This window comes from Clarias gariepinus, chromosome 3, assembly GCF_024256425.1.
Source record: "Clarias gariepinus isolate MV-2021 ecotype Netherlands chromosome 3, CGAR_prim_01v2, whole genome shotgun sequence".
Lineage (NCBI taxonomy): Eukaryota > Metazoa > Chordata > Actinopteri > Siluriformes > Clariidae > Clarias > Clarias gariepinus.
In genome coordinates this window covers 44,993,571-45,065,659 of record NC_071102.1, presented here as the reverse complement: position 1 = coordinate 45,065,659, position 72,089 = coordinate 44,993,571, and the positions used below count along the sequence as shown (strand labels likewise).

The following is a 72,089-nucleotide window of genomic DNA, read 5'->3' as shown; positions in this document are numbered from 1 at the left end:
ATTGAGATCTATCAGTCTGGTAAAGGTTATAAAGCCATTTCTAAAGCTTTGGGACTCCAGTGAACCACAGTGAGAGCCATTATTCACAAATGGCAAAAACATGGAACAGTGGTGAACCTTTCCAGGAGTGGCCGGTCGACCAAAATTACCCCAAGAGCGCAGAAACAACTCATCCGAGAGGCCACAAAAGACCCCAGGACAACATCTAAAGAACTGCAGGCCTCACTTGCCTCAATTAAGGTCAGTGTTCACGACTCCACCGTAAGAAACAGACTGGGCAAAAACGGCCTGCATGGCAGATTTTCAAGGCGCAAACCACTTTTAAGCAAAAAGAACATTAAGGCTCATCTCAATTTTGCTAAAAAACATCTCAATGATTGCCAAGACTTTTGGGGAAAATACCTTGTGGACCGACGAGACAAAAGTTGAACTTTTTGGAAGGTGCGTGTCCCGTTACATCTGGCGTAATAGTAACACAGCATTTCAGAAAAAGAACATCATACCAACAGTAAAATATGGTGGTGGTAGTGTGATGGTCTGGGGTTGTTTTGCTGCTTCAGGACCTGGAAGGCTTGCTGTGATAGATGGAACCATGAATTCTACTGTCTACCAAAAAATCCTGAAGGAGAATGTCCGGCCATCTGTTCGTCAACTCAAGCTGAAGCGATCTTGGGTGCTGCAGCAGGACAATGACCCAAAAACACACCAGCAAATCCACCTCTGAATGGCTAAAGAAAAACAAAATGAAGACTTTGGAGTGGCCTAGTCAAAGTCCTGATCTGAATCCTATTGAGATGTTGTGGCATGACCTTAAAAAGGCGGTTCATGCTAGAAAACCCTCAAATAAAGCTGAATTACAACAATTCTGCAAAGATGAGTGGGCCAAAATACCTCCAGAGCACTGTAAAAGACTCGTTGCAAGTTTCGCAAACGCTTGACTGCAGTTATTGCTGCTAAGGGTGTCCCAACCAGTTATTAGGTTCAGGGGGCAATTACTTTTTCACACAGGGCCATGTAGGTTTGGATTTTTTTTCTCCCTAAATAATAAAAACCATCATTTAAAAACTGCATTTTGTGTTTACTTGTGTTATTTTTGACTAATAGTTAAATGTGTTAGATGATCAGAAACATTTTGTGTGACAAACATGCAAAAGAATAAGAAATCAGGAAGGGGGCAAATAGTTTTTCACACCATTGTATATATATATTTGTTTTATTTTTTTTTATTGAAATAATTTGTTAATATATTTTTGAAAATAATTAATTTCTTTCATTTTTGTGAAGCTGCTTTGAGACAATGACCATTGTTAAAAGCGCTATATAAATAAAATTGAATTGAATTGAATATTTCTAAGATGGAAAAAGGCTGTTTTTGTGATATTGGAAATTTGATTTTCAAAGAAAAACTTCCTGTCTAATATTACACCCAGGTCTTTTACTGTCGAGCTAGTAGTAACAGTACATCCTTCTAAATGCAGGCTGAATTGTGAAAGCTGTTGTATTGGTTTTTGGGCCAAAAAGTTATTCAATTCAATTCAATTTTATTTGTATAGCGCTTTTAACAATTGGCATTGTCCCAAAGCAGCTTTACACAATCAAAAGAATTATTTAAGTTTGTATGGAATTTGAATGTGTATGAATCAAAATGGTCAGATAGTCCTTGATGAACAAGCCGAGGGCGATAGTGGCAAGAAAAACTCCCTGAGATGGTAGTAGGAAGAAACCTTATATATCTGTCCTATCTGAATTTAGTAAAAGAAAGTTATTGGTCATCCAATTTTTTATGTCCTGGACACACTCAGTTAGTCTAGACAAGTTAGGTATTTCGTCTGGTTTTGTTGAGATATATAATTGGGTGTCCTCAGCATAACAATGGAAACTAATCCCATTTCTTCTAATGATGGTACCCAACGGAAGCATGTATATTGAGAACAGAAGTGGTCCTAAAACTGACCCTTGTGGGACCCCATATTTCACTGGCATTACACCAGCCGGTTCTCCATTTAGATCTACAAAATGGTATCGATCAGACAGGTATGATCTAAACCATTTTAATGCCTGTCCCTGAATACCTATGTGATTTTGTAAGCGATCTATAAGAATATTATAATCTACAGTGGTGTGAAAAACTATTTGCCCCCTTCCTGATTTCTTATTCTTTTGCATGTTTGTCACACTTAAATGTTTCTGCTTATCAAAAACCGTTAACTATTAGTCAAAGATAACATAATTAAACACAAAATGCAGTTTTTAAATGAAGGTTTATGTTATTAAGGGAGAAAAAAACTCCAAATCTACATGGCCCTGTGTGAAAAAGTGATTGCCCCCCTTGTTAAAAATAACTTAACTGTGGTTTATCACGCCTGAGTTCAATTTCTGTAGTCACCCCAAGGCCTGATTACTGCCACACCTGTTTCAATCAAGAAATCACTTAAATAGGAGCTACCTGACACAGAGAAGTAGACCAAAAGCACCTCAAAAGCTAGACATCATGCCAGGATCCAAAGACATTCAGGAACAAATGAGAACAAAAGTAATTGAGATCTATCAGTCTGGTAAAGGTTATAAAGCCATTTCTAAAGCTTTGGGACTCCAGCGAACCACAGTGAGAGCCATTATCCACAAATGGCAAAAACATGGAACAGTGGTGAACCTTCCCAGGAGTGGCCGGCAGACCAAAATTACTCCAAGAGCGCAGAGACAACTCATCCGAGAGGCCACAAAAGACCCCAGGACAACATCTAAAGAACTGCAGGCCTCACTTGCCTCAATTAAGGTCAGTGTTCACGACTCCACCATAAGAAAGAGACTGGGCAAAAACGGCCTGCATGGCAGATTTCCAAGGCGCAAACCACTTTTATGCAAAAAGAACATTAAGGCTCGTCTCAATTTTGCTAAAAAACATCTCAATGATTGCCAAGACTTTTGGGAAAATACCTTGAGGACCGACGAGACAAAAGTTGACCTTTTCGAAGGTGCGTGTCCCGTTACATCTGCCCTAAAAGTAACGCAGTATTTCAGAAAAAGAACATCATACCAACAGTAAAATATGGTGGTGGTAGTGTGATGGTCTGGGGTTGTTTTGCTGCTTCAGGACCTGGAAGGCTTGCTGTGATAGATGGAACCATGAATTCTACTGTCTACCAAAAAATCCTGAAGGAGAATGTCCGGCCATCTGTTCGTCAACTCAAGCTGAAGCGATCTTGGGTGCTGCAGCAGGACAATGACCCAAAACACACCAGCAAATCCACCTCTGAATGGCTGAAGAAAAACAAAATAAAGACTTTGGAGTGGCCTAGTCAAAGTCCTGACCTGAATCCTATTGAGTTGTTGTGGCATGACCTTAAAAAGGCGGTTCATGCTAGAAAACCCTCAAATAAAGCTGAATTACAACAATTCTGCAAAGATGAGTGGGCCAAAATTCCTCCAGAGCGCTGTAAAAGACTCGTTGCAAGTTATCGCAAACACTTGATTGCAGTTATTGCTGCTAAGGGTGGCCCAACCAGTTATTAGGTTCAGGGGGCAATTACTTTTTCACACAGGGCCATGTAGATTTGGTGTTTTTTTTCTCCCTTAATAACGTAAACCTTCATTTAAAAACTGCATTTTGTGTTTACTTGTGTTATCTTTGACTAATAGTTAAATGTGTTTGATGATCAGAAACATTTTGTGTGACAAACATGCAAAAGAATAAGAAATCAGGAAGGGGGCAAATAGTTTTTCACACCACTGTATAGTGTCGAATGCAGCACTAAGATCAAGTAAAACTTAAGATGCAGCCTTGGTCCGAAGCTAAAAACAAGTCGTTTGCAACCTTAACTAGTGCAGTTTCTGTACTATGATGGGGCCTGAAACCTAAAATAAAATTCTTCAAGGATGTTGTTTTCCTGCAAGAATGTGCATATTTGAGCTGATACTACTTTTTCTAATATTTTTGCTATTAACAGAAGGTTTGAAATCGGTCTATAATTTATTTCATTCGCGTCCAAATTAGTTTTTTTAAGAATCAGCTTAATAACTGCCAACTTGAAAGGTTTAGGGACGTGACCTATATATAATGAGGAATTAATAATGTTTAGAAGTGGCTCTCGAACCGTATGCATTACGTCTTTTAAAAATCTGATTGGGATTAGGTCTAACAGGCACGTTGTTGATTTAGCCGAGGTGATAAGTTTATACAGCTCTTCCTGTCCTATCCCAGTAAAGCACTGAAAATCTAAATGTGAAGCTTGAGGCTGATCTGGATCATGAGAAACTATTAGAGGTTGAACCTCCGTTATTTTCTTCCTGATACTTTAGATTTTTTCATTAAAAAAGTCCATAAAGTCTTCACTTCTAAACTCTGATGGGATACTCTCTGCGGGCATCTTAGGTTTTGTTAGGCGAGCCATTGTACTAAATAAGAACCTGGGATTGTTTTGAACCTGGGATTTGTTTTTCTTGCTATCAGTTGCCTAAGACGCTCGGTCCTAGCAGTTTTTAGAGCCTCTCTATAGCTGCGCATACTGTCTTTATACGCAATTCGGAAAACTTTTGTTTGCTCTTTAGGGTGCAAGTGTTTGATCTCTGACTTTTTTTTATTCTGATGGGAGCAACAGTGTCTAATGTACTGGTTAAAATAGTGCCTATGCTGCTAGTCACTTCATCTAGATCATCTGCATTTATGGGTCTAATAAGAAATTCTGATAGATCCGGCAGATTACTTGTGAATCTGTCTTTAGTCAGATTCATATTTCTAACAAATTGATAACATGGGGAGACACAGCTAATCTGTTCTATGGGTAGAGTATATATCAGAAGGTGATGATCTGTGATATCTCTTTGAGGTAAAACCTCTATATTAGAGACATCTATACCATGGGATATAATTAAATCTAGCGTATGATTAAAGCGGTGAGTTGCTCCATTTATATTTTGTTTGACCCCAAAGGAATTTAGTAAGTCCATAAATGTGAATGCTAAAGCTTCGTTAGCATCATCTACATGAATGTTAAAGTCTTCTACTATCAACACTTTGTCAGAGTTAACCAACAGGTTTGATAACAGATGTCCAAATTCTTTAAGAAAATCGACATATGGCCCCGAGGTCTGTACACGGTGGCCATTGTAAAATATAGCAAAGGTTTATTATGTACTTCATTGGGTGCAACATTAATGACAAGCACTTCAAATGAGTTAAACCTGGGCCTTGTTTTCTGAGTAACAGTGAGCACATCACTGTAGATAGTGACGTCACCACCACCACGACCAGTTAGACAGGGCTCGAGCTTATAGAAATATCCTGACAGAGTAGACTCATTCAGACCAATAGATTAATTTGGTTTAAGCCAGGTTTCAGTGAGGCAGAGAGCGTCAAGGCAATAATCTGAGATTATTTCATTAACAATAAGTGCTTTAGGTGCAAGAGATCTGATGTTGAGAAGTCCAAACTTTAGAGATAGATTTTAATTACTTATTTGGCCTTTTTCTGGTTTAATAGTTATCAGTGCAAGGTCCACAAACGTGCTTCTGGAAGAATAGTCAAAAATTCCCATAAACACACTCCTAAACCTTGTGGAAAGCCTTCACAAAGAGTTGAACCTGTTATAGCTGTTACAGCTTTAACATTATATTAAACCCTATGGATTACGAGTTGGATGTTACTCTAGTTCTTGTGCATGTAAAGGCAGGCAAGCCAATACTTTTGCCAATATAGTGTATATAATATGTTTAAAATTAGTTTATTCCTAGTATAAATGTTTCACCTCCATCCTGAGAATGATCTGTTACTATAGAAATAATAACATATTAGATTGAGTGCATTAATATAAACCTGTGAATCTGTGCGTCTGTAAAAGAAAGTTTAAAATTCAACATGCAGTATAAAATTGACCATGATTATTATTATTACGCTTTAACAGATGTTCCCTTTTTTTTTATAAAAGATCACCCACATACACACCTTTGACCTTGAGTTCTACATAGACAGTTCTGGAGTCAGGTATCTTGCAGCTGTAAGTTCCTGTATCACTGAGTTTCACGTCACTCAGTCTGATGGAGTAATTCCCTTTTGTGAACTCTGATGGAAAACCTTTGACTCGGCCCCTGTACTCTGCATCCTGCTCTTGAAAATTCTCTTTACCCTCAATGATTTCATACACAACCTTTGTGTCTCTGTATCGCCAGAACACGTCCTTTTCATAACGACTGGATGAACACGGTAAGATCACAGAGTCTTCTTGAGCAGCTTCGACTATGACGCTCTGCGACGATACTTTAAAAACACAAACACGCAATTGTGGGTACAAACAGGAAGCCAAATATGCTGCATCAGGATATTACACAGTGAGGCTGAGTGCTTACCTTCATTTATTACAAGCATAAGAGCACACAGGGAGTAAGTTCTGTGGAAAAAAACAGACAGATAGAACGGATGAGTGGACAGCAGCAGTATACGAGTTATGAGTTAAAACTAATTCTGTTGGGCCGATCGGTGTCTGCACAGGCCGTCCTCACTAAATGTAACAAAAGGCAGCGTCATCAACTTTTACGTCATATTGTGGGCGTGTCCCCGGCGGTCCTCACTAACTGTAACAATAAACTGTGTAGTCTACAGAAAAAACAGGCATAGTAGTTGCGTGAGAAGCAGCATTGATTTCACCACACACTACTTTCACAATCGGTGGCAGCATCAGACATCAGGATCTGCACATGTGCAGAGCTGTGGGTAAACCTCATGTACGTGGGCGGGGGAAGTAGGTGATCTTTAATATATTTTAAAAATAAACCGTATCTGTGTGAACTTATAAAACTTATTTAACTTCATGCGTGTAAGAAAACTGTACATTTAGTGAAACTCCCTGAGCTCTTTAGTACGAGCCATTCTACAGTCAGTGTGTGTCTGTGGAGAACGCTCCTGACTTCAGGCCTAAAACCTCTGAACTGGGGCGTGTCCACATACTTTTCTGATCTTAAACTGTGTATCGTACTGATTACATCACGGTATGGTGCCACAGCATTGCAACACTGCTCCCTGACCCAGTCTGTTGTCTGTTCTTTCCTACATAGGCAAAGCTTCTCCTACGCGTGATACCGAACTTCCTTCTGAGGAAAATCCTCGTCTTCAGGAAGAAACAGACTGAAGACTCCTGAGTCGTCCTCGGGCGGAGGCCTGTAAAGACCTGTTCACTGCCTCGAGATAAGTATCTTATTGTACATGATGGTGGTTAAACATAACCCAAATACACACCTACTTCATTTAAGACCTGTCAATCATACACCTAGGCCCTCCCACAATTCCTGAACAATTATCATTACTACAGGACATTTTTCATGAAGCACTGAATGCAGCCTCGTGAGATTCCATACGAACAGATAGTTTTACATTAGAGATGGAACTCATTTTCTTATCTCCATTTACCTGATAGCTGATAAATAGCTAGCTTACAGTGTTCACAGCTATGTACAAACAAACTAGAAACAAACAAAAAAACACTTGCTAAATAATTTTGTTTAAGTAATTTTAAACAGACGAGCTACATTCAGGTTAGAGTACGCAGTAAATAGTTAAATATAAAGACGCGTAAGTTAAAATGAGCTAGCTCACGTAAATAGCACCAAATGTTAGCTTTTAACCTCATGGTATGCTAGTTTATAACCGTAACTAGTTAGCATAGTTCCTCTTAGCTACATGGACTTCCCGAAACAAGGCCTTAATTTACAGACCTGATTTAATGCGTCACATATCTAGTACACACATTTCGAGACACACCTTATATCCATGATTTAGTAACATGAAGCGATAAAAAACATCTAAATTAATAAAACCATCATTTTCCAGTTTTCCGTTACTGCTTGTTCCTATAGAACAGGTTCCTATATAAATACGCATGCGCACCCTACGGTGTGTGATTGGTCGGTGGTCTTTGGGCTGCTTCCAGTAAATAGAATTTGACCGTCAGTCATTAAAGGTGAAGTAATAATATTTACCAGATGTTTATAATAATTTTTGCTTTCAGGAAAAATAATTCTCGTATTTTTTATTTTTATTTTTTTTATGGTTTTACAACTCTCCAATAAATAAACAAGTAAATAAAACAAATACATTCTCCTTTTCTTTTTTTTTACAGTTAAAGTAAAGTTTACAGTTAGACCTGAAACTGCATATAATATTATATACAATGCCAGGGGGGAAACAAGGCTCCCTGAGAGAAGGTCAAAGTCTTTGAGCTGCATCAAAGCAAAGACAACAACTAAGGAGATTTGAAATGACTGGAGCTGTGTGAAGAAAAAAATTGTTAGTCTATTATTTTAAGGTCACGAGCAGTTGTCTAAGCATTTCACTGCCTATCGAACTGTGTATAACTGTGTATGTGACAAATAAAATTTTAATTTGAAGAACCTGTCAAGACATTATAAAAACCAGAAAACACAGCAATAAACCATCAACTTTCTGTAAGAAATGTAGTCGGGGAAAAAAGTCATGACTGGAGATCACTTAAACACTTGATGTTGTGTGGTAAAAAAAAATACAGTAAAAAACCAGAGCCGTGTTTAATAGTGAAAATAAGAGCATTTACACAATAGTGAATCCTTACTTCTGGAACCAGCTGCCCCTCTGATGAACTCTTTTCACAATTCCATTCGGGAAACAGACCCTGTGCACTGGATACAGAGCTTACATTCCCACCCAGCTGTTCTCACACACACCCACACATGTATGCACGCAACCAGAAAGACACACACACACAGAGACCCACACAAACAGAAAGACACACAGAGTCTCGGGTTTTGTTTCCAGAAGATTACGACCTTTATTATCAATTCATAACGGCTGGAGCTTGTTCATGGATGAACTCTCTTGTCTGTTTCCCCCATTATATATTTTTCATACACTCAATAGTGTTTATTCTACATGACTTTGTGTCCCAAGATCTAGATTCTATTAAGTCCTGCACCCTATCTAGGCGCCCCAATGCCTAGCTCAGTTTTCATGCATCGGCACATTCCATTACGGCACACACATATCAGCCTCACTGGTTAATGCTGATTACATGTACGGTGCATTTAATTCCTTAAAGGTAATTAAAAACCATCTTACAGTTGCCATAAGAAAACCACTTATTAGTGAGACTTTAAAAAACGCTTCAGTTCACTAGGGAGAATAAAGACTGGACTTTGGAGCGATGGAAAAAGGTCATGTGACCTGACAATTTCAGATTAGGTCTATTCCTGAACGATGGATACACACATAAACTGGACACCACAGTTTGTCTGTGTGTGTATGTGTGTGTGTGTGTGTGTGTGTGTAAATCAAAGCTAAAGGTCACGGAATTAAATCTTGGGATTGTTGTTGTTGTTGTTGTTGGTCTTTCGGCTGCTCCCGGCAATAATTCTGGACTGTAGAATGAAATACATAGCAGACCAAAGTAAAAATGTAATCCAATAATAACTTTGTTGCAATTGCGTTGCATGTAAAGCCAGGGGAGCGAATACTTTTGCCAAAATAGTGTATATAACCCTTGTTTAATATGTTTATTCCTAGTCTTAATGTTTAACCTCCACATCCCTGAGAATGATCTGTTACTACAGAAATAATAACATATTAGATTGAGTGCATTAATATAAACCTGTAAATCTGTGCTTCTGTCAAAGAAAGTTAAAAATTCAACATACTGTATAAAATTGACCATGATTATTATTACATTCTAACAGATGTTCACTTTTTTTTTTATTATAAAAGACCACCCACATACACACCTTTGACCTTGAGTTCTACATAGACAGTTCTGGAGTCAGGGACCATGCAGCTGTAAGTTCCTGTATCACTGAGTTTTACGTCACTCAGTCTAATGGAGTAATTCCCTTTTGTGAACTCTGATGGAAAACCTTTGACTCGGCCCCTGTACTCTGCATCCTGGTCTTGAAAATTCTTTTTACCCTCAATGATTTCATACACAACCTTTGTGTCTCTGTATCGCCAGAACACCTAATTTTCATAACGACTGGATGAACACGGTAAGATCACAGAGTCTTCTTGAGCAGCTTCGACTGTGATGCTCTGTGATGACACTTTAAAAACACAAACACGCAACTGTGGGTACAAACAGGAAGCCAAATATGCCATCATCAACTTTCATGTCATATTGTGGGTGTGTCCCCGGCTGTCCTCACTAACTGTAACAATAAACTGTGTAGTCTACAGAAAAAAACAGGCATGTCTATAGCGACACTGCAAACGACAGGCAGAAGTAAGGCTGCAGAAGCATAGGAGTTGCGTGAGAAGCAGCATTGATTTCACCACACACTACTTTCACAAGCGGTGGCAGCATCAGACATCAGGATCTGCACATGAGCAGAGCTGTGGGTAAACCTCATGTACGTGGGTTTGGAAGCGGGGAACCTCTAATACATTTTTAAAACAAACCGTATCTGTGTGAACTTATAAAACATATTTAACTTCATGTGTGTAAGAAAACTGTACATTTAGTGAAACTCCCTGAGCTCTTTAGTACGAGCCATTCTACAGTCAGTGTGTGTCTGTGGAGAACGCTCCTGACTTCAGGCCTAAAACCTCTGAACTGGGGCGTGTCCACATACTTTTCTGATCTTAAACTGTGTATCGTACTGATTACATCACGGTATGGTGCGACAGCATTGCAACACTGCTCCCTGACCCAGTCTGTTGTCTGTTCTTTCCTACATAGGCAAAGCTTCTCCTACGCGTGATACTGAACTTCCTTCTGAGGAAAATCCTCGTCTTCAGGAAGAAACAGACTGAAGACTCCTGAGTCGTCCTCGGGCGGAGGCCTGTACAGACCTGTTCACTGCCTCGAGATAAGTATCTTATTGTACATGATGGTAGTTAAACATAATCCAAATACACACCTACTTCATTCAAGACCTGTCAATCATACACCTAGGCCCTCCCACAATTCCTGAACAATTATCATTACTACAGGACATTTTTCATGAAGCACTGAATGCAGCCTCGTGAGATTCCATACGAACAGATAGTTTTACATTAGAGATGGAACTCATTTTCTTATCTCTATTTACCTGTTAGCTGATAAATAGCTAGCTTACAGTTCTCACAGCTATGTACAAACAAACTAGAAACAAACAAAAAAACACTTGCTAAATAATTTTGTTGAATTAATTTTAAACAGACGAGCTACATTCAGGTTAGAGTACGCAGTAAATAGTTAAATATAAAGACACGTAAGTTAAAATGAGCTAGCTCACGTAAATAGCAGCAAATGTTAGCTTTTAACCTCACGGTATGCTAGTTTATAACCGTAACTAGTTAGCATAGTTGCTCTTAGCTCAATGGACTTTCCGAAACAAGGCCTTAATTTAAAAAAACAGAAATAATGAGTCACATATCTAGTACACACCTCTCGAGACACACCTTATATCCATGATTTAGTAACATGAAGCGATAAAAACATTTAAATTGATAAAACAATCAAATTTTCAGTTTTCCGTTACTGCTTGTTCCTATAGAACAGGTTCCTATATAAATGCGCATGCGCATACTACGGTATTGTAATTCGTCGATTGTCTATTAAAAAAAAAAGTCTTATTTATTTGTTTGTTTATTAATTTATTTTATGGTTTTACAACTATCCAATAAATAAACAAGTAAATAAAATAAATCTATCCTTTTTTTCCCCCAGTTAAACCCCTTTTACTAGACCTATTACTGCATATAATATTATATACAATGCCAGGAGGGAAACAAGGCTCCCTTTGAGAAGGTCAAAGTCTTTGAGCTGCATCAAGCAAAGAGAACAACTAAGGAGATTTGAAATGACTGGAGCTGTGTGAAGAAAATAAATAGTTAGTCTGTTATTTTAAGGTCACGAGCAGTTGTCTAAGCATTTCACTGCCTATCGAACTGTGTATGACTGTGTATGTGACAAATAAAATTTGAATTTGAAGAACCTGTTACTTACTTTCTGTAAGAAATGTAGTCGGGAAAAAAAGTAATGACTGGAGATCACTTAAACACTTGATGTTGTGTGGTAAAAAAAATTACAGTAAAAACCAGAGCCGTGTTTAATAGTGAAAATAAGAGCATTTACACAATAGTGAATCCTTACTTCTGGAAGCAGCTGCCCCTCTGATGAACTCTTTTCACAATTCCATTTGGGAAACAGACCCTGTGCACTGGATACAGAGCTTACATTCCCACCCAACTGTTTTCACACACCCACACATGTATGCACGCAACCAGAAAAACACACACACAGAGACCCACACAAACAGAAAGACACATAGAGCTGGCAAGAACAGAGCTCATCTGGAATTTATATGGAATCTAAAAGTTTACATAAACATTTGCAAAGAATGCAGCCTCCTCCACAGTCACTATATACTGTACTGTATACTGTTTCTTTGGGTATCCAACCTCTAGTCTAAATTTACTCCAATCTTTTATCTGCCGAATAAAAAGAAATTTGCATAGTTTGTGTATATACTGCTATCCGATTAATAATAATAAAATGAATACCAAAGATGTACTGAAGAAAAGATTTTGAAGCTTTAATTCTTTCTTCAGAAAGCGAAGCTACACAGCAGAACTGAAATGACTAAAGATGAGGTACTGCCCGCTTTTCTCATGATGCTGCTGTTATCTGGGTAAGTCTTGTGGCTTGAGTCACTCTCATCTGTGGAAAACACACACACACACACACACACACACACACACACACACAATTCAGTAAAACAACAGAAAAATACTTTTTTTCTACTTTTTATTTTATAGAGATGTATATTTTCTATTTTTTATGTCTCTTTTCAGGTTTCTATGTTCTTAATCTTGTCACTTGTCATTTCAGTCTTCTCTTTATCTTTCCTCATCATCTATTCGCTCTTTTAGTTTTTTTTGTGCACATCAGTGCAAGGTCCACAAATGTGCTTCTAAAAGAATGGTCAAAAATTTCCATAAACAAAATTCCTTCTAAACCTTGTGGAAAGCCTTCAGAAAGAGTTGAAGCTGTTATAGCTGTTACAGCTGCAACATCATATTAAACTCTATGGATTAAGATTTGGATGTTACTCAAGTTCACATGCATGTAAAGACAGGGGAGCGAATACTTTTGCTAAAATAGTGTATATAACCCTTGTTTAATATGTTTATTCCTAGTCTTAATGTTTAACCTCCACATCCCTGAGAATGATCTGTTACTACAGAAATAATAACATATTAGATTGAGTGCATTAATATAAACCTGTGAATCTGTGCTTCTGTCAAAGAAAGTTAAAAATTCAACATACTGTATAAAATTGACCATGATTATTATTACATTCTAACAGATGTTCATTTTTCACCCACATACACACCTTTGACCTTGAGTTCTACATGGACAGTTCTGGAGTCAGGGAGGGTGCAGCTGTAAGTTCCTGTATCACTGAGTTTCAAGTCACTCAGTCTGATGGAGTAATTCCCTTTTGTGAACTCTGATGGAAAACCTTTGACTCGGCCCCTGTACTCTCCATCCTGGTCATGAAAATTCTCTTTACCCTCGATGATTTCATACACAACCTTTGTGTCTCTGTATCGCCAGAACACGTCCTTTTCATAACAACTGGATGAACACGGTAAGATCACAGCGTCTCCTTGAGCAGCTTCGACTGTGACGTTCTGTGACGACACTTTAAAAACACAAACACACAACTGTGGGTACAAACAGGAAGCCAAATATGCCGTATCAGGATGTTACACAGTGAGGCTGAGTGCTTACCTTCATTTATTAGCATAAGAGCACACAGGGAGTAAGTTCTGTGGAATAAAACAGACAGATGGAATGGATGAGTGGACAGCAGCAGTATACGAGTTCTGAGTTCAAACTAATTCTGTTGGGCCGGTCGGTGTCTGCACTGGCGGTCCTCACTGAATGTAACAATAGGCAGCTTCCCCAACTACGTCATGATCTGGGCGTCACTGCCGGTCCTCACTAACTGTAACAATAAATTGTGTAGTCTACAGATAAAACAGGCATGTCTATAGCGACACTGCATACGACAAGCAGAAGTACGGCTGCAGAAACATAGGAGTTGCGTGAGAAGCAGCATTGATTTCACCACACACTACTTTCATAATCGGTGGCAGCATCAGACATCAGGATCTGCACATGATCAGAGCTGTGGGTAAACCTCATGTACGTGGGCAGGGAAGCGGGGAACCTCTAATATATTTTGAGCTACATTCAGGTTAGAGTACGCAGTAAATAGTTAAATATAAAGACGCGTAAGTTAAAATGAGCTAGCTCACGTAAATAGCACCAAATGTTAGCTTTTAACCTCACGGTATGCTAGTTTATAACCGTAACTAGTTAGCATAGTTCCTTTTAGCTACATGGACTTCCCGAAACAAGGCCTTAATTTACAGACCTGATTTAATGCGTCACATATCTAGTACACACATCTCGAGACACACCTTATATCCATGATTTAGTAACATGAAGCGATAAAAACATCAAAATTAATAAAACAATAAAATTTCCAGTTTTCTGTTACTGCTTGTTCTTATGGAACAGGTTCCTATATAAATGCGCATGCGCACACTCCGGTATTGTGATTGGTCGGTTTGTCTTTGGGCTGCTTCCAGCAAATAGAATTTGACCGTCAGTTATCAAAGGTGATGTAATAATATTTACCAGATGTTTGTCATTATTATTATTTTTTATAAATAATTCTCTTATTTATTTATTTATTAATTTATTAATTTATTTATTTTTATGGTTTTACAACTATACAATAAATAAATAAGTAAATAAAATAAATTTATCTCTCTTTTTTTCCCACAGTTAAACCCCTTTACTAGACCTATTAATGCATATAATATTATATATAATGCTAGGGAAGAAAAGGCTCCCTTAGAGAAGGTCAAAGTCTTTGAGCTGCATCAAAGCAAAGAAAACAACTAAGGAGATTTGAAATGACTGGAGCTGTGTGAAGAACCTGTCAAGACATTATAAAAACCAGGAAACACAGTGATGAACCGTCAACTTTCTGTAAGAAATGTAGTCAGGGAAAAAATCATGACTGGAGATCACTTAATATGTAAGCATATTTTAATTAAATATATTTGTGTATGCAGCAATGTAACAATATGATAATATTAATCAACATAATATTCATCTTAGTGAAATAATATAGAGGTTAAGTAAGAAAAGCAGACATGTCGTAAAACATAGCAGTAAGGGAATGGTTAGAGTGACCCAGATAAGACAAGATAAGGTGCCAGGTGTCGGACTTGGCCTAATGAAGGATTGAAACAAGTGTTGGATACACGTAACATGTCTAAGTAAGAATATAGACAAATATCCAAAAGACACACAATCAGTTTTAGGAATACTGAGTTTAATAAAAGTAGACACAAAAATAAACTAGTATGTGCATCTACCAAATAAAGAGATGCTTATACATGGTCTGTCTCTTGAGAACTGTAGAACAAACCAGAAACAACCAACAGATAGAAAAAACCAAGGGCAAAGAAGGGAGGATAGAAAAATCCTGGAACAACCAACAAAAACCCAAGGACAGAAGAAATAATCAGGTGACAGACACCAGATAAGCACAAGGCACTAGAAACCAGATAAAAAGAGGGGCTAACGAGGTGTACGGGAAACTATGTAATAAACTATACACTGAAACTAAACTTGAAAGAATCAGGGGATCTCCCTGCGAGACAGTATGTGTGTGTGTGTGTGTGTGTGTGTGTGTGTGTGTGTGTGTGTGTGTAGATGGCCATGTGGGCAGACTGGATGGGCAGATAAGAAATAGAAAAAATCAGAGACACAGAGGTAGTCTTGTGAATAAAATATTTTAATAAGAGTAGACAAAGAATAAAAAGGCATATCTACATGGTAATAATATAAAATACAAAGTATAAAAGCCCAATGTAAAATACAAAACATAAGGGGCCAGGGTAAAAGCGTCAACAGAAATAAAATTCCTTAGAAGGAACACGGTCTGAACTGCCCTGGCTGTCCGAATCATCCAAAGGGATGAAGTCATCGATGGAGAAGTCGCAGTTGGCTATAAAATAGAATAAAATGCATAAAAACATTGAATGGGGTAAAATAAGGCAAATAAGTAAAATTGTGTAAAGGAGATGCTTACCCATGGCTGGTCTCTTGAAAAATGAAGAACATACCAAAGAAAAACAAGGAAAAAGCCTTGAAAACAAGCGGCACCCCTATATTTTTATAAAAAAAGATATGAAAAGTGTAAAGATAATAGAAAATAATTATTAAAGAAGATGTATTATAATGGAGAGAAGTTTCGAGCATAGTAAGAGTCAGATAAGCGCAGGAAGAAGTCAAATACTGTAACGAGGTGTAAATATAAAGGGAAAGAGTTATGAGCATGGAGAGGAGTCAGATAGCGAGGTGTATGACATAATGGTACAAAATAAGAGAAATGTAATTTTAATGGAAAAATTAATTGATAAAAACTGGATTATAATGGATTATAATTTTGCTGTGGTCAAACGAGGTGAAGGTACAGGGGAGGAGACTGGAGATCCCCAGTCGGGGAACAGACCCTGTGCACTGGATACAGAGCTTACATTCCCACCCAACTGGTCTCACACACACATATACATGTATGCAAATAGACAGACACACACAGAGACCCACACAAACAGAAAGACACATACTGTAGAGTCTCGGGTTTTGTTTCCAAAAGATTACGACCTTTATTATTAATTCATAACGGCTGGAGCTTGTTCATGGATGACCTCTCTTGTCTGTTTCCCCCATTATATATATTCTTCATACGCTCAATAGTGTTTATTCTACATGACTTTGTGTCCCAACATCAGGATCCCATTAAGGCCAGTCCCCTTTCTAGGCGTCCCAATGCCTAGCTCAGTTTTCATAAATCGGCACATTCCATTACGGCACACACATATCAGCCTCCCTAGTTAATGCTGATTACATGTACGGTGCATTTAATTCCTTAAAGGTAATTAATAATCATCTTACAGTAGCCATAAGAAAACCACTTATTAGTAAGACTTCAAAAAAGGCTTCAGTTTGCTAGGGAGAAGGGACAACTGGACTTTGGAGCGATGGAAAAAGGTCATGTGACCTGATGAGTCCAGATTAAGTCTATTTCTAAACGATGGATACACACATGAACTGGACACCACAGTGTGTGTGTGTAAATCAAAGCTAAATCCAATATTTCATTGACGGAATTAAATATTGGATTGTGACACAGTTTTTTTGGCAGTTATGTTAATTTAAACTATTGTGGTCTAGACTCTCTTATCAAGCAATACATTCACATCCTTTAATGGCTTTGTCATGGCAAATTTTGTTGTGAACTGTGCTAATTTTCCAAACACAATTAATAACTACTTGAGTATTGAAGCCGCAAAAAAGGTTATTGCAACCAAAAGTAACTGGACAGCCAGCCAGAAGACAACAGGAACCCCACGAAATTCCGTAACTCTTCAATTTTACATGATTTATATACCTTCACTTAGCAATTACATAATTGTTTGCTCCTCCTGAAGTCAAAAAGCTACTTAATATGCATGAGATGTAGGCTAATTTTGCTCAGGTCAGATTGATATAGATCCTTTTTTCTTAACCAGACTATTGACCAGCATTGGGTTTTTGTCGCAGCCACAATTTTTAAAAATCTTCCTCTTCAAGATGCGTAATTACTCTCTCCTTACTATTCCCATCATATCTAATTTATCCTTAACTGTCCATAGTATGCCTCTACATATATAAAAATTATTAGTCTGTTAGTACTTCTATTAGAGCGTTAATATCTGTTTTGATTGTTAGTTTTGATTATATATATTAAACATATTTGTATGACTAAGTGATACTTCCAATAATTTTGACCTTATATATCAAGTAGTAACTAGATACTAAAATTAAAGATTAATTAAATCTGATCATGCTTAAGTTAGTATTTATTCCTCATTTAACTATTGCTATTCCTATGGTTAGTTTAAAACAATCACACTGATCTGATCATATTTACATCATTACTTTTTTGAACCTACTGTATACTATTCAGATCAGAATTATTTACATGATTCTACAGTATTTAGTTATACATATATTGTAGATTATAATTATGTATAGTAGTTAAATTGGTAAAGTAATGGTTAATTTCAGTTGTAGTATGCGTGTTATACTAACTTTGTGGGATGCACTTTTTCTAGATTTTTCTTTGGGCCCATTCTTACTAAAATTCTCTTTTTATTTAATGTTAGCTCGCAGGCAGCACCTTCTCGCTCATCCTCTCGCCTGAGAATCCTTCTGGGAGCAGGTATATCCTGCCTTACCCAGACCGCCACGATTGGTGTCTGATTAGAGCTCTACTGGGCCTAGTTCGTCATCTGGAGACTGAGCTTGCTGAGATTGAGGCTCTCTCTTCTCCACAGTGCCTTCCTGCGCAGCCTTACTGTCGGTTTACAGGGCAGTCTGGCTCTTTGCACTCTATGTCTGAATCAAAGCAGAACCGAAAGCTTATTTATATATTTTGGATTACTGCCTGCATTTTCTGTATTTTTCATTCCATTAAAGTTCCTCAATTTCTTGCACTGTGTGTACGGGTTGTTCTTGGGTCACACTTCGCATACTTTTCTGGTTAATTACAGTTAGTAAACAGCTATAAATCAACATAAAAGGAGTCAATATTATTAGTATTGTGTTATATATATCAATATATATTGTAGTATATGTTTCTCCTAGTATTATTTTTCTCATCTATTGCTCTGTTGCCTATCCCTGCCTCCTGCCTGCATATTTCTCACTTTCCCAATTTGCAGACGCCTTCTTTTTATTGTAGCAAGCAGATCAAGGCCTCTTGAACAGAGGCCTTCTGGGTATTTGGTACTTCCCACTTGAATATAATTGTAGGCCAATAAAATTGTTCCACAGCTTCAACAAACATTTTTCCTCTTTCCCTTAATTTCATTCTGATTTTTCCTTCTGGGTTTATTGAACAAACTAATAAACAAACAAACAAACACAATAATTTTAAAAATCTGCAAAATTCTCATGACAAAATTGTTCCTTTGTCTCCTTATGTTCACCAAAATTCAACTGAAAAGTTAATTATCAAATCTTTTAAGAGTTGGTTAAGGATATTATTGGTTGGTAATATTGAAGAAAGTTCTTGGACGCGTACAAACAGAGACCATAAAAACGATGTCGATGCAATAATATGTCTTACTTTATTTGTGCTCCATTAACAATCGTCTTAAATCCACTTGTTGAAAATATTCATCGATGTTTCCAATTCATATCCAATGACACAGTATTACAAATTGTTCCCTCCACACGCTGTGTGCTTCCTAATTACCAAACACACACACCTGGCTCTTACACCGGTGCTACCATTATACAGTGTCACAGTGCCAACCAGTGGCCAAAGAAAACTTTACAATTAATGGCTCCAACACACCAGCCCCTTAATTGACTATGGCATAATGACATAAAAATTACACATTCATATATAATGGAGCCGTAAATAATTCATGATTTATATCAAAGATAAAAGAAACTGTAAATGTTTGACTATCGTATGTCCTTTTTAGTCTGTTGTTTCTAATAAGAGGCAAAGCTTACTAACTGGACGTACCAAGATGTTACATTTGGTTTAAACCTTTACTGAGCCACACGGTGCTGTCGAATCGGCAATAATTACAATATCTTCAGGGGTAAAATTTCTACGTCGTTTGTTCCATTTTTGCCGCTCTTGTAACAAGGGTAGATATTCGCGTACCCATCTTTTCCAGAAAAGATTTGCAATATATTGCACTTGTCTCCATCTTCTGGCATACAAGTCAGACTTTTCAAACAAACCAGGCGGCAATGCAGGATTTCCTTTCATAAGCAGAAGGTGATTTGGTGTAAGAGCTTCCAAATCATTAGGATCATTGGATAGTTTAGAGATAGGTCGATCATTTAAAATTGCTTCTGCTTCACACAAGACGTGAAGTGCTTCGTCATCCAATATTTGTTGTCGAAGAACAGTACGAAGAATCTGTTTTACCATTCGAATTATACGCTCCCATATTCCTCCATAGGGAGAGCTTGAGGGTGGATTAAAATTCCAATCTACTTCCTTCTGCAGTAAGGTCCTTCGAATCTTTTTATTATTTAATGCTGTTAGTGCCTCTCTTATCTCCCGCTCAGCTGTTCATGAATGTCTCGAAGTATGAGATGAGACACATGTTGGTCCTTTGATAATAAGATGGGATGTTTTCTTTCACTTGACATAGCTGACTTACCAAGTCTTCCTCCCACCAACAGCAGTCCATCATGCCACATAGGATCCAAATTAGAGAGCTAACTGCTTCTCTTAACATCACTACCTCCATCCTTAAGGTTAGTAGTTTCCTTTTTGGAAGTGTTCCTGTTGGCAGAAACGTATGATGCTAATCTCTGCTTTATACAGATCTTCCACTGTCAAACCTAGATAGATCTGCCTAGAGAGTCTTTAAATTCTCCCAATTTTGCATTAAAAGCAACACTATCAATCTTCTCCAAAGACAACTCCTTTCGTTTACGACACAACTCCAGCAGAACTTTCCGCAGCTTAAAAATCCAGGCAACTTTTAGATGTTTCCATTCGGAAAAGTAATGTAAAAGTTGATTTGTTGCATTCTGTCCATTCTGCAAGATTTTGCTGTGTGTAGACCGCAGGAAGTGGAAAAAATTGGTTGGTGTTTATACCACTGATTTCCAGTCTGTCAATAACATTGCAGGACACAGACTTTTCTTGACTCATACGAAGAAGAATGTTGACCTTTTTTCCACTCAGCTTAAGCTCTTTCCTCAAATGTTCTGAACAGAACGTTGCGGAACTTCCCGGGTCCAGGAAAGCATATGTCTGCATCACAACTTGTTACTTTTAATGGCTTTGATTCGAACTAGTATAATTGACATCAAACTCCTCTCATTACCAGCCCCTGTATGACCACAAATTTGAGCAGACACTACCTTGCGCCTTTCCTCTGGCTCTTTTACAGTTACCTCCTTGTGATATATGTGAAGGATTGTGGGATGTGTTCCTCCACAAATGTCACAATTCAGACGATTCTGAGATTGCTTACTCATATGTCCAGTCCTTAAACAACCAAAACAAATTCCTTTAGCTTTCAGGAAGTCAATCTTGTCTTGTTGAGTCCTTTTCTTCAACGCAAAACACCTTTCCAGCGGATGCTGATTAGTACAAAACAAACAGTTTTCATTAGACTTGGATACAAGACAAAATCTTTGCTGTGATGAAGCTTTGCCAGACTTCTTAACTGGAACAGAAGCAGCAATGTCAGTGGCAAAACTATTTCTTGTGAAGGTTTGACAAGTTTGAGTTTTGGATTTACCTGTGCCATGTTTATCTTGAATATCTTCAAACACAGGATCAGAGGTCATCTTAACCTGTTTTTCAAAAACTACAACATCAGAGAATTTTGCCCTGCTATGATTAGCCTCCATGATCTCACAAGCCTTAGCTCGCCATTGTTCTCTCAGCTTGTATGGTAATTTCATTACAATCATTTTCATGTTGCTAGGCATATTAAGCTCTTGCATACAGTATATGAGAATTCATCCATTGTGTTACAACATGCCCGGAAAAACAAATCATAAGCCTGTAACCCATGCGCATCCTCAGCCTTGAAAGTAGACCAACCCAAGGCTTTCTCCATATAGGCAGTAGATACCTTAAATTCATTACCAAAATGTTCCTTCAGTAACCTTTTGGCCAGTGCATAGCCTCTGTCTGGGGCCATGTGTTGGCAACTGCGGACAAGGTCTTTAGGCTGACCCTTTGTAAACTGCTCGAGGAAATACAGGGTACAGGTGACCCCTATTATTTGTAGTTTTCTGTTCAACGCCATTATATTGCAGTGGGTCACCATCAAATACTGGAATCTCCCTTTTTGGTAAAACAAAAGGATTTCCTTGCTGTTGAACGAAATAAGTTGTTAACTCCTCTTGCCTCCACTGACTTCAAGAAGGGGATCAACTTGAGGTGGAAAAGCATGTATTGGATGATGAATTTCCGAGTTTGCATCATGTTGCATTTGAACAGAACCATGGAGATTAGGTTGATAAGATGATTGGGGTATTTGTTGATCATTCCATTTATTCCTCTGATTCTGAGTTACATCATGTGTTACAGAGACACCAGCTGCTCCAGCTGCATTCACTGGAATTGAATTCACAGGCACATACAGTGGTGTGAATTCCTACATGGCCCTTTTTCACACAGGGCCATGTAGGTTTGGACTTTTTTTCTCCCTAAATAATAAAAACCATCATTTAAAAACTGCATTTTGTGTTTACTTGTGTTATTTTTGACTAATAGTTAAATGTGTTTGATGATCAGAAACATTTTGTGTGACAAACATGCAAAAGAATAAGAAATCAGGAAGGGGACAAATAGTTTTTCACACCACTGTATTCATTTCCATGTGGATTTAGACATCTTGACTCAGAAGTAGGTTTATCAATTTCATTGACCACACTTTTTTCACGCTTCTTTGATCTTAAACTTCTATTTCGGGAACATTTGCTTTGATTTTCAAACTTTTGCAACACAGTGATCTTTGCTGTTGAAGCTGCTATTTGAGCATCCAATTCCAACTGCTCCTTCTTCCATCTCAGTTCCTCCTCCCGAAGTTCAATTTCATGTTTAGCCTTTAATGCAGCAGCCTGTTCCATAAGAGCAGCCTTTTCTGCCTCTGCTTAAATACATGCAGATGATATGGACGAAATACTACTACTGCTGCTGCATGAACTGCGTTTACTATGTTTGGAGGCAGGATGAGATACATTTGAGACACTGTCTCCTGGACCTACATCACTCTCGGCAATGCCCGCTTTAGAGGCTTTCTGATTTTCTGGCTTGTCTGGTAATCATTTACAGTATTTACACGTTTAATAAACATTGTTTGGAATCACCTTTGCTTTGAACTGTATTTCATGTTTTTCAACCTCCTCAACTGGTAAAATAACCAACAGTGACTCATAAGTGTCTTTAGCTTCTGAACACAACTTCTTAAAATCTTCAAAGGCTAAACGTACCTCAGGTTCATATTCTTTACCATCATCATATATTAACCGATTGATCGACTCTATTGGTTTCTGAGCCTTATTTAACTTTGCCTTTCTTGACCTTTGCAAGGTATCAAGTTTTACTACCAGAGCTTTGGCTGTTAATTTAACTGCTCTTTTTTCTCTTTCAGATTCATTTTCAACACTAGACAAACTTTGTTTTGACACAGTAACCTCTTCAGAATTCATACTCTTCATTTTCCATTTTGCAAACAGTTGTGAACAAACAGCTTAATACATAAAACAATGTCAATCTTTGCAACCAATGCATTGGGTTTACGCTTGATCCTTGTGTGCACACATGATTTCATATGGCCATTGTAAATGTTGCAACACCGGACCTATATTCCCGTTGATCAGGCCTGCAGAGAAACACAGCGTAGATCCAACGACAGAGTACAGCAAGCCAGGAAAAGTTTAATCCAAATGACTCCAAATACCGGTGTTCTGGATCCAAGAAATAAATCCACAAGCGTCTTGAAGAAACGATGTCCTCATGTGTCGAAACAAAAGCATGTAACCAAACATCGACGTGGTTTTCGTCCACAAAACACACAAGTGTTTTCCTTTCTCCAGTGAAGCACAGTTTTTGACTTTGTGTAACGGCTTTCCAATAAGCCGCTGTGTTGGTGATATTAAAGGAAGTTCTTGGACGCGTACAAACAGAGACCATGAAAACGATGTCGATGCAATAATATGTCTTACTTTATTGTTGCTCCATTAACGATCATCATAAATCCACTTGTTGAAAATATTCATCAATGTTTCCAATCCATATCCAATGACACAGTATTACAAATTGTTGCCTCCACACGCTACTCTGTTGTGCGATCGAAACTGTGTGCTTCCTAATTACCAAACACACACACCTGGCTCTTACACCGGTGCTACCATTATACAGTGTCACAGTGCCAACCAGTGGCCAAAGAAACTTTACAATGAATGGCTCCAACAGACGTGTAGAGACAATTTCAGTCTGCAGAATCAGTGGATACTCCAGCACCAAGCAGAGATTCACCTTCTTTAACTCACATCCAGGTTTTACAAACAGCATCATATTCACTAAGAACCTTTTTTATATTATAATCCTACTAGGGGTGATATTTCTGACAGCATAAAAACCCCTTTGTGGAGGGAGTAGATGACAGTAAGAGTCTCATTTCAGAATGTTTTACAGTCTGAGATTCTAATCCATGATGCAGCGTGTACACTGGGCAGTATTCTTAGCTTTACACATGTAATTATTTTCCTAGATTATAGTACTAATGTTATTCTTCTTTTTTCCTAACAGGAGCAATAAAAGATTTACAGCCATTCTCATCTCTGCACGATGGAGGTACTTGGAGCCTCTCACAGGGGCATTTAGGGCACTAGGTGGGGTACACCCTAGATACAGGTCTAGATACCTACTAATTTGTAAATATTAAAAAATGACATGACATAAATTTCATCGGTATATTCTGTAAAATATTTAAGTAGCCTAAACTCTGTTCTATTGGCACAATAATACAACAGACCCAAATTGGCATAATAATACAACAGACCCAAATACAAATTTCATCATTCCATTCTTTATTAAAACAAACAATCACATCTGTTAATATAGTTTGAAATAGTGCAGATACACCACAGCTTTCCTATTTACAACCAAAGGCAGGATGAAACCCTTGACGCTGGGATTATTATTTACATCAATTATAGATGGAATTGAAAAAACATTTATATACAGTACTACAGTATATATATATATATATATATATATATATATATATATATATATATATATATATATATATATATATATTACTGGGCATTAAAATCCAAAACAAAGCAAATAAAAGTGCAAAGTGTAAGTGTAAAGTCAGCCCAAAAAAATTGTAATTATACACATTTCAGGAAGAGAAAAATTATGTATATTTTCTTAATATAATATTATTAATAGTTCCACATTATTGTCATAATATTAACATAATAACATATAGCAATAAATTTTATATTAAAATGTTTATACAAGCTTTTCTTTTGCTGAATCATGCATACACACACACACACACACACACACACACACAATCAATGTCGCAAAAAAGCTTTGTTGCATGTTTCACAGTTCATGAGATACAGACCAAAACAATTCCTTGCTCTACAGCACCACCACTAGGCTGAGTGGGCCCATGGATTTCTTAACACAGTGTACTCTTTACCAAATTTAATCTCCGTGTAACTATTTTTTGTCAGAGAATCAGAATAATAGTAAAATCTAAACAAATAGAATAGGTGTTGAGGATTATGTGCTTGGACCCAAATAAACCTCATTATACAAGAGTTAGTTCTGATCGAGCAATCTGATTGGATGAGAGGCGTTCCACAAGTGGTGTTATTAGATGGTAACGGCACTAGGGCATTTAACTATATATACATCACTCTGTGTTCCAGGTGTTTTACTATTGTTAATTACTGTTCTATGAAAGCGATATCACACATGATACATGCTGTATTGCTGGATGTAGAAGGGCTGCGATGGCTTTGGCACAAAGCTGTACTATATCCAGCAGTACTGCACTCCTTCTCGAGTGATATCCCTTTTATACAACTGTTCTGCAAACATCATTTATATTCAACCCGAATATTAATTGCTGTAACTGTATATTCAGGGACCCAATAATTCTGGACTGCAGAATGTAATAAATATCTGTCACTGTTTTAACTAACATAGCAGACCAAAGTAAAAAATTGCATGAAAATCTATTTATTTGTTGCAATTGTGTTTTTTTATATATCTTTAATAAACTGACAAAATTAGTTTTGTGTTCAGAATTAACTGGCCAATGGAAAACATTGCTGCTAAAGTAGTTAGCGAAAGTGAAGTTTAAATAAACATTTGCAAAGAATGTGATTCTAGTATAATGCAAACTTCTCCCCATTTTTTATTTTTTTGGGTGGGGCTAAATCCCGGGGGGGCGGAGGGGACATGTCCCCCCCAATCCGAAGGTTGTTCCCCCACCCCCCCCAAAAAAGAATAAAAAAATAAATCGCACTCTCTATTGTGAAAAATATATGTATGCATACCTAAGATAATTGTTTAAGTAGAAAAAAAAACCCGCACAAAATGCATTTCGAACCAGTTGAGTTATCACACCTGCGTGACAGGTACAGGATGGCCACAACAACTGCCCGAGTCACACCAGGAACACACAATCCCTCCATCAGTGCTCAGACTGTCCGCAATAGGCAGTCCATGAGGAGGAGATGCACTGCAGTACTTCAAGCAGCTGGTGGCCACACCAGATACTGACTGGTACTTTTGATTTTGAGCCTCCCTTCATTCAGGGACACATTGGGAAACATTTTTAGTTTATGTCTTATGGTGTTGACTCTTTTAGTGTTCATACAAATATTTACACATAAAGTTTACTGAAAGTAAAAACAGTTGAAAGTCAGAGGACGTTTCTTTTTTTGCTGAGTATAGTTTTGAAACCAGTACTTTTACTTGAGTAAAAAGCTTGAGTTGATACTTCAACTTCTAAAGAAGTCTTTTTAAACCCTAGTATCTATACTTCTACTCAAGTAATGAATGTGAATACTTTTGACACCACTGCTTGTGACATTGTTCACCTGAGGTGACTTGTGAAAATTTCACACTACAGATATTGAATATTGAATATTTATTGAAACAAAAACTGATACCATTATTAAACATACTATTGAAAGGTGTATACCTTGTAAATAAATTATTGATTAATAATAAAAAATATTAATTTATAAATATTATTATTATTATTATTTTTTTTTTTTACAGATTACTAGCCTATATAAGGATTATTTGATTAAATACAAATTTAAATGGTTGTGTCCTTTTAATATGATGTCGGTCTCGATTATAATGATAATAAATAAATAAATCCTTTTTCGGGCTCCATTTTTCACGCTCCAGCGAGACGCAATGACTTATGGGACATTCCCTTTTCCGGTGAAGTGAATACCTGATGTTCACTCGTTCCCTACACCGTTCGCAGCTCCCTTTAAACTTCGCAGGGCACTTCGGACCGATTGGAACGCACCGTGAGTTTGTTTTGTCAGTCTGGGGTTTGTTACTCCAGTCCAGTAGGTGGCGATAGACTTATAAAAAAAATAACGCCAAAGAAAAAAAAAAACAAAGAAGAAGAGACAGCGCGTTGTGTTAGAATATTTTTAATTTCGCCGCGTGCAGGTACAGTGGAAAGTTTTGCAAATAAATAAAGTTGTATTTAAAGATAATATGTGTAGGAATTAGTTGTAGAAAAGCTAATGAACAGACTATATAGACACATATACATCTAAAAGTGAATGAAGTGAAAGCTTTATGAAATATTTCACCTCACATCCTCCTGGAGACATTAGTTAAAGTGTACAGCGTCTGTGAACATGAACTAATGTGTATAAAGATTCAGAAGTAGCTATAGAATTACAGAAACAAAAAAATTTTTTTTTTTTATTTAAAAAACGATTTGCAAATCAGCAGAGGGCTCTTTCAGAGTAAATTACTTAAACTATATCAGTGTTTAAAAAACACATTTTAAAATTTAATCACTGTCTCTGAATCATTAGGTTTGAAATGTAAATACTACTAAATGTGTTAAACTGAAATATTTGACTTTAAAAGCAATATCTTTGAATTTATGTGCTCTGAATGTCACATAAAATTCTAAATAGTCCATGTCAAGTTAAGGTAGTTAGCATGAGACTCAGACTGATGGTTGTTACACACACACACACACACACACACACACACACACACGAGAGAGAGAGATACATGGTGGCCTAAAGTATTTGGACAGCATACACCATGAATTAGTTCTCCCTGTGCACAAAACAGGTGATTTTACTCATTAGTTCATATCTAGGTGAAGAGCTGTGTTAATTAAAACTAGATACAAAAGTTTGTTTAGACAAACTTTAAGTTGGCTTGAGAAAGCCGGAGATAAAAGTTTAAAAGTGTGAAAAGTTTAAAATAGTTTAAGAAGTTAAAAAAGTTAAAACAGTTTAAGTTTAAAAGGTTTAAAAGACAGATAGGTAGATAGTGTCAGACAGATAGACAGTTACAGATATATAGATTGATAGATAGATAGATAGATAGATTCATGATTAAGTCTATAGATAGATAAAAATAGTCAGATTACAGATAGATAGATAGATAGATAGATAGATAGATAGATAGATTAGTTAGAAATAGTCAGATGATAGATAGATAGATAGATAGATAGATAGATAGATAGATAGATTAGTTAGAAATAGTCAGATGATAGATACATAGATAGATAGATAGATTAGTTATAAATAGTCAGATGATAGATAGATAGATAGATAGATGATAAATAGATAGATAGATAGATAGATAGATAGATTAGTTAAAATAGTCAGATGACAGATAGATTAGAAAAGTTAGATAAGTTTGAATAAGTTAAAATGTGTTAGAAATAGTACATAGAAGGGAAGTCTATAGATAGATAGAAATAATCAGATTACAGATAGATAGATAGATAGATAGATAGATAGATAGATAGATTAGTTAAAATAGTCAGATGATAGATAGATAGATAGATAGATGATAAATAGATAGATAGATAGATAGATAGATAGATAGATAGATTAGTTAAAATAGTCAGATGACAGATAGATTAGAAAAGTTAGATAAGTTTGAATAAGTTAAAATGTGTTAGAAATAGTACATAGAAGGGAAGTCTATAGATAGATAGAAATAATCAGATTACAGATAGATAGATAGATAGATAGATAGATAGATAGATAGATAGATTAGTTATAAATAGTCAGATGATAGATAGATAGATAGATAGATAGATAGATGATAAAAAGATAGATAGATAGATAGATAGATAGATAGATAGATAGATTAGTTAAAATAGTCAGATGACAGATAGATTAGAAAAGTTAGATAAGTTTGAATAAGTTAAAATGTGTTAGAAATAGTACATAGAAGGGAAGTCTATAGATAGATAGAAATAATCAGATTACAGATAGATAGATAGATAGATAGATTAGTTAAAATAGTCAGATGATAGATAGATTAGAAAAGTTAGATAAGTTTGAATGAGTTAAAATGTGTTAGAAATAGTACATAGAAGGGAAGTCTATAGATAGATAGAAATAATCAGATTACAGATAGATAGATAGATATATAGATAGATAGATGAGTTTGAATGAGTTTGAATGGGTTAGAAATAGAAGAGAAGTTTGATTGAGACTAATTGGCATTAGCAAGTCGGTGGTGTGGGGGATGGGTCGTGCATGCGCACGCACACTCTTCTGTGACAGACACAGAGAACCGCAAACTGTAATAATTAAGCTCTCAAACAAACGCTTCCCAACCGAGAACCGTAGGTCCGATCGCAAAAATTATTTCACCGTGAGTGGCAGGAACTTCCTGACTATGACATATTGAATCCTCATGCCCGTAGAGTGTATTATATTGACGTGGTGACAGTGTAAAGACACCCTCCGATTCACACTCTGTGAATATGGCAGTTGACAGTGGCACGCATGGTGAAAAATCAAAATTTTCATCAAACTTAAACTGCTCTCGTGAAGCAACCGTAAAAGTTATCAAAACATGGACCCAATCCGTAAAAGTCCAAAGTCTTGTGACCCGTTTAAACTTTGAATGATGTTTCTACGACAAATTATGGCCGAACGGTAAGCTTTCAAAGTGACCCATGTTTTCACCCTTTTTCGGGCCATTTCCCATTGAAATGAATAGGGGAAAATGGGGTGGTTATTTGGGAATTTCGGGAAAACCATGCGACGGATCCCTACCAAAAGTCATAGCACACCATTCCCGAAAAAGGCGCACGGTTTGACACCTCACTCATGGCACTCGGGCAAAGTTAGTCTCAATGTTAAGTCTGTGGGGGGTTAATTGCCCCCTGCGAGGGCAATTGATCACCCACCCCTTAGAAAAGTCACAGCACCCCATTCCCGAATAAGGCGCACGGTTTGACACCTCACTCATGGGTTTCGGTCAAAGTTGGTTTTAATGTTAATTCTGTGGGTGGTTAATTGCCCCCTGCGGGGGCAATTAACCACCCACCCCTTAGAAGAGTCACAGCATCCGATCCCCGAATAAGGCGCACGATTTAACACGTCACTCATGGGACTCGGGCAATGTTGGTCTCAATGTTAAGTCTGTGGGTGGTTAATTGCCCCCTGCGGGGGCAATTAACCACCCACCCCTTAGAAGAGTCGATCCTCGAATAAGAGTCGATCCCCGAATAAGGCGCACGGTTTGACACCTCACTCATGGGACTCGGGCAATGTTGGTCTCAATGTTAAGTCTGTGAGTGGTTAATTGCCCCCTGCGGGGGCAATTAACCACCCACCCCTTAGAAGAGTCACAGCACCCCATTCCCGAATAAGGCGCACGGTTTGACACCTCATTTGTTGGTTTACGATGAACGGTGCGGGACCAGTTATAATTCGCTAAAATCCCCATTATAAGTCAATGGGACGGTTAATTGCCCCCTGCGGGGGCAATTAACCGCCCACCCCTTAGTAAAGTCATAGAAAAATTCTTCGCGAATATTCTGCACGCTTTGACACCTCACTCATGGGTCTACGATAAATGGTGCGGGACTAGTTCATCGCCAAAATCCCCATTATATGTCAATGGGGCAAATTGGGGACCTCTCTTGCCCCGGGGGTAAAACTTATACCCTTGTGCATGGTATCTTTTGACAAAGGCTGCAAACATCTTCAAATAGGGTTAATTTAACGTTTCTACAAAGTTCCCTCTCTGCGCAACAAACCGTCAAAATTCGTCTCAATGTTAAGTCAATGGGATTTTTGGGCCGGTTAATTGCCCCTGCGGGGCAATTAGTAAGTCCGATCAGTTAGAAAAGATATAGCACACCCCGTGAGATCAGTTTGAAGGTCTGGGCCGAGTTTGGAGTTAGTGGAGTTAAAGCTCTAGGAGGAGATAGAGTTTATAAATTTAGTCTCGGAATAATAATAATAACTAGAGAGGTACATTTCCTGAAGAAAATGTGAGTGGTGCTTGCCGTGGCGAAACTCTGGCCGTCCATATCTCCACGACAATGGGATCTTGATAGCAACATGCTAATATAGCTAGCATCAAGCTAGCACCATGCTAATCAGCTAAACATCATGCTAATTACACTAGCATGATGCTAGGAACATTCTATACATGTTATTAGCGAAAAGTTAGCATAATGCTAGCGACATGCTAATAGCGTTAGCATCATGCTAGCGATGTGCTGATGAAATTAGCATACCGCTAGCAAGATGCTAATTTTGTTAGCATCATGCTAGCAAAATGCTAATCGCGTTAGCATCATGCTAACAGCATGCTAATGAGGGTGCTAGGGGGCGTGGCTTATGAGCATGATGATATATGCAAAAGAGTGTCTCTACGACAGTCGGTTCCACAGTTAAATCAATGTTAAGTGTGTGTGTGGTTAATTGCCCCCTGCGGGGGCAATTAACCACCCACCCCTTAGAAAAGTCACAGCACCCCGTTCCCGAAGATGGGCCGCACGGTTTGACACCTCACTCATGGTACTCGGTCAAAGTTGGTCTCAATGTTAAGTCTGTGGGTGGTTAATTGCCCCCTGCGGGGGCAATTAACCACCCACCCCTTCGAACAGTCAGAGCACCCTACTCCCGAATAAGCCGCATGGTTTGACACCTCATTCATGGGTCTACGACGAACGGTGCAAGACTCAGTCAAAGTTGTTCTCAGTGTTAAGTCTGTGGGCGGTTAATTGCCCCCTGCGGGGGCAATTAACCACCCACCCCTAAGAAAAGTCACAGCACCCTGTTCCCGAAAATGGGCCGCACGGTTCGACACCTCACTCATGGTACTCGGTCAAAGTTGGTCTCAATGTTAAGTCTGTGGGTGGTTAATTGCCCCCTGCGGGGGCAATTAACCACCCACCCCTTCAAACAGTCAGAGCACCCTACTCCCGAATAAGCCGCACGGTTTGACACCTCATTCGTGGGTCTACAACGAACGGTGCGGGACTCAGTCAAAGTTGTTGTCAGTGTTAAGTCTGTGGGTGGTTAATTGCCCCCTGCGGGGGCAATTAACCACCCACCCCTTCAAACAGTCAAAGCAACCTACTCCCGAATAAGCCGCACGGGTTGACACCTCATTCATGGGTCTACGACGAACGGTGCGGCACTAGTAATTTTTTAAAATTCCCATTATAAGTCAATGGGCAAAGTCGCCAATATCCCCATTCAAATTCTATGGGGCAACTTTGGGGACCTCTCTTGCCCCGGGGGTCGAACTTATTCCCCTGTGCGGGGTATCATCTGACACAGGCTGCAATCCTCTTCAAATGTGGTAAATCTGACGTTTCCACAAATTTCACTCTCTGCGCTACAATCCGTCAAAGTTGGCCTCAATGTTAAGTCTATGGGATTTTTTGGCCGGTTAATTGCCCCCTGCGGGGGCAATTAACCGGCCACCCCTTATAAAAGTCATAGCACCCCATTCCCGTATAGGCCGCACAATTTGACACCTCACTCAGGGGTCTACGACAAACGGTGCGGGACTAGTTACGTGCCAAACTTTTGTACGGAAGAATAAAAATAACTAGAGAGGTACATTTCCTGAAGAAAATGTGAGTGGTGCTTGCCGTGGCGAAACTCTGGCCGTCCATATCTCCACGACAATGGGATCTTGATAGCAACATGCTAATATAGCTAGCATCAAGCTAGCACCATGCTAATCACACTAGCATGATGCTAGGAACATTCTATACATGTTATTAGCGAAAAGTTAGCATAATGCTAGCGACATGCTAATAGCGTTAGCATTATGCTAGCGATGTGCTGATGAAATTAGCATACCGCTAGCAAGATGCTAATTTTGTTAGCATCATGCCAGCAAAATGCTAATCGCGTTAGCATCATGCTAACAGCATGCTAATGAGGGTGCTAGGGGGCGTGGCTTATGAGCATGATGATATATGCAAAAGAGTGTCTCTACGACAGTCGGTTCCACAGTTAAATCAATGTTAAGTGTGTGTGTGGTTAATTGCCCCCTGCGGGGGCAATTAACCACACACCCCTTAGAAAAGTCACAGCACCCCGTTCCCGAAGATGGGCCGCACGGTTTGACACCTCACTCATGGTACTCGGTCAAAGTTGGTCTCAATGTTAAGTCTGTGGGTGGTTAATTGCCCCCTGCGGGGGCAATTAACCACCCACCCCTTCGAACAGTCAGAGCACCCTACTCCCGAATAAGCCGCATGGTTTGACACCTCATTCATGGGTCTACGACGAACGGTGCAAGACTCAGTCAAAGTTGTTCTCAGTGTTAAGTCTGTGGGCGGTTAATTGCCCCCTGCGGGGGCAATTAACCACCCACCCCTAAGAAAAGTCACAGCACCCTGTTCCCGAAAATGGGCCGCACGGTTTGACACCTCACTCATGGTACTCGGTCAAAGTTGGTCTCAATGTTAAGTCTGTGGGTGGTTAATTGCCCCCTGCGGGGGCAATTAACCACCCACCCCTTCGAACAGTCAGAGCACCCTACTCCCGAATAAGCCGCACAGTTTGACACCTCATTCATGAGTCTACGACGAACGGTGCGGGACTCAGTCAAAGTTGTTGTCAGTGTTAAGTCTGTGGGTGGTTAATTGCCCCCTGCGGGGGCAATTAACCACCCACCCCTTTAAACAGTCAAAGCACCCTACTCCCGAATAAGCCGCCCGGGTTGACACCTCATTCATGGGTCTACGACGAACGGTGCCGCACTAGTAATTTTTTTAAATTCCCATTATAAGTCAATGGGCAAAGTCACCAAATTCCCCATTCAAATTCTATGGGGCAACTTTGGGGACCTCTCTTGCCCCGGGGGTCGAACTTATCCCCCTGTGCCGGGTATCTTCTGACACAGGCTGCAAACCTCTTCAAATGTGGTAAATCTGACGTCTCTACAAAATTCACTCTCTGCGCTACAATCTGTCAAAGTTGGTCTCCATGTTAAGTCAATGGTATTTTTGGGGCGGTTATTTGCCCCCTGCGGGGGAAATTAACCGCCCACCCCTTAGAAAAGTCATAGCACCCCATTCCCGTATAAGCCGCACGATTTGACACCTCACTCAGGGGTCTACGACAAACGGTGCGGGACTAGTTACGCGCCAAACTTTTGTACGGAAGAAGAAGAATAAAAATAAAAATAATAATAATAAGTTTGCAAGAGAATAGTAGTGATGCTTTGCAAGCACCACTAATAATAAAAAAAATAATAAGCCTGCAAGATAACAATAGTGATGCTTTGCAAGCACCACTAATAACTAGATACAAAAGTTTGTTTAGACAAACTTTAAGTTGGCTTGAGAAAGCCGGAGATAAAAGTTTAAAAGTGTGAAAAGTTTAAAATAGTTTAAGAAGTTAAAAAAGTTAAAACAGTTTAAGTTTAAAAGGTTTAAAAGACAGATAGGTAGATAGTGTCAGACAGATAGACAGTTACAGATATATAGATTGATAGATAGATAGATAGATTCATGATTAAGTCTATAGATAGATAGAAATAGTCAGATTACAGATAGATAGATAGATAGATAGATAGATAGATAGATAGATAGATTAGTTAGAAATAGTCAGATGATAGATACATAGATAGATAGATAGATTAGTTATAAATAGTCAGATGATAGATAGATAGATAGATAGATAGATGATAGATAGATAGATAGATAGATAGATTAGTTAAAATAGTCAGATGACAGATAGATTAGAAAAGTTAGATAAGTTTGAATAAGTTAAAATGTGTTAGAAATAGTACATAGAAGGGAAGTCTATAGATAGATAGAAATAATCAGATTACAGATAGATAGATAGATAGATAGATAGATAGATAGATAGATAGATAGATTAGTTAAAATAGTCAGATGATAGATAGATTAGAAAAGTTAGATAAGTTTGAATGAGTTAAAATGTGTTAGAAATAGTACATAGAAGGGAAGTCTATAGATAGATAGAAATAATCAGATTACAGATAGATAGATAGATATATAGATAGATAGATGAGTTTGAATGAGTTTGAATGGGTTAGAAATAGAAGAGAAGTTTGATTGAGACTAATTGGCATTAGCAAGTCGGTGGTGTGGGGGATGGGTCATGCATGCGCACGCACACTCTTCTGTGACAGACACAGAGAACCGCAAACTGTAATAATTAAGCTCTCAAACAAACGCTTTCCAACCGAGAACCGTAGGTCCGATCGCAAAAATTCTTTCACCGTGAGTGGCAGGAACTTCCTGACTATGACATATTGAATCCTCATGCCCGTAGAGTGTAGTATATTGACGTGGTGACAGTGTAAAGACACCCTCCGATTCACACTCTGTGAATATGGCAGTTGACAGTGGCACGCATGGTGAAAAATCAAAATTTTCATCAAACTTAAACTGCTCTCGTGAAGCAACCGTGAAAGTTATCAAAACATGGACCCAATCCGTAAAATTCCAAAGTCTTGTGACCCGTTTAAACTTTGAATGATGTTTCTACGACAAATTATGGCCGAACGGTAAGCTTTCAAAGTGACCCATGTTTTCACCCTTTTTCAGGCCATTTCCCATTGAAATGAATGGGAGAAAAAGGGGTGGTTATTTGGGAATTTCGGGAAAACCGTGCGACGGATCCCTACCAAAAGTCATAGCACACCATTCCCGAAAAAGGCGCACGGTTTGACACCTTACTCATGGCACTCGGGCAAAGTTAGTCTCAATGTTAAGTCTGTGGGGGGTTAATTGCCCCCTGCGAGGGCAATTGATCACCCACCCCTTAGGAGAGTCACGGCAACCCATTCCCGAATAGGGCGCACAGTTTGACACCTCACTCATGGGATTCGGTTAATGTTGGTCTCAATGTTAAGTCTGTGGGTGGTTAATTGCCCCCTGCGGGGGCAATTAACCACCCACCCCTTAGAAGAGTCACGGCAACCCATTCCCGAATAGGGCGCACGGTTTGACACCTCACTCATGGGATTCGGTCAATGTTGGTCTCAATGTTAAGTCTGTGGGTGGTTAATTGCCCCCTGCGAGGGCAATTGATCACTCACCCCTTAGAAAAGTCACAGCACCCCATTCCCGAATAAGGCGCTCGGTTTGACACCTCACTCATGGGACTCGGTCAAAGTTGGTTTTAATGTTAAGTCTGTGGGTGGTTAATTGCCCCCTGCGGGGGCAATTAACCACCCACCCCTTAGAAGAGTCACGGCAACCCATTCCCGAATAAGGCGCACGGTTTGACACCTCACTCATGGGACTCGGTCAAAGTTGGTTTTAATGTTAAGTCTGTGGGTGGTTAATTGCCCCCTGCGGGGGCAATTAACCACCCACCCCTTAGAAGAGTCACAGCACCCGATCCCCGAATAAGGCGCACGGTTTGACACCTCACTCATGGGACTCGGGCAATGTTGGTCTCAATGTTAAGTCTGTGGGTGGTTAATTGCCCCCTGCGGGGGCAATTAACCACCCACCCCTTAGAAAGGTCACAGCACCCCATTCCCGAATAAGGCGCACGGTTTGACACCTCATTTGTTGGTTTACGATGAACGGTGCGGGACCAGTTATAATTCACTAAAATCCCCATTATAAGTCAATGGGACGGTTAATTGCCCCCTGCGGGGGCAATTAACCGCCCACCCCTTAGGAAAGTCATAGAAAAATTCTTCCCGAATATTCTGCACACTTTGACACCTCACTCATGGGTCTACGATAAATGGTGCGGGACTAGTTCATCGCCAAAATCCCCATTATATGTCAATGGGGCAAATTGGGGACCTCTCTTGCCCCGGGGGTAAAACTTATACCCTTGTGCATGGTATCTTTTGACAAAGGCTGCAAACATCTTTAAATAGGGTTAATTTAACGTTTCTACAAAATTCCCTCTCTGCGCAACAAACCGTCAAAATTCTCTCAATGTTAAGTAAATGGGATTTTTGGGGCGGTTAATTGCCCCTGCGGGGCAATTAGTAAGTCCAATCAGTTAGAAAAGATATAGCACACCCCGTGAGATCAGTCTGAAGGTCTGGGCCGAGTTTGGAGTTAGTGGAGTTAAAGCTCTAGGAGGAGATAGTGTTTACAAATTTAGTCTCAGAATAATAATAATAATAATAATAATAAGTTTAAGTCGGATATCAGTAAGTTGGCTTTCTCAAGCCAACTTAATAATAATAAGTTTAAGTCGGATATCAGTAAGTTGGCTTTCTCAAGCCAACTTAATAAGTTTAAGTCGGATATCAGTAAGTTGGCTTTCTCAAGCCAACTTAATAATAACTAGATACAAAAGTTTGTTTAGACAAACTTTAAGTTGGCTTGAGAAAGCCGGAGATCGAAGTTTAAAAGTGTGAAAAGTTTAAAATAGTTTAAGAAGTTAAAAAAGTTAAAACAGTTTAAGTTTAAAAGGTTTAAAAGACAGATAGATAGATAGATAGATAGTGTCAGACAGATAGACAGTTACAGATATATAGATTGATAGATAGATTCATGATTGAGTTTATAGATAGATAAAAATAGTCAGATTACAGATAGATAGATAGATAGATAGATAGATTAGTTAGAAATAGTCAGATGATAGATAGATAGATAGATAGATAGATAGATAGATAGATAGAAATAGTCAGATGATAGATAGATAGATAGATAGATAGATAGATAGATACATAGATAGATAGATAGATAGATAGATAGATAGATAGATAAATCGATAGATAGATAGATAGATAGATAGATTAGTTAGAAATAGTCAGATGATAGATAGATAGATAGATAGATAGATAGGTAGATAGATAGATAGATAGATAGATTAGTTAGAAATAGTCAGATGATAGATAGATAGATAGATAGATAGATAGATAGATAGATAGATAGATACATTAGTTAGAAATAGTCAGATGATAGATAGTTACATAGATAGATAGATTAGTTATAAATAGTCAGATGATAGATAGATAGATAGATAGATAGATAGATTAGTTAAAATAGTCAGATGATAGATAGATTAGAAAAGTTAGATAAGTTTGAATGAGTTAAAATTTGTTAGAAATAGTACATAGAAGGGAAGTCTATAGATAGATAGAAATAATCAGATTACAGATAGATAGATAGATAGATAGATAGATAGATGAGTTTGAATGAGTTTGAATGGGTTAGAAATAGTACATAGAAGAGAAGTTTGATTAAGTCTAATTGGCATTAGCAAGTCGGTGGTGTGGGGGATGGGTCATGCATGCGCACGCACACTCTTCTGTGACAGACACAGAGAACCGCAAACTGTAATAATTAAGCTCTCAAACAAACGCTTCCCAACCGAGAACCGTAGGTCTGATCGCAAAAAATCTTTCACCGTGAGTGGCAGGAACTTTCTGACTACGACATATTGAATCCTCATGCCCGTAGAGTGTATTATATTGACGTGGTGACAGTGTAAAGACACCCACCGATTCACACTCTGTGAATATTGCAGTTGACAGTGGCACGCATGGTGGAAAATCAAAATTTTCATCAAACTTAAACTGCTCTCGTGAAGCAACCGTGAAAGTTATCAAAACATGGACCCAATCCGTAAAAGTCCAAGGTCTTGTGACCCATTTAAACTTTGAATGATGTTTTTACGACAAATTATGGCCGAACGGTAAGCTTTCAAAGTGACCCCTGTTTTTACCCTTTTTCGGGCCATTTCCCATTGAAATGAATAGGGGAAAATGGGGTGGTTATTTGGGAATTTCGGGAAAACCGTGCGACGGATCCCTACCAAAAGTCATAGCACACCATTCCCGAAGAAGGCGCACGGTTTGACACCTCACTCATGGGATTCGGTCAATGTTGGTCTCAATGTTAAGTCTGTGGGTGGTCAATTGCCCCCTGCGGGGGCAATTAACCACCCACCCCTTAGAAGAGTCACGGCAACCCATTCCCGAATAAGGCGCACGGTTTGACACCTCACTCATGGGACTCGGTCAATGTTGGTTTTAATGTTAAGTCTGTGGGTGGTTAATTGCCCCCTGCGGGGGCAATTAACCACCCACCCCTTAGAAGAGTCACAGCACCCGATCCCCGAATAAGGCGCACGGTTTGACACCTCACTCATGGGACTCGGGCAATGTTGGTCTCAATGTTAAGTCTGTGGGTGGTTAATTGCCCCCTGCGGGGGCAATTAACCACCCACCCCTTAGAAAGGTCACAGCAACCCATTCCCGAATAAGGCGCACGGTTTGACACCTCATTTGTTGGTTTACGATGAACGGTGCGGGACCAGTTATAATTCGCTAAAATCCCCATTATAAGTCAATGGGACGGTTAATTGCCCCCTGCGGGGGCAATTAACCGCCCACCCCTTAGGAAAGTCATAGAAAAATTCTTCCCGAATATTCTGCACACTTTGACACCTCACTCATGGGTCTACGATAAATGGTGCGGGACTAGTTCATCGCCAAAATCCCCATTATATGTCAATGGGGCAAATTGGGGACCTCTCTTGCCCCGGGGGTAAAACTTATACCCTTGTGCATGGTATCTTTTGACAAAGGCTGCAAACATCGTCAAATAGGGTTAATTTAACGTTTCTACAAAATTCCCTCTCTGCGCAACAAACCGTCAAAATTCGTCTTAATGTTAAGTCAATGGGATTTTTGGGCCGGTTAATTGCCCCTGCGGGGCAATTAGTAAGTCCGATCAGTTAGAAAAGATATAGCACACCCCGTGAGATCAGTCTGAAGGTCTGGGCCGAGTTTGGAATTAGTGGAGTTAAAGCTCTAGGAGGAGATAGAGTTTACAAATTTAGTCTCGGAATAATAATAATAATAATAAGTTTAAGTCGGATATCAGTAAGTTGGCTTTCTCAAGCCAACTTAATAATAATAATAAGTTTAAGTCGGATATCAGTAAGTTGGCTTTCTCAAGCCAACTTAACTAGATACAAAAGTTTGTTTAGACAAACTTTAAGTTGGCTTGAGAAAGCCGGAGATGGAAGTTTAAAAGTGTGAAAAGTTTAAAATAGTTTAAGAAGTTAAAAAAGTTAAAACAGTTTAAGTTTAAAAGGTTTAAAAGACAGATAGATAGATAGTGTCAGACAGATACACAGTTACAGATATATTGATTGATAGATAGATAGATTCATGATTGAGTCTATAGATAGATAGAAATAGTCAGATTACAGTGAGATAGATAGATAGATAGATAGATAGATAGATAGATAGATAGATAGATAGATTCACTATGGAGTTTGTGGTTACAGTTGCGGATCCTTAATGTCAGATACCACCCATATTGACTAGCCTACAACTTGGATAATAATCCAAAATGTTTTCCACCTGCAGCGCACATTACACACATTGATGAATGTCACTAACATGTTGTATTGAAATTGATTGAAAATGAACTTAATTATTTGTATTTCTTTTTAGATGAAAGTATTTTTAATATAAAATGACGGATGTATTGAAATTTCCTTTCTCCCAATAAAACCTTGCCCTAATTTACTGATTTGTTTACTGATTATTGTTGGGTTTATTTAGTAATGTAGTCCTCAATTTTTATTTATTTATTTTTTTTCATCAAAATGAGGAAAAATTAATGTTTGGTAATATAATTTTAAACCTACACACATAAATGACCGTTATCAGCGCTTCAGCACGTGATTAATTATAACCAATGAGACCGCTGGAACGTAGAGAGTCACCCATCCGCTTTTGACTTCCGTTATTGCGTCCCTCAGGTAAGCGTCTCAAATTTCTGATAAATATTTGAAGATTTATTTTTAAAATTTGCAAAAAAAATAATCGAAATAGTTGTGAATTAATTAATTGGGACTGATTCAAGTATTAATTGTTGCTGTTTAAACTATAAACTGGCCGACTAGCCACAACTGCTATTCTGAGGTAATTTCTGAAGTAATTGAAGTTATTTATGAATTTGCATCCTTTTATTGTTGTTGCTATTATTGTCATTTTAAAAACGAAATGGCCGAGTTATGGATCTGGGGCGGGTTAAGTCGATACATATTGGACAAGTTATTAAACGTGTAACGTTATATTTTAATCAGGAACAAAACACCACATTTTAAAGAAATTAGCAACAAATGTAAGATACAGCTTACACCTGTACGGTCGTAATTAAACAACGTCCCTCAGGACTTTTAGCTGAAAAGTGTGTACAGTTGGACAAATATTGATGAATTTTCATCAATTCAGTTTACTTGACTTTTATTTTGAGAGCCGTATTACTAGTTTTTTTTTTCACCGGATGAGAAGAGCCGTGTCTAGAACAACTCAAACAGCGAGTAAACACGGCGTAGCCGGACGCCTCCGGTGTGGGTTCACTCACGGAACATAATGTGTTTTAAAAACGTGACGCGGCGTGAGGCGATACCACGGGTCTCGTCCGGTGACCGACCGTCTGTATTTCACGAATCACACATATCGCTGTAACGTTTGCTGCATAAATATATATTGACGTATTGACTGAAGAAAGATGCATACAATAAACATCCAAGGGCAGCAATATATGGTTTGTCTGTTCTTTAAGTTATCTCGTGTATTTTCAAAAGTAATATTTCATAATAGTTATAATGCAATATAATGGACAGCGCTTATCAATGTGTATTAGCCTAATATTAATTATTTTGTCTCATTTAATAATAAGCTTAATCAAATAAAAAATGTAAGTTGTTTTAATCAGTCAATGGCATTTTAAGTGAGTTTTGAGCAAAATCATAACATAATGCTCACATTTCTATTGCAAAAGCAACTAAAGCTAGTCTACTTGACTGGCAAACATTAATAATGCCATTTATTTTTATTTTTAGTGGAAGCTCATGTCCATTCATGCATACCATTATAATCTGATCTATTTCTCCCTTTTCCTTGTGTGCAAAAAAGCTGCTGCTCCTGTTGTGTAAGTATTTGACAGCCTGACAGATCATCATTTATTTCTCATAGCTAAAAAACCTACTTTCACTAGCTTCAAATTATATAAAAGCTGAGATAAAATGATTTGCAGAGATAAAGAACATGGACATAAATTATGTGTTTTTGCTTTTGTGTACCTTAATTTTTTGCTTTTTCATAACTTTTTGTGGTAAATTAACATAATTGTATCTTTATATTGAGATATATATATATATATTAATGATATATATTCTTTTTAGATTAACTCATATGTTCTGTGATGTTTTCTTACCTCTAGACTTCTGAAAGCAGTTTGTAGCACATTGCTTGTGCTAAGTAAGTATCCTTTTTGGTTCACTCTTTCCAAGTTCTCACACATCAAAATAATATAACATTTAACATAGTTTTTGGTGATTTATTTATTTTTTCCCTTTACAGGAGCCAACATCCAGTCTTGACAAACCCAAAGGCTCTTTTAAGAGCCATCCACTCTGCATTACAGGTGTGTACATATTTGTTGCTGTCATTTTACTATTTATTTGGTGTCATTCAAATGTTAAGTTTGTATGTTACTTTACTACTGCTTTTCAGAGACCATTTCGGTGAAGCTCACCATGTAAGTACTACTGTAATGCTAGTTTGTGTTGGCGATTAGCACTGTATACATTTAGGTTCTCCTGATTCGAGATTAATGTTTGATTGCTCGAAAGTTTTAAAATCACTGCAGTATGTTAATACATTATTATGGAGCAACATAAACCTTTGGTGTAACAATGTTAAACATTTAAAATTACACACATTGTTTGCTTTATCTTCATAGTAAATAAGAAATGCTGCAGGCTGTTGAAATGTAACTTTTGTTTGTTTTTCTTTTTTTTTTCTTTTTTCTTGTTCGCAGCATTGGTCACACCTGGTGAAGCTCACCATGTAAGTACTACTGTAATGCTAGTTTGTGTTGACAATTAGTACTGTATACATTTAGGTTCTCCTGATTCGAGATTAATGTTTGATTGCTCGAAAGTTTTAAAATCACTGCAGTATGTTAATACATTATTATGGAGCAACATAAACCTTTGGTGTAACAATGTTAAACATTTAAAATTACACACATTGTTTGCTTTATCTTCATAGTAAATAAGAAATGCTGCAGGCTGTTGAAATGTAACTTTTGTTTGTTTTTCTTTTTTTTTTCTTTTTTCTTGTTCGCAGCATTGGTCACACCTGGTAAAGCTCACCATGTAAGTACTACTGTAATGCTAGTTTGTGTTGACGATTAGCACTGTATACATTTAGGTTCTCTTGATTCGAGATTAATGTTTGATTGCTCGAAAGTTTTAAAATCATTGCAGTATGTTAATACATTATTATGGAGCAACATAAACCTTTGGTGTAACAATGTTAAACATTTAAAATTACACACATTGTTTGCTTTATCTTCATAGTAAATAAGAAATGCTGCAGGCTCTTGAAATGTAACTTTTGTTTGTTTTTCTTTTTTATTTATTTTTTCTTGTTCGCAGCATTGGTCACACCTGGTGAAGCTCACCATGTAAGTACTACTGTAATGCTAGTTTGTGTTGACAATTAGTACTGTATACATTTAGGTTCTCTTGATTAAGATTAATGTTTGATTGCTCGAAAGTTTTAAAATCACTGCAGTATATTTATACTTTACTATGGGACAAAATAATAAATCATAAAGAAAATTGTACAATGTAAACTTAAACAAAAATGTGGTCTTGAGGACTTTTTTTTAACTGTTAACAAATCTAAATTGTCTTTTTTTTCTTCCTTTTTTTGTCTACAGTAAATTGTTCGTCTTGTCCATCTAGGTAAGTATGATTGTTAAACGTAGGGGTTATAGTTAAAGTAGGGATTATTGATTACTTAGATCAGCAAAAAACTCATTCAACTTTGTCTTCAAGTAACCCTTGACTTTAAAATATAAACACTATTTATTTGGTGTCATTCAAACGTTAAGTTTGTATGTTACTTTACTACTGCTTTTCAGGGACCATTTCGGTGAAGCTCACCATGTAAGTACTACTGTAATGCTAGTTTGTGTTGACGATTAGCACTGTATACATTTAGGTTCTCCTGATTCGAGATTAATGTTTGATTGCTCGAAAGTTTTAAAATCATTGCAGTATGTTAATACATTATTATGGAGCAACATAAACCTTTGGTGTAACAATGTTAAACATTTAAAATTACACACATTGTTTGCTTTATCTTCATAGTAAATAAGAAATGCTGCAGGCTCTTGAAATGTAACTTTTGTTTGTTTTTCTTTTTTTTTTCTTTTTTCTTGTTCGCAGCATTGGTCACACCTGGTGAAGCTCACCATGTAAGTACTACTGTAATGCTAGTTTGTGTTGACAATTAGTACTGTATACATTTAGGTTCTCTTGATTAAGATTAATGTTTGATTGCTCGAAAGTTTTAAAATCACTGCAGTATATTTATACTTTACTATGGGACAAAATAATAAATCATAAAGAAAATTGTACAATGTAAACTTAAACAAAAATGTGGTCTTGAGGACTTTTTTTTAACTGTTAACAAATCTAAATTGTCTTTTTTTTCTTCCTTTTTTTGTCTACAGTAAATTGTTCGTCTTGTCCATCTAGGTAAGTATGATTGTTAAACGTAGGGGTTATAGTTAAAGTAGGGATTATTGATTACTTAGATCAGCAAAAAACTCATTCAACTTTGTCTTCAAGTAACCCTTGACTTTAAAATATGAACACATTATAGGCAGACTGCAAGAACAATGTAAATGGCTATACATCAAACACTGCACAAACTGATTCCATTGTTCTATACTCACTGTTACAGCTGTGCAAGATAATCCAGGCTTTACTACAAATATTAAGTAACTTGTTCATGCATCCAAAACCATGATTGGATTGCAATGCAATGACAATGTAGTACAATTATTTAATCATTAAATGTAAATATGAAAAGTGTGTATGTATGTATGTATGTATACATATCTATCTATACATATCTATAGGCATATTTGTTTAAGAATGTAACTAATTTGTTGTTGTTTTTTCTCTGTTTGTGTGTTGTCTATCCTGTCCTGTCCTGTCCTGTCCTGTCAATACCTTATATCCTTTTTCACTCCAACCTTTGTCTTGCTTGTTTGCTTAAACCTTTGCCGGTTTCTTACTTTCTCTTCACAAACAAACAAAATAACTGGCCTGGCCTTTCCAAACGCTGCTGCTCTGCTTGCTGCTTGCTTGCTTGCACCCCAAACGCAACCTATCTGCACTCTCCCCATGCAAAACATTCCAAACGCACCTAAGCAGCTTGCTAACGCACCTTAAAAAAAGACCCAGAATCCCAAAAAACAGAAGCCCAAACTTTGAATCCAAAAAAACAGAACCCAAAACACCCAAACCCAAAAAAACAGAACCCAAAACACCCAAACCAAAAACACCCAAACCTAACCCCCAAACTTAACCCCCAAACTTGAACCCATTTTTACAGTGCTGAAAGAAGGACGTGCTGTAGTTCCAGTCTGCCCTGCTGCCTTCTTGATCAACGCTGATCTGAGGACTACGTTGGAAAATCAGCAACAGCAAAACACATTTGTTTAATAACCAGCTGTTTTCCTTCACATAGTGTTCATTTTCTAGTCTTGTCTGGATCACATATTAAACTTTTGTATCACTGACTGCTTTAAATCTTTTTTCATTAAGAAGTCCACTTTCTGTTCGGTTGTTGTAACATTGATCTATATTGTATTAATTGATTTCACAACTGACATTATCATTTGGGTGACATTTTATACACCATTTTAATATATTTTTGGTGATATTCGTTTGAGCAGTTTAGTTCTGTATCTCAGCTTGTGCAGTCTTATATAGTGTATTCAACTCTACAGTGTTTTAGTTCTATTTCATATAGAAGTTAAATACCTTGAGCGAGATTACCTGTTTTAACATTGTATTAATTCAGTTGCTCTGTCCTTTTATAGCACATTCTGTCTATATATTTACCTTTACTGTTTACTGACAACGCTACAGTATATTTGTAGTTAAATACTTTGACATAAATAGTCTGATCGAATAATAGTTCCATTTCCATCGAATATTTTGTGAAAGATCAAATTTGTTTGTTTACCCATTGTGTCAAGTTTCAATTTAACTTGCAGTATAATTTATTTTTGAATAAAGTATAGAATTTGATCCCTCCTAATATATCAGTTAATTTTTGGCTAAAATCTAGAATTTAAGAGGCTTTGTTTTTCTATTGATGAAGTATCTGTTAAAACTAATAGCTTAAACTGCTGTGATTGATTCATTGTTTTTTCTAACGAAAAAGGTTCGTTGAGTAACTTATTTATTTGCTACTAGTAACATAGTGTCATCACAATGCCTAGAAAAGGGAAGAGAAGTCGCAGCCAGAAGCAGCGTCGAAATCTCGAGTATTCAGTTGGTAACCATGGCAGCAACAATTCTGCATCAGGTACGACTGAGGTAAATCCGTACGTGCGGTCCGTTGTGGCGACCCACAGTCAAATTGATGCGAGGTACCGTGTGTACTCCAGAGGCCATCAATGTACGTGTAATTCATTAATGTTTCTCGCAGTGCACAATGAATGCAATGAGCTGCAAAGTTTGGATTTGGATCGCGTACTACAGAAAGGTGATGCCATGTATACTCGTGTCAAACAAACACTGCAAAGAAATGGAAAGTTCGTACAAGATTTCTTAAATTTTGACGAGCTCCCTGACACTATTAGGACAAACGTACGCTCCTACAGCATCCTCAAACATCCCCAGAGGTTTGGCTTTCTTCAAGACGCACCGGCTATAGCCGGTGCGTCTTGAAGAAAGCCAAACCTCTGGGGATGTTTCTTCAAGACGCACCGGCTATTGGCCAATATGAAAACCTTGAAAACACGCTGCAATGTCTCAGAGCTGACGTGAGCGACGCGCTGTTAATGTGTGGAGCGACGTGTATCGCTGTGTTCAGAGATCGATCAGGGAGGTTTGGTTATTTTGATCCTCACTCCAGATCAATTCATGGAATGCCTGCTGAGGAAGGCACAGGTACGGCTATTTGTCTGACATTTCATCAACTGTCGGATCTTATCGAAAGGCTTTTAATTTTGTTTCAAGGGTGCTTTGATTTGAGAGACCAGGAACAGTTTGAGTTGCTACCTGTATCATTCATTGGCATGATGACTGAAAGCTGTGTACGTACTGAAGTCTCCTGTGACCTTGAACATGAGGTGCAACCATCTGTCTCGTTTGAGAACAAAACTTCATCAAACAATGAACAATGTACATCTGCTGATGTCCTACAACATGTTCAAGTCCAAGATCCGGTTCAACAACTGTCCGAAACTGCTGTTAACAGAGCCACATCAACTGATGAACAAGCCCACTTGATTAATCAAGATAAAATGGAAGTACAGACTGCTGTCATTAAAAATCAAGACAAATTAAAAAAATTACCACTGAGTGAACTTCTGTCACAGGATCAGTTGTCATTGTCAGCTCCAAATCACCAGAATTCACAGCCAAGCAAAACAGAAAAACTCAACAAGACTCGAAAGCGAAGGTCTTACTTTAAAAAATGGCACAAAGAAATGGTTCAAAGGCAAGGTGTTTATGACAAAAAACAGGCTGTAAGTAAAGTCTATGATTATAAAACAAGCAGTGAATATAGACAAAGACATAACCAAGCCACGAAGAACAACTATTGGAATAATGAAAAATACAGAGGGAATAAAAAGAGTAAAATAACCTTAAATTACAAGAATGATGAACAATTCAGAGAGAGACAAAAGAACTATATGATTCAAAATTACAAGAATGACGAACAATTCAAAAAGAGACAAAAGAATTATGTAATTCAAAATTACAGGAATCAAAAACAATTCAGAGAGAGACAAAAGAATTATGTAATTCAAAATTACAGGAATAAAGAACAATTCAGAGAGAGACAAAAGAATTATGTAATTCAAAATTACAGAAATCAAAAACAATTCAGAGAGAGACAAAAGAATTATGTAATTTAAAATTACAGGAATCAAAAACAATTCAGAGAGAGACAAAAGAATTATGTAATTCAAAATTACAGGAATAAAGAACAATTCAGAGAGAGACAAAAGAATTATGTAATTCAAAATTACAGGAATCAAAAACAATTCAGAGAGAGACAAAAGAATTATGTAATTCAAAATTACAGGGATAATGTTAAGTATAAGGAACAGCATAAGCAATACCTTGTTGACCGATATTTAAAAGATCCAACTTTTAGGCAAAGACAAAAGGACTATTACACAAACCGATGCAAAAATGATCCTAATTTTTATAAAAAAAGAAAGGAAGTTTTACGGGAGCATTATCACTGTGATGCTCATTTTAGGGCTCGTCAGAAAGAATACTATTTATTTAAATCTAAAAACAAAACATCTGCACTTAAGATACTTCACAAAGTACATTGTGCACAAGAGATACAGTACAAATACAAAAAGATTTATTTGATGCGCCGGCAGAGAGAAACATTACAAGATAACCAGCATGATATAGTACAAGATCAAGTCAGGTTAAGAGCCTTAAATATTTTCAGAGATGTTATAAAACAGGGGCCATCTTACGTATGTAAATGCTGTGCCAGAGCGCTCTTCTTTAATCAAGTGCGTAATTGTGAAGTGCATAAATATAAACAAAATCCCACAGTTGCTGCACTTTGCTTGACTGGAAACTATGTTCACATCTGCTCTGACTGCCCTGATCCATGTCCTTTGGAACACATGAAAACAGAATGGATCTGTCACAGCTGCCATACAACACTTTTGAGAGGTCTAATGCCAGATATTGCTGTAGCTAATAAGCTTCAGTTCACTCCCATTCCTCCAGAACTGTGTGATTTGAATATTCTAGAAAGACATGTCATTGCAAAGTATATTCCCTTTGCGAAAATTTTAACACTTCCTAAAGGCCAACAGAGAGCTATAAAAGGAGCTGTAATTTCAGTTGCATCTGAAGTAGAAACTACAGTGAATTGTTTACCAAGACCCAGAAGTGAATCACAGCTGCTTACAGTGAAATTGAAAAGACGTCTGTGCTACCAAGGTCACTATCAGTTTCAGACTTTGAACATGCATAAGGTCTTGTCTGCATTAAGAAAACTAAAAGAAATCCATTCAGAATATAAAGATATCAACATTAACGCAGCACTGTCAGAAGAAGAAATGTTCAATGAGCATGAACAGTCCACAAATGACATCAGTGCTTCTGATGAGGAAATGGATGTTGAGAGCAGCAGCCAAACGGAGAATGCTGAAGAACAGAGCAATGATAATCAACACAATGATTCAAGTGATGACACTGAGAATACTGCAGAAGAGCAATCAAGAGGCCTTGCTCTAGATACGTGTCTTCAGCCCCCAGATCTTGGTCAGCAGCTGTTGTCTTATGATGATGGAATATTTTGCATTGCCCCAGCAGCAAAAAACAGTCCTGTTAGCATTTTCAAAGTAAAAAATTTGGAAGCCATGTCATTCCCAGTAATGTTCCCTGATTGCAGAAATACTCTTGATGAGCCTGACAGAGCAAAACATGTTTCTCCCAGCAGATACTTTAACACAAGACTATTCTCTATTGACAACCGTTGTGCAAGAGACACAAGCTACATCTTCTTTGCTCAGTTTGTCACTGAAATGCACATGGCCACATCTAGCATGTCTATTCAGCTGAGAAAAGCAAAACCCATGACCCGTGATGGACGTAGAATAAACTGTTCACTGCTGCAGGACAAACAGGAGTTAGAAAAACTTGTGAATAATAAGGAGGCAACACGTTTCATGCAACCATTGAGAGGGACTCCAGCATACTGGGAGAAAACTCTGCGTGATTTGTTTGCTATGCTGAGACAGCTGGGCACGCCCACATTTTTCTGTACTTTTAGTGCCGCTGAGATGAGATGGCCTGAAGTGATTACTGCTATTAAAGCACAGCAAGGTGAAACTGTGAACTTTGATGAATTAGACTGGTCTGAAAAATGTGAAATATTAAGAAGCAACCCAGTCACAGCCATGCGGATGTTTGAAAAACGTGTTGAAGCCTTAATGAGAGATCTCATCATGTCACCTGCTCGGCCTATCGGTGAGGTAATTGACTTTTTTTACAGAGTAGAATTTCAGTTACGTGGCTCTCCGCACATTCACTGCTTATTTTGGGTGAAAGATGCTCCAGAGTTTGAGAAGGATGAAGATCAGGAAGTTTGTGATTTCATTGATAAATACATCTCATGCAAATTACCAGATCCAAACAAAGACCCAGAACTGCACAGAATTGTAAGTGAAGTGCAGATGCACAGTCGTAATCACTCCAAATCCTGTAGAAAGAACAAGAAGCACTGCCGATTTGGGTTTCCTAAACCACCCATTGACGGAACCATGATAACCCGCTCCAGACCTCCTCCTGTAGATCAGTCTGATGAAGAGAATCAATCAGAGGAAAGAGATTATGCCAGTGTTGCAAAAGAACAGCTACAGAAGGTGTGGGATCTACTGAATGACTCAAATCAGAGTTTTGAAACCATTACAGAGCTCCTTAATCAAACAAACATGACTTATGAAGAGTATAGGAAAAATATTGAGGTTCTGTCTACATCAAGTGTAATAGTTATGGAAAGACGACCACAGGACTGCTGGGTTAATGGCTACAATCCAATGTTGTTAAGAGCCTGGAATGCAAACATGGACATACAGTTCATTCTGAACCCCTACAGCTGTATCATGTACATGCTCTCGTACATTTCAAAAGGTGAACATGAGATGAGTGATTACCTGAAGACAGTGATAAAAGACTCAAGTCATGATAACCTGTCTGACCGTGAGTGCATGAAGCAGGTCATGAATGCCTATTCAAAGAACAGAGAGGTCAGCGCTCAAGAGGCAGTCGCTCGCACATGCAGTCTAAAATTGAAATCATCATCACGTTCTGTCATTTTCGTACCCACTGATGACAATGCTGTAAAGATGAGTTTACCAATGAAGTACTTACAGACTATGGATGATGACGTGGAGAATGTGTGGATGTCAGGATTGTCAGACAAATACAAGGCCAGACCTAATAGACCTGAATTTGAGAACATGTGCATGGCTGAATTTGCAAGTGAATACCGCATTGTTTATGGAGGACAGGCAAAAGGTAAAAATGTTTTGCCACTTCAAAACAATATGGGACGAATACAGAAAAGAACAAGGGGAAAGCCTGCTGTTATTAGATTTGCTCGTTTTTCACAGCAGAAAAATCCAGAAAAATTCTATGGAACTCTTCTAAAACTTTACCTTCCGTATCACAGAGACGAACAGCTGAAGTCCACAAGATTCACGACACACGAATCATTTTATGCATTTGCTTCAGTAAAACTACCAGGCTCTGATGAACTGCAACGTGTGTTCGACATTGTAAATGAAAACCGGGAGAAATATGAAAAACATAATGAGGCTATAGAAAAAGCAATTGAGGATTTTGAACAGAATGGGCCACTTGAAGATGCATGGACTACACTGGCACCTGCAAATGAACTGATCAGATTGGAGAGCATTATGGAACGTGAAGCCACTGATCCTAATGAAGTGAACGAGCAAGAAGACATTCCTGAATACACAGCATCTACCTCGGTCAGTAACACAGCTATGCCACTCATGGAGGCCACTCAGCTAAATTCTGCACAGATTCGAAGAATGTATCAGAGTTTGAATCAAACACAGGCTTCAATATTTTATGCTGTGCGAGACTGGTGTAAAAGATGTGTCTCTGGTGAAAGTCCGCAACCATTTCTGTATTTTTTGAATGGAGGAGCCGGAGTTGGCAAATCACACGTTATTAAATCTATTCATACAGAAGCATCCAAAATCCTGCGTAGGCTTCCATGCATGCGAGAGCATACTGACATTTCACAGCCTACTGTACTTTTAACCGCATTCACAGGCACTGCAGCCTTTAATATTTCAGGTAAAACACTGCACTGTCTTTTGAAGCTCCCAAGAAGTTTGAAGCCTCCTTACCAAGGTTTGGGAAACAGCTTGGATGAAATGAGGGCAGACCTTTCTAATGCACATATTTTAATTATTGATGAAATCTCAATGGTGTCAAAACAGTTGTTTGCATATGTGAACTGGAGACTGCAACAGATTAAAGGAAACCAGAAACCTTTTGGTGGATTGTCCATTCTCGCTGTTGGCGATTTTTTCCAACTTCTGCCACTTGGAAGAGCAAAACCACTCTGTGTGTATGAGGATCATGTGCTGGACTTCTGGAAAGATCATTTTGAAATGATAACCCTGACACAGATAATGAGGCAGAGAGATGATCTTCCATATGCTGAGCTTCTCAACCGTCTAAGGGTGAAACAGAAACATGCAAAACTGGCTGATACAGACAAGAGCATGTTAGCAGCGGTCATAAGATCTTCTCCTGAAGAGTGTCCTGTTGATGCATTACACATCTACGCAACCAATAAAGAGGTAGACAGTCATAACACTGAAGCCATAACCTCACGCTTTTCTGATATTATTAACATTGATGCGCATGACTACAAAAAAGATCCTCGAACAGGTGAAATGAAAAGGCAAGCTGTACCACTTAAAGGAGACAAACGTGATCTGATTGACACACTACAGCTTGCTATTGGTGCACGGGTGATGATTACTAGAAATATTGATGTAGAAGATGGACTGGTTAATGGGACTTTTGGAAATGTGGCAAAAATAACAGCTCAAAATTGGGGTGGTGTATCGGTTGTTCAATTAATTGGTCTTCATCTAGATAATGTGACTGCTGGACAGAAACATCGCAACAAAGCACCTGATGGAGATGACAATATTGTCTATATTGAGAGGTCAGAGGAACCACTAAAAAAAAAAGGAACAGTTCGAAGGCAGTTTCCTATTAAACTTGCCTTTGCATGCACTATTCATAAAGTCCAAGGAATGACAACTGATCGCAGTGTTGTATCTCTGAAGCACATATTTGAACCAGGCATGGCATATGTTGCTCTTAGCAGAACGACAACACTCAGGGGACTGCATATTACCGATTTTGATGAAAAGAAAATTTTTTGTGATCCAGAAATAAGTGCCTCCTTGGAGAACATGCCAAAAGCAGATTTTCACAATATTCAACCCATCCTTTATATTGTACAGGATTCAGAAATGAGTTCAGCTCTTAAAATCATTCATCATAACACAGAGGGACTGGAGTGTCATATGGATGATTTGAAATGCCACCATGAACTTTTACTGGCTGATGTTTTGTGTCTCACTGAAACACACCTGTCAGGCTCAGTTGTTCCTGCATACCTCCAGCTGGATGGATACACCATGTACAAACGCAATAGACATGCATCCTACACAAACTATGTCCATTTGGCAAATAAGAATGGTGGTGGAGTGGGCATTTATGTGAAGAACAGCTTTCAGGTTTCTCCTCTGATGTACATACAGGGTGTTACTGACCTGGAATATTTGGTTTTGAAAATAAAAGCACCCAAACAAGCACTTCTTGCAGTGATCTACAGACCCCCCAGTTATAATTTAGCAGACTTTTTGGCAAACCTGAATGCCCTTTTGACATCTCTGGAGATCATAGATTTCAAGCCCATTATAGTGTGTGGAGACTTTAATGAAGATCAGCTGTCTCATCACAACAAACCTATTCTCAGTTTGTTTGAAGATAAAGGATACATGCAGGTAATCAGCACTGGGACAACAGAGACCAATACTCTACTGGATCCTGTATTTGTAAACTGTGCACACACAAATGTCACAGCAGGAGTTCTACAGACATACTACAGCTATCATGATCCTGTGTATTGTGTTTTAGAGTAGATACATCACATATATATATATATATATATATATATATATATATATATATATATATATATAATAAGTTTGCATAGATCTCTCATACAGCACTTGTGTAAATTTTAGTTCATCATTTTGAGAAATAATAATGCTACTAAAAATACAAATAAAATCATTGTATATTACTAAACATGTAATTTTGTGTTTATTTAATGTGTGCATGTGTGTGTGAATGTGATTTATAGGGAAGGTGTGTGTGTGTGTGTGTGTGTGTGTGTGTGTTAGATAAAGAATGAATGGAGAGTGAATGTCCTTTCCAAGGATCGCCACCTTGACGTGGTGGAAAGGCTTGTGTGTTTCAGTGATCCCTAAAGTAAGTCATTCTGGAGATTTTTACTCTAGTTTGTCATGCTTAAGGGTGAGGTTCCAGACTAAGTGCGATCCAAAGGGACATAAACTAAATAAAATTATATTTTAAGCAAAATTAATGTGTTTATCTTGATCATTTTATACACCATCTGTTCTCCAATTTGATACCATTCAGTGCTTTGACACAATCTGTATTGTTAAAACTGCTATATAAATAAAGGTGATTGATTGATTGTTGCTAAGGCGCTTGCTGAGGTACCTAGGGTGGTTGCGAAGATGTTGCTATGTGGTTTCTAAGCTACCTGGAGTGGTTGCTAGGGTGTTGCTATGCAGTTGCTATAGATAAAAGATAAATTAGAAATAGTATTAGTTTAAATTGGTTAGAAATAGTACATAGAAGGGAAGTCTGATTGAGTCTATAGATAGATAGAAATAGTCAGATTACAGATACATAGATAGATAGATAGATAGATAGAAAGATAGAAAGATAGAAAGATAGATTAGTTAGAAATAGTCAGATGATACATAGATAGATAGATAGATAGATAGATAGATAGATTAGTTAGAAATAGTCAGATGAGAGATAGATAGATACATAGATAGATAGATAGATTATTTAGAAATAGTCAGATGATAGATAGATAGATAGATAGATAGATAGATAGATAGATAGGTTGACAGATTAGTTAAAATAGTCAGATGATAGATAGATTAAAAAAGTGAGATAAGTTTGAATGAGTTAAAATGTGTTAGAAATAGTACATAGAAGGGAAGTCTATAGATAGATAGAAATAATCAGATTACAGATAGATAGATAGATAGATAGATAGATAGATAGATAGGTAGATAGATAGATAGATGAGTTTGAATGGGTTAGAAATAGTACATAGAAGAGAAGTTTGATTGAGTCTAATTGGCATTAACAAGTCGGTGGTGTGGGGGATAGGTCGTGCATGCGCACGCACACTCTTCTGTGACAGACACAGAGAACCGCAAACTGTAATAATTAGGCTCTCAAACAATCGCTTCCCAACCGAGAACCGTAGGTCCGATCGCAAAAATTCTTTCACCGTGAGTGGCAGGAACTTCCTGACTACGACATATTGAATCCTCATGCCCGTAGAGTGTATTATATTGACGTGGTGACAGTGTAAAGACACCCTCCGATTCACACTCTGTGAATATGGCAGTTGACAGTGGCACGCATGGTGAAAAATCAAAATTTTCATCAAACTTAAACTGCTCTCGTGAAGCAACCGTAAAAGTTATCAAAACATGGACCCAATCCGTAAAAGTCCAAAGTCTTGTGACCCGTTTAAACTTTGAATGATGTTTCTACGACGAATTATGGCCGAACGGTAAGCTTTCAAAGTGACCCATGTTTTCACCCTTTTTCGGGCCATTTCCCATTGAAATGAATAGGGGAAAATGGGGTGGTTATTTGGGAATTTCGGGAAAACCGTGCGACGGATCCCTACCAAAAGTCATAGCACACCATTCCCGAAAAAGGCGCACGGTTTGACACCTCACTCATGGCACTCGGGCAAAGTTAGTCTCAATGTTAAGTCTGTGGGGGGTTAATTGCCCCCTGCGAGGGCTATTGACCACCCACCCCTTAGAAAAGTCACAGCACCCCATTCCCGAATAAGGCGCACGGTTTGACACCTCACTCATGGGACTCGGTCAAAGTTGGTTTTAACGTTAAGTCTGTGGGTGGTTAATTGCCCCCTGCGGGGGCAATTAACCACCCACCCCTTAGAAGAGTCACAGCACCCAATCCCCGAATAAGGCGCACGGTTTGACACCTCACTCATGGGACTCGGGCAATGTTGGTCTCAATGTTAAGTCTGTGGGTGGTTAATTGCCCCCTGCGGGGGCAATTAACCACCCACCCCTTAGAAGAGTCACGGCAACCCATTCCCGAATAGGGCGCACGGTTTGACACCTCACTCATGGGATTCGGTTAATGTTGGTCTCAATGTTAAGTCTGTGGGTGGTTAATTGCCCCCTGCGGGGGCAATTAACCACCCACCCCTTAGAAGAGTCACGGCAACCCATTCCCGAATAGGGCGCACGGTTTGACACCTCACTCATGGGATTCGGTTAATGTTGGTCTCAATGTTAAGTCTGTGGGTGGTTAATTGCCCCCTGCGGGGGCAATTAACCATCCACCCCTTAAAAGAGTCACAGCACCCGATCCCCGAATAAGGCGCACGGTTTGACACCTCACTCATGGGACTCGGGCAATGTTGGTCTCAATGTTAAGTCTGTGGGTGGTTAATTGCCCCCTGCGGGGGCAATTAACCACCCACCCCTTAGAAAGGTCACGGCACCCCATTCCCAGATAAGGCGCACGGTTTGACACCTCATTTGTTGGTTTACGATGAACGGTGCGGGACCAGTTATAATTCGCTAAAATCCCCATTATAAGTCAATGGGACGGTTAATTGCCCACTGCGGGGGCAATTAACCGCCCACCCCTTAGTAAAGTCATATAAAAAATATTCCCGAATATTCTGCACGCTTTGACACCTCACTCATGGGTCTACGATAAATGGTGCGGGACTAGTTCATCGCCAAAATCCCCATTATATGTCAATGGGGCAAATTGGGGACCTCTCTTGCCCCGGGGGTAAAACTTATACCCTTCTGCATGGTATCTTTTGACAAAGGCTGCAAACATCTTCAAATAGGGTTAATTTAACGTTTCTACAAAATTCCCTCTCTGCGCAACAAACCGTCAAAATTCGTCTCAATGTTAAGTCAATGGGATTTTTGGGCCGCTTAATTGCCCCTGCGGGGCAATTAGTAAGTCCGATCAGTTAAAAAAGATATAGCACACCCCGTGAGATCAGTCTGAAGGTCTGGGCCGAGTTTGGAGTTAGTGGAGTTAAAGCTCTAGGAGGAGAAGCGTTTGAAAAATTTAGTCTCGGAATAATAATAATAACTAGATACAAAAGTTTGTTTAGACAAACTTTAAGTTGGCTTGAGAAAGCCGGAGATAAAAGTTTAAAAGTGTGAAAAGTTTAAAATTGTTTAAGAAGTTAAAAAAGTTAAAACAGTTTAAGTTTAACAGGTTTAAAAGACAGATAGATAGATAGATAGATAGATAAATAGATAGATAGTGTCAGACAGATAGACAGTTACAGATATATAGATTGATAGATAGATTCATGATTGAGTCTATAGATAGATAAAAAATAGTCAGATTACAGATGATAGATAGATAGATAGATAGATAGATAGATAGATAGATAGATAGATAGATTAGTTAGAAATAGTCAGATGATAGATAGATAGATAGATAGATAGATAGATAGATAAATAGATAGATAAATTAGTTAAAATAGTCAGATGATAGATAGATTAGAAAAGTTAGATAAGTTTAAATGAGTTAAAATGTGTTAGAAATAGTACATAGAAGGGAAGTCTATAGATAGATAGAAATAATCAGATTATAGATAGATAGATAGATAGATAGATAGATGAGTTTGAATGAGTTTGAATGGGTTAGAAATAGTACATAGAAGAGAAGTTTGATTGAGTCTAATTGGCATTAGCAAGTCGGTGGTGTGGGGGATGGGTCGTGCATGCGCACGCACACTCTTCTGTGACAGACACAGAGAACCGCAAACTGTAATAATTAAGCTCTCAAACAAATGCTTCCCAACCGAGAACCGTAGGTCCGATCGCAAAAATTCTTTCACCGTGAGTGGCAGGAACTTCCTGACTACGACATATTGAATCCTCATGCCCATAGAGTGTATTATATTGACGTGGTGACAGTGTAAAAACACCCTCCGATTCACACTCTGTGAATATGGCAGTTGACAGTGGCACGCATGGTGAAAAATCAAAATTTTCATCAAACTTAAACTGCTCTCGTGAAGCAACCGTGAAAGTTATCAAAACATGGACCCAATCCGTAAAAGTCCAAATTCTTGTGACCCGTTTAAACTTTGAATGATGTTTCTACGACAAATTATGGCCGAACGGTAAGCTTTCAAAGTGACCCATGTTTTCACCCTTTTTCGGGCCATTTCCCATTGAAATGAATAGGGGAAAATTGGGTGGTTATTTGGGAATTTCGGGAAAACCGTGCGACGGATCCCTACCAAAAGTCATAGCACACCATTCCCGAAAAAGGCGCACGGTTTGACACCTCACTCATGGCACTCGGGCAAAGTTAGTCTCAATGTTAAGTCTGTGGGGGGTTAATTGCCCCCTGCGAGGGCAATTGACCACCCACCCCTTAGAAAAGTCACAGCACCCCATTCCCGAATAAGGCGCACGGTTTGACACCTCACTCATGGGACTCGGTCAAAGTTGGTTTTAATGTTAAGTCCGTGGGTGGTTAATTGCCCCCTGCGGGGGCAATTAACCACCCACCCCTTAGAAGAGTCACAGCACCCGATCCCCGAATAAGGCGCACGATTTAACACCTCACTCATGGGACTCGGGCAATGTTGGTCTCAATGTTAAGTCTGTGGGTGGTTAATTGCCCCCTGCGGGGGCAATTAACCACCCACCCCTTAGAAGAGTCACAGCACCCGATCCCCGAATAAGGCGCACGGTTTGACACCTCACTCATGGGACTCGGGCAATGTTGGTCTCAATGTTAAGTCTGTGGGTGGTTAATTGCCCCCTGCGGGGGCAATTAACCACCCACCCCTTAGAAGAGTCACGGCACTCCTTTCCCGAATAAGGCGCACGGTTTGACACCTCACTCATGGGACTCGGGCAAAGTTGGTCTCAATGTTAAGTCTGTGGGTGGTTAATTGCCCCCTGCGGGGGCAATTAACCACCCACCCCTTAGAAGAGTCACGGCACCCCATTCCCGAAGAAGGCGCACGGTTTGACACCTCATTTGTTGGTTTACGATGAACGGTGCGGGACCAGTTATAATTCGCTAAAATCCCCATTATAAGTCAATGGGACGGTTAATTGCCCCCTGCGGGGGCAATTAACCGCCCACCCCTTAGGAGAGTCATAGAAAAATTCTTCCCGAATATTCTGCACACTTTGACACCTCACTCATGGGTCTACGATAAATGGTGCGGGACTAGTTCATCGCCAAAATCCCCATTATATGTCAATGGGGCAAATTGGGGACCTCTCTTGCCCCGGGGGTAAAACTTATACCCTTGTGCATGGTATCTTTTGACAAAGGCTGCAAACATCGTCAAATAGGGTTAATTTAACGTTTCTACAAAATTCCCTCTCTGCGCAACAAACCGTCAAAATTCGTCTTAATGTTAAGTCAATGGGATTTTTGGGCCGGTTAATTGCCCCTGCGGGGCAATTAGTAAGTCCGATCAGTTAGAAAAGATATAGCACACCCCGTGAGATCAGTCTGAAGGTCTGGGCCGAGTTTGGAGTTAGTGGAGTTAAAGCTCTAGGAGGAGATAGAGTTTACAAATTTAGTCTCGGAATAATAATAATAACTAGATACAAAAGTTTGTTTAGACAAACTTTAAGTTGGCTTGAGAAAGCCGGAGATAAAAGTTTAAAAGTGTGAAAAGTTTAAAATAGTTTAAGAAGTTAAAAAAGTTAAAACAGTTTAAGTTTAAAAGGTTAAAAAGACAGATAGATAGATAGATAGATAGATAGTGTCAGATAGATAGACAGTTACAGATATATAGATTGATAGATAGATTCATGATTGAGTCTATAGATAGATAAAAATAGTCAGATTACAGATAGATAGATAGATAGATAGATAGATAGATAGATAGATAGATAGATAAAAATAGTCAGATGATAGATAGATAGATAGATAAATAGATAGATAGATAGATAGATAGATTAGTTAGAAATAGTCAGATGATAGATAGTTACATAGATAGATAGATTAGTTATAAATAGTCAGATGATAGATAGATAGATAGATAGATAGATAGATAGATAGATTAGTTAAAATAGTCAGATGATAGATAGATTAGAAAAGTTAGATAAGTTTGAATGAGTTAAAATTTGTTAGAAATAGTACATAGAAGGGAAGTCTATAGATAGATAGAAATAATCAGATTACAGATAGATAGATAGATAGATAGATAGATAAAAATAGTCAGATGATAGATAGATAGATAGATAGATAGATAGATTAGTTATAAATAGTCAGATGATAGATAGTTACATAGATAGATAGATAGATAGATAGATTAGTTAAAATAGTCAGATGATAGATAGATTAGAAAAGTTAGATAAGTTTGAATGAGTTAAAATTTGTTAGAAATAGTACATAGAAGGGAAGTCTATAGATAGATAGAAATAATCAGATTACAGATAGATAGATAGATAGATAGATAGATAGATAGATGAGTTTGAATGAGTTTGAATGGGTTAGAAATAGTACATAGAAGAGAAGTTTGATTAAGTCTAATTGGCATTAGCAAGTCGGTGGTGTGGGGGATGGGTCATGCATGCGCACGCACACTCTTCTGTGACAGACACAGAGAACCGCAAACTGTAATAATTAAGCTCTCAAACAAACGCTTCCCAACCGAGAACCGTAGGTCCGATCGCAAAAAATCTTTCACCGTGAGTGGCAGGAACTTCCTGACTACGACATATTGAATCCTCATGCCCGTAGAGTGTATTATATTGACGTGGTGACAGTGTAAAGACACCCTCCGATTCACACTCTGTGAATATGGCAGTTGACAGTGGCACGCATGGTGGAAAATCAAAATTTTCATCAAACTTAAGCTGCTCTCGTAAAGCAACCGTGAAAGTTATCAAAACATGGACCCAATCCGTAAAAGTCCAAAGTCTTGTGACCCGTTTAAACTTTGAATGATGTTCCTACGACAAATTATGGCCGAACGGTAAGCTTTCAAAGTGACCTATGTTTTCACCCTTTTTCAGGCCATTTCCTATTGAAATGAATAGGGGAAAATAGGGTGGTTATTTGGGAATTTCGGGAAAACCGTGCGACGGATCCCTACCAAAAGTCATAGCACACCATTCCCGAAAAAGGCGCACGGTTTGACACCTCACTCATGGCACTCGGGCAAAGTTAGTCTCAATGTTAAGTCTGTGGGTGGTTAATTGCCCCCTGCGAGGGCAATTGACCACCCACCCCTTAGAAAAGTCACAGCACCCCATTCCCGAATAAGGCGCACGGTTTGACACCTCACTCATGAGACTCGGTCAAAGTTGGTCTCAATGATAAGTCTGTGGGTGGTTAATTGCCCCCGGGGCAATTAACCACCCACCCCTTAGAAGAGTCACAGCACCCGATCCCCGAATAAGGCGCACGATTTAACACCTCACTCATGGCACTCGGGCAAAGTTAGTCTCAATGTTAAGTCTGTGGGGGGTTAATTGCCCCCTGCGGGGGCAATTAACCACCCACCCCTTAGAAGAGTCACGGCACCCCTTTCACGAATAAGGCGCACGGTTTGACACCTCACTCATGGGACTCGGTCAAAGTTGTTCTCAGTGTTAAGTCTGTGGGTGGTTAATTGCCCCCTGCGGGGGCAATTAACCACCCACCCCTTAGAAGAGTCACGGCACTCCTTTCCCGAATAAGGCGCACGGTTTGACACCTCACTCATGGGACTCGGGCAAAGTTGGTCTCAATGTTAAGTCTGTGGGTGGTTAATTGCCCCCTGCGAGGGCAATTGACCACCCACCCCTTAGAAAAGTCACAGCACCCCATTCCCGAATAAGGCGCACGGTTTGACACCTCACTCATGAGACTCGGTCAAAGTTGGTCTCAATGATAAGTCTGTGGGTGGTTAATTGCCCCCGGGGCAATTAACCACCCACCCCTTAGAAGAGTCACAGCACCCGATCCCCGAATAAGGCGCACGATTTAACACCTCACTCATGGCACTCGGGCAAAGTTAGTCTCAATGTTAAGTCTGTGGGGGGTTAATTGCCCCCTGCGGGGGCAATTAACCACCCACCCCTTAGAAGAGTCACGGCACCCCTTTCACGAATAAGGCGCACGGTTTGACACCTCACTCATGGGACTCGGTCAAAGTTGTTCTCAGTGTTAAGTCTGTGGGTGGTTAATTGCCCCCTGCGGGGGCAATTAACCACCCACCCCTTAGAAGAGTCACGGCACTCCTTTCCCGAATAAGGCGCACGGTTTGACACCTCACTCATGGGACTCGGTCAATGTTGGTCTCATTGTTAAGTCTGTGGGTGGTTAATTGCCCCCTGCGGGGGCAATTAACCACCCAGCCCTTAGAAGAGTCACAGCACCCGATCCCCGAATAAAGGGCACGGTTTGACACCTCACTCATGGGACTCGGGCAATGTTGGTCTCAATGTTAAGTCTGTGGGTGGTTAATTGCCCCCTGCGGGGGCAATTAACCACCCACCCCTTAGAAGAGTCACGGCAACCCATTCCCGAATAGGGCGCACGGTTTGACACCTCACTCATGGGATTCGGTTAATGCTGGTCTCAATGTTAAGTCTGTGGGTGGTTAATTGCCCCCTGCGGGGGCAATTAACCACCCACCCCTTAAAAGAGTCACAGCACTCGATCCCCGAATAAGGCGCACGGTTTGACACCTCACTCATGGGATTCGGTCAATGTTGGTCTCAATGTTAAGTCTGTGGGTGGTTAATTGCCCCCTGCGGGGGCAATTAACCACCCACCCCTTAGAAAGGTCACGGCACCCCATTCCCGAATAAGGCGCACGGTTTGACACCTCATTTGTTGGTTTACGATGAACGGTGCGGGACCAGTTATAATTCGCTAAAATCCCCATTATAAGTCAATGGGACGGTTAATTGCCCCCTGCGGGGGCAATTAACCGCCCACCCCTTAGGAACGTCATAGAAAAATTCTTCCCGAATATTCTGCACGCTTTGACACCTCACTCATGGGTCTACGATAAATGGTGCGGGACTAGTTCATCGCCAAAATCCCCATTATATGTTAATGGGGCAAATTGGGGACCTCTCTTGCCCCGGGGGTAAAACTTATACCCTTGTGCATGGTATCTTTTGACAAAGGCTGCAAACATCTTCAAATAGGGTTAATTTAACGTTTCTACAAAATTCCCTCTCTGCGCAACAAACCGTCAAAATTCTCTCAATGTTAAGTCAATGGGATTTTTGGGGCGGTTTATTGCCCCTGCGGGGCAATTAGTAAGTCCGATCAGTTAGAAAAGATATAGCACACCCCGTGAGATCAGTCTGAAGGTCTGGGCCGAGTTTGGAGTTAGTGGAGTTAAAGCTCTAGGAGGAGAAGCGTTTGAAAAATTTAGTCTCAGAATAATAATAATAATAATAATAACTAGAGAGGTACATTTCCTGAAGAAAATGTGAGTGGTGCTTGCCGTGGCGAAACTCTGGCCCTCCATATCTCCACGACAATGGGATCTTGATAGCAACATGCTAATATAGCTAGCATCAAGCTAGCACCATGCTAATCAGCTAAACATCGTGCTAATTACACTAGCATGATGCTAGGAACATTCTATACATGTTATTAGCGAAAAGTTAGCATAATGCTAGCGACATGCTAATAGCGTTAGCATCATGCTAGCAATGTGCTGATGAAATTAGCATAACGCTAGCAAGATGCTAATTTTGTTAGCATCATGCTAGCAAAATGCTAATCGCGTTAGCATCATGCTAACAGCATGCTAATGAGGGTGCTAGGGGGCGTGGCTTATGAGCATGATGATATATGCAAAAGAGTGTCTCTACGACAGACGGTTCCACAGTTAAATCAATGTTAAGTGTGTGTGTGGTTAATTGCCCCCTGCGGGGGCAATTAACCACCCACCTCTTAGAAAAGTCACAGCACCCCGTTCCCGAAGATGGGCCGCACGGTTTGACACCTCACTCATGGGACTCAGTCAAAGTTGGTCTCAATGTTAAGTCTGTGGGTGGTTAATTGCCCCCTGCGGGGGCAATTAACCACCCACCCCTTCAAACAGTCAAAGCACCCTACTCCCGAATAAGCCGCACGGTTTGACACCTCATTCATGGGTCTACGACGAACGGTGCAAGACTCAGTCAAAGTTGTTCTCAGTGTTAAGTCTGTGGGCGGTTAATTGCCCCCTGCGGGGGCAATTAACCACCCACCCCTCAGAAAAGTCACAGCACCCTGTTCCCGAAAATGGGCCGCACAGTTTGACACCTCACTCATGGTACTCGGTCAAAGTTGGTCTCAATGTTAAGTCTGTGGGTGGTTAATTGCCCCCTGCGGGGGCAATTAACCACCCACCCCTTCAAACAGTCAGAGCACCCTACTCCCGAATAAGCCGCACGGTTTGACACCTCATTCATGAGTCTACGATGAACGGTGCGGGACTCAGTCAAAGTTGTTGTCAGTGTTAAGTCTGTGGGTGGTTAATTGCCCCCTGCGGGGGCAATTAACCACCCACCCCTTCAAACAGTCAAAGCACCCTACTCCCGAATAAGCCGCACGGGTTGACACCTCATTTATGGGTCTACGACGAACGGTGCGGCACTAGTAATTTTTTTAAATTCCCATTATAAGTCAATGGGCAAAGTCGCCAAACTCCCCATTCAAATTCTATGGGGCAACTTTGGGGACCTCTCTTGCCCCGGGGGTCGAACTTATCCCCCTGTGCGGGGTATCTTCTAACACAGGCTGCAAACCTCTTCAAATCTGGTAAGTTTGATGTCTCTACAAAATTCACTCTCTGCGCTATAATCCGTCAAAGTTGGTCTCAATGTTAAGTCAATGGGATTTTTGTGGCGGTTAATTGCCCCCTGCGGGGGCAATTAACCGCCCACCCCTTATAAAAGTCATAGCACCCCATTCCCGTATAGGCCGCACGATTTGACACCTCACTCAGGGGTCTACGACAAACGGTGCGGGACTAGTTACGCGCCAAACTTTTGTACGGAAGAATAATAATAAAAAGAACTAGAGAGGTACATTTCCTGAAGAAAATGTGAGTGGTGCTTGCCGTGGCGAAACTCTGGCCCTCCATATCTCCACGACAATGGGATCTTGATAGCAACATGCTAATATAGCTAGCATCAAGCTAGCACCATGCTAATCAGTTAAACATCATGCTGATTACACTAGCATGATGCTAGGAACATTCTATACATGTTATTATCGAAAAGTTAGCATAATGCTAGCGACATGCTAATAGCGTTAGCATCATGCTAGCGATGTGCTGATGAAATTAGCATAACGCTAGCAAGATGCTAATTTTGTTAGCATCATGCTAGCAAAATGCTAATCGCGTTAGCATCATGCTAACAGCATGCTAATGAGGGTGCTAGGGGGCGTGGCTTATGAGCATGATGATAAATGCAAAAGAGTGTCTCTATGACAGTCGGTTCCACAGTTAAATCAATTTTAAGTCTGTGGGTGGTTAATTGCCCCCTGCGGGGGCAATTAACCACCCACCCCTTAGAAAAGTCACACCACCCTGTTCCCGAAGATGGGCCGCACGGTTTGACACCTCACTCATGGGACTCAGTCAAAGTTGGTCTCAATGTTAAGTCTGTGGGTGGTTAATTGCCCCCTGCGGGGGCAATTAACCACCCACCCCTTCAAACAGTCAAAGCAGCCTACTCCCGAATAAGCCGCACGGTTTGACACCTCATTCATGGGTCTACGACGAACGGTGCAAGACTCAGTCAAAGTTGTTCTCAGTGTTAAGTCTGTGGGCGGTTAATTGCCCCCTGCGGGGGCAATTAACCACCCACCCCTCAGAAAAGTCACAGCACCCTGTTCCCGAAAATGGGCCGCACAGTTTGACACCTCACTCATGGTACTCGGTCAAAGTTGGTCTCAATGTTAAGTCTGTGGGTGGTTAATTGCCCCCTGCGGGGGCAATTAACCACCCACCCCTTCAAACAGTCAGAGCACCCTACTCCCGAATAAGCCGCACGGTTTGACACCTCATTCATGAGTCTACGATGAACGGTGCGGGACTCAGTCAAAGTTGTTGTCAGTGTTAAGTCTGTGGGTGGTTAATTGCCCCCTGCGGGGGCAATTAACCACCCACCCCTTCAAACAGTCAAAGCACCCTACTCCCGAAGAAGCCGCACGGGTTGACACCTCATTCATGGGTCTACGACGAACGGTGCGGCACTAGTAATTTTTTTAAATTCCCATTATAAGTCAATGGGCAAAGTCACCAAATTCCCCATTCAAATTCTATGGGGCAACTTTGGGGACCTCTCTTGCCCCGGGGGTCGAACTTATCCCCCTGTGCCGGGTATCTTCTGACACAGGCTGCAAACCTCTTTAAATGTGGTAAATCTGACGTCTCTACAAAATTCACTCTCTGCGCTACAATCTGTCAAAGTTGGTCTCCATGTTAAGTCAATGGGATTTTTGGGGAGGTTAATTGCCCCCTGCGGGGGCAATTAACCGCCCACCCCTTAGAAAAGTCATAGCACCCCATTCCCGTATAAGCCGCACGATTTGACACCTCACTCAGGGGTCTACGACAAACGGTGCGGGACTAGTTACGCGCCAAACTTTTGTACGGAAGAAGAAGAATAAAAATAAAAATAATAATAATAAGTTTGCAAGAGAATAGTAGTGATGCTTTGCAAGCACCACTAATAATAAGTTTGCAAGATAACAATAGTGATGCTTTGCAAGCACCACTAACTAGATACAAAAGTTTGTTTAGACAAACTTTAAGTTGGCTTGAGAAAGCCGGAGATCGAAGTTTAAAAGTGTGAAAAGTTTAAAATAGTTTAAAAAGTTAAAAAAGTTAAAACAGTTTAAGTTTAAAAGGTTTAAAAGATAGATAGATAGATAGATAGATAGATAGATAGATAGATAGATAGATAGATAGATAGTGTCAGACAGATAGACAGTTACAGATATATAGATTGATAGATAGATTTATAATTGAGTCTATAGATAGATAGAAATAGTCAGATTACAGATAGATAGATAGATAGATAGATAGATTAGTTATAAATAGTCAGATGATAGATAGATAGATAGATAGATAGATATTGATAGATAGATAGATAGATAGATAGATAGATAGATAGATAGATTAGTTATAAATAGTCAGATGATAGATAGATGATAGATAGATAGATAGATAGATAGATAGATAGATAGATAGATAGATAGATAGATATAGATAGATTAGTTAAAATTGTCAGATGATAGATAGATTAGAAAAGTTAGATAAGTTTGAATGAGTTAAAATGTGTTAGAAATAGTACATAGAAGGGAAGTCTATAGATAGATAGAAATAATCAGATTACAGATAGATAGATAGATAGATAGATAGATAGATAGATAGATAGATGAGTTTGAATGAGTTTGAATGGGTTAGAAATAGTACATAGAAGAGAAGTTTGATTGAGTCTAATTGGCATTAGTGAGGTGGGGGTTGTGGGGGATGGGTCGTGCATGCGCACGCACACTCTTCTGTGACAGACACAGAAACCCGCAAACTGTAATAATTAAGCTCTCAAACAAACGCTTCCCAACCGAGAACCGTAGGTCCGATCGCAAAAATTATTTCACCGTGAGTGGCAGGAACTTCCTGACTACGACATATTGAATCCTCATGCCCGTAGAGTGTATTATATTGACGTGGTGACAGTGTAAAGACACCCTCCGATTCACACTCTGTGAATATGGCAGTTGACAGTGGCACGCGTGGTGAAAAATCAAAATTTTCATCAAACTTAAACTGCTCTCGTGAAGCAACCGTGAAAGTTATCAAAACATGGACCCAATCCGTAAAAATCCAAAGTCTTGTGACCCGTTTAAACTTTGAATGATGTTTTTACGACGAATTATGGCCGAACAGTAAGCTTTCAAAGTGACCCATGTTTTCACCCTTTTTCGGGCCATTTCCCATTGAAATGAATAGGGGAAAATGGGGTGGTTATTTGGGAATTTCGGGAAAACCGTGCGACGGATCCCTACCAAAAGTCATAGCACACCATTCCCGAAAAAGGCGCACGGTTTGACACCTCACTCATGGCACTCGGGCAAAGTTAGTCTCAATGTTAAGTCTGTGGGGGGTTAATTGCCCCCTGCGAGGGCAATTGACCACCCACCCCTTAGAAAAGTCACAGCACCCCATTCCCGAATAAGGCGCACGGTTTGACACCTCACTCATGGGACTCGGTCAAAGTTGGTTTTAATGTTAAGTCTGTGGGTGGTTAATTGCCCCCTGCGGGGGCAATTAACCACCCACCCCTTAGAAGAGTCACGGCAACCCATTCCCGAATAGGGCGCACGGTTTGACACCTCACTCATGGCACTCGGGCAAAGTTAGTCTCAATGTTAAGTCTGTGGGTGGTTAATTGCCCCCTGCGAGGGCAATTGACCACCCACCCCTTAGAAAAGTCACAGCACCCCATTCCCGAATAAGGCGCACGGTTTGACACCTCACTCATGGGACTCGGGCAAAGTTGGTCTCAATGTTAAGTCTGTGGGTGGTTAATTGCCCCCTGCGGGGGCAATTAACCACCCACCCCTTAGAAGAGTCACGGCAACCCATTCCCGAATAGGGCGCACGGTTTGACACCTCACTCATGGGATTCGGTCAATGTTGGTCTTAATGTTAAGTCTGTGGGTGGTTAATTGCCCCCTGCGGGGGCAATTAACCACCCACCCCTTAGAAAGGTCACAGCACCCCATTCCCGAATAAGGCGCACGGTTTGACACCTCATTTGTTGGTTTACGATGAACGGTGCGAGACCAGTTATAATTCGCTAAAATCCCCATTATAAGTCAATGGGACGGTTAATTGCCCCCTGCGGGGGCAATTAACCGCCCACCCCTTGGTAAAGTCATAGAAAAATTCTTCCCGAATATTCTGCACGCTTTGACACCTCACTCATGGGTCTACGATAAATGGTGCGGGACTAGTTCATCGCCAAAATCCCTATTATATGTCAATGGGGCAAATTGGGGACCTCTCTTGCCCCGGGGGTAAAACTTATACCCTTGTGCATGGTATCTTTTGACAAAGGCTTCAAACAGCTTCAAATAGCGGTAATTTAACGTTTCTACAAAATTCCCTCTCTGCGCAACAAACCGTCAAAATTCTCTCAATGTTAAGTCAATGGGATTTTTGGGGCGGTTAATTGCCCCTGCGGGGCAATTAGTAAGTCCGATCAGTTAAAAAAGATATAGCACACCCCGCGAGATCAGTCTGAAGGTCTGAGCCGAGTTTGGAGTTAGTGGAGTTAAAGCTCTAGGAGGAGAAGCGTTTGAAAAATTTAGTCTCAGAATAATAATAATAACTAGATACAAAAGTTTGTTTAGACAAACTTTAAGTTGGCTTGAGAAAGCCGGAGATAAAAGTTTAAAAGTGTGAAAAGTTTAAAATAGTTTAAGAAGTTAAAAAAGTTAAAACAGTTTAAGTTTAAAAGGTTTAAAATACAGATAGATAGATAGATAGATAGATAGTTAGTGTCAGACAGATAGACAGTTACAGATATATAGATTGATAGATAGATTCATGATTGAGTCTATAGATAGATAGAAATAGTCAGATTACAGTTAGATAGATAGATAGATAGATAGATAGATAGATAGAAATAGTCAGATGATAGATAGATATATAGATAGATAGATAGAAATAGTCAGATGATAGATAGATATATAGATAGATAGATAGATAGATAGATAGATAGATTAGTTAGAAATAGTCAGATGATAGATAGATAGATAGATAGATAGATTAGTTAGAAATAGTCAGATGATAGATAGATACATAGATAGATAGATAGATTAGTTATAAATAGTCAGATGATAGATAGATAGATAAATAGATAGATAGATAGATAGATAGATAGATAGACTAGTTAAAATAGTCAGATGATAGATAGATTAGAAAAGTTAGATAAGTTTGAATGAGTTAAAATGTGTTAGAAATAGTACATAGAAGGGAAGTCTATAGATAGATAGAAATAATCAGATTACAGATAGATAGACAGATAGATAGATAGATAGATAGATAGATAGATAGATAGATAGATAGATAGATTCATGATTGAGTCTATAGATGGATAGAAATAGTCAGATTACAGATAGATAGATAGATAGATAGATAGATAGAAATAGTGAGATGATAGATAGATAGATAGATAGATAGATTAGTTAGAAATAGTCAGATGATAGATAGATACATAGATAGATAGATAGATTAGTTATAAATAGTCAGATGATAGATAGATAGATAATAGATAGATAGATAGATAGACTAGTTAAAATAGTCAGATGATAGATAGATTAGAAAAGTTAGATAAGTTTGAATGAGTTAAAATGTGTTAGAAATAGTACATAGAAGGGAAGTCTTTAGATAGATAGAAATAATCAGATTACAGATAGATAGAAAGATAGATAGATAGATAGATAGATAGATAGATAGATAGATGAGTTTGAATGAGTTTGAATGGGTTAGAAATAGTACATAGAAGGGGATGGGTCGTGCATGCTCACGCACACTCTTCTGTGACAGACACAGAGAACCGCAAACTGTAATAATTAAGCTCTCAAACAAACGCTTCCCAACCGAGAACCGTAGGTCCGATCGCAAAAATTCTTCCACCGTGAGTGGCAAGAACTTCCTGACTACGACATATTGAATCCTCATGCCCGTAGAGTGTATTATATTGACGTGGTGACAGTGTAAAGACACCCTCCGATTCACACTCTGTGAATATGGCAGTTGACAGTGGCAAAAAATCAAAATTTTCATCAAACTTAAACTGCTCTCGTGAAGCAACCGTAAAAGTTATCAAAACATGGACCCAATCCGTAAAAGTCCAAAGTCTTGTGACCCGTTTAAACTTTGAATGATGTTTCTACGACGAATTATGGCCGAACGGTAAGCTTTCAAAGTGACCCATGTTTTCACCCTTTTTCGGGCCATTTCCCATTGAAATGAATAGGGGAAAATGGGGTGGTTATTTGGGAATTTCGGGAAAACCGTAAGACGGATCCCTACCAAAAGTCATAGCACACCATTCCCGAAAAAGGCGCACGGTTTGACACCTCACTCATGGCACTCGGGCAAAGTTAGTCTCAATGTTAAGTCTGTGGGGGGTTAATTGCCCCCTGCGAGGGCAATTGATCACCCACCCCTTAGAAGAGTCACGGCAACCCATTCCCGAATAGGGCGCACAGTTTGACACCTCACTCATGGGATTCGGTCAAAGTTGGTCTCAATGTTAAGTCTGTGGGTGGTTAATTGCCCCCTGCGGGGGCAATTAACCACCCACCCCTTAGAAGAGTCACGGCAACCCATTCCCGAATAAGGCACACGGTTTGACACCTCACTCATGGGATTCGGTCAATGTTGGTCTCAATGTTAAGTCTGTGGGTGGTTAATTGCCCCCTGCGGGGGCAATTAACCACCCACCCCTTAGAAGAGTCACAGCACCCGATCCCCGAATAAGGCGCACGATTTAACACCTCACTCATGGGACTCGGGCAATGTTGGTCTCAATGTTAAGTCTGTGGGTGGTTAATTGCCCCCTGCGGGGGCAATTAACCACCCACCCCTTAGAAGAGTCACGGCACCCCTTTCCCGAATAAGGCGCACGGTTTGACACCTCACTCATGGGACTCGGTCAAAGTTGTTCTCAGTGTTAAGTCTGTGGGTGGTTAATTGCCCCCTGCGGGGGCAATTAACCACCCACCCCTTAGAAGAGTCACAGCACCCGATCCCCGAATAAGGCGCACGGTTTAACACCTCACTCATGGGACTCGGGCAAAGTTGGTCTTAATGTTAAGTCTGTGGGTGGTTAATTGCCCCCTGCGGGGGCAATTAACCACCCACCCCTCAGAAGAGTCGATCCCTGAATAAGAGTCGATCCCCGAATAAGGCGCACGGTTTGACACCTCACTCATGGGACTCGGGCAATGTTGGTCTCAATGTTAAGTCTGTGGGTGGTTAATTGCCCCCTGCGGGGGCAGTTAACC

General features: G+C 39.3%; 2 protein-coding genes and 1 long non-coding RNA gene across 12 annotated transcripts in view; 1 reads left to right on the top strand and 2 right to left on the bottom strand.

Moving 5' to 3' along the window:
• The window catches only part of LOC128518478 (programmed cell death 1 ligand 1-like), a 9,129-nt gene extending 1,267 nt beyond the window's left edge, over window positions 1–7,862 (bottom strand). Inside the window, exons 1-3 of the mRNA XM_053491611.1 lie at window positions 7,751–7,862; window positions 6,343–6,383; window positions 5,942–6,253 (exon numbers count right to left, since the gene is read on the bottom strand). Coding sequence (XP_053347586.1) covers window positions 5,942–6,253; window positions 6,343–6,383; window positions 7,751–7,761 — 364 coding nt within the window. The 5' untranslated portion in view covers window positions 7,762–7,862. The remainder of the gene's footprint in view (window positions 1–5,941; window positions 6,254–6,342; window positions 6,384–7,750) is intronic.
• Window positions 7,863–12,504: 4,642 nt separating this feature from the next.
• On the bottom strand, window positions 12,505–13,702 carry LOC128518727 (myelin-oligodendrocyte glycoprotein-like; the record flags this gene model as incomplete). The annotated part of the gene is made up of 2 exons (XM_053491966.1): window positions 12,505–12,650; window positions 13,327–13,702. Coding segments are annotated over 2 exons (489 nt in total), but the record flags the coding sequence as incomplete, so codon positions are not given.
• A 27,242-nt stretch (window positions 13,703–40,944) lies between these two features.
• LOC128519076 (uncharacterized) lies at window positions 40,945–45,679 on the top strand. Of its 10 annotated transcripts, none has more exons than XR_008357813.1 (11): window positions 41,785–42,004; window positions 42,296–42,333; window positions 42,436–42,499; window positions 42,589–42,613; window positions 43,207–43,235; window positions 43,518–43,546; window positions 43,805–43,829; window positions 44,009–44,033; window positions 44,316–44,344; window positions 44,603–44,627; window positions 45,312–45,679. It is a non-coding gene; the product is annotated as an uncharacterized LOC128519076 (long non-coding RNA). The 10 variants fall into 10 exon arrangements; XR_008357816.1 differs by having other exon boundaries at window positions 45,309–45,335; XR_008357815.1 differs by lacking the exon at window positions 44,316–44,344.
• Window positions 45,680–72,089: the final 26,410 nt, after the last annotated feature.